Source organism: Rhipicephalus microplus, chromosome 5 (assembly GCF_043290135.1).
Source record: "Rhipicephalus microplus isolate Deutch F79 chromosome 5, USDA_Rmic, whole genome shotgun sequence".
Lineage (NCBI taxonomy): Eukaryota > Metazoa > Arthropoda > Arachnida > Ixodida > Ixodidae > Rhipicephalus > Rhipicephalus microplus.
Window position 1 is genome coordinate 172,490,009 of NC_134704.1, and position 72,089 is coordinate 172,562,097.

At 45.8% G+C, this 72,089-nt stretch overlaps 1 protein-coding gene and 1 long non-coding RNA gene across 5 annotated transcripts; both read left to right on the forward strand.

Annotated features, from left to right (window-relative positions):
- Window positions 1-783: 783 nt before the first annotated feature.
- LOC119173623 (uncharacterized) lies at window positions 784-43,897 on the forward strand. 4 transcript variants are annotated; one of them, XM_075896197.1, is made up of 5 exons: window positions 784-1,051; window positions 5,914-6,033; window positions 24,692-24,794; window positions 39,913-40,036; window positions 42,007-42,190. In XM_075896197.1, the coding sequence occupies exons 1-5, from the start codon at window positions 929-931 to the stop codon at window positions 42,173-42,175; spliced, it is 639 nt and encodes a 212-aa protein (XP_075752312.1). In that variant the 5' UTR covers window positions 784-928; the 3' UTR covers window positions 42,176-42,190. The 4 variants fall into 4 exon arrangements, with proteins under 4 accessions (XP_075752312.1, XP_075752314.1, XP_075752311.1 ...); XM_075896199.1 differs by lacking the exon at window positions 42,007-42,190 and adding an exon at window positions 40,850-41,083 and having other exon boundaries at window positions 786-1,051; XM_075896196.1 differs by lacking the exon at window positions 42,007-42,190 and adding an exon at window positions 43,678-43,897 and having other exon boundaries at window positions 788-1,051.
- An 11,889-nt stretch (window positions 43,898-55,786) lies between these two features.
- On the forward strand, window positions 55,787-58,066 carry LOC142818024 (uncharacterized). The gene is made up of 2 exons (XR_012895487.1): window positions 55,787-56,599; window positions 56,705-58,066. It is a non-coding gene; the product is annotated as an uncharacterized LOC142818024 (long non-coding RNA).
- Window positions 58,067-72,089: the final 14,023 nt, after the last annotated feature.

Sequence of the window (72,089 nt, forward strand, 5' to 3'; positions counted from 1 at the left end):
GATATGGGATGGACATCATTTGAGGGCAGGGAAGCTAGCAGCAAGATAAAATTTGAGAAGCGATTGAGAGAAATGAAGGAGGAGCGTTGGGCTAGGAAGGTTTTCAGCTACTTGTACATGAAGAATGTCGACACAAAATGGAGGAAGCGAACCAGAAAGTTGACTGGTAAATACTTAGAAAACAGCAGGTGGCCAAAGCAAAAAGAACTATCGGTTAAGAAGAAAGTGATGGAAACGGAGACTGACATGTGGAAAATGGGCATGATTAAGAAGTCCGCACTAGAGATCTATCAAACTTTTAAACAGGAAATTGCCAAGGAAAGGATCTATGATAATACTCGGGGTAGTTCTCTGCTGTTTGAGGCAAGGACGGGAGTACTGCGAACCAAGACATATCGGGCCAAATACGAAGGGGTAGACACAGTATGCAGTGCGTGTGGAGAGGGAGAAGAAACTGCCGAACACTTGATAATGTTCTGTAAAGGGCTTCACCCTATAGTTCAGGATGATGGCGCAGAGTTTTTCAAAACACTAGGGTTTAGGGACCGTGAGGGCAAAATACACTTTAAGCAAGTAGACTTAACTAGAAGGAGGTTATCTGATTGGTGGCTAAAGTCAAGGCACGAGTGAAAATTAAACTCTACACTGCAAAGTATGAATCCTCAAACTCAGTTTTTAAGGAAAAATAAATAAATATAGTTTTGGGTTCATTAAGTAATACGGCTTGGTGACGCTAGCCGCCGCCCGATCTATAGGGTACAGCCATATCCATCCATCCATCCATCCTTCTTTCTTTTCCTCACGAACCACTAACCAGTGGGCATTACCGCTGTTTTGGATTTGTGGCGCGTTGTTAGTCAGCATAGCGTTGCGTCGGTAGCCACTACACGTAAACTCTGCCGCCGTTTTTGTGCGGATAACAGCTGACATGGCGACGAAGACACTGGAAGAAAGGAGGAAGGCGTATTTTGCTTACGTGAGATACGTGCAGTCCATCGCGGTACTCCGACAGTCGAAGGCGAAAGCGCGGAACGCCAAGAAAGAAAAAGAGGTTTGTCCGAGTGTGCACCTTTTCATTTACCTTACCGTGACTTGCATGTTCTCTTGTGGCCTTGCAGACCTAGCTGTCGTGGTCGCTTGACTGACTTGGTACAAGCAGGTAACCCATGAATCGTGTGCTTCCTTTCGAGATAAAAGAAAAGTCTATTTCAAGCTAGACTATTGAACTGGAAATCTTTCCAACCAGAACGGCTCCTGGTTTGATAATTCAGCTAGCGCATTGTAACTCGGCCCAAAACGAATGAATTTGCAACTGGAATATGTCCGAATTACAGCTGGAAACTGACAAATTTCGTGTGGATATTCATCCACTTCGAACTGAATTGTCGAACCGCAAGTCTATCTAGCATGAAAATGTCTTGGTTTCTAAACCAGCTGGAAATATTACTTTTCTTCATGTGCATGTTATTTGACCGCCGGGCAACTCGGTCGAAGAAACAAAACCGATGGCTCCAATCGGCCATGCTCTGTGTTTGCAATGAACCGCCCACCAAATGAACCAGAAACCTTTAGGATGGTGACAGTTGAATCGGATAGCCATACTACTAGGGATATATTTTTTTTTTGTTTTTGCCTCCCAATGGAGCACTTGATTACAATTAGAAGCCACTTGGAATTTCACTATGGTTACATATCCAGTTGCCCTGGCGCGGTGGTCTAGTCGGCGCGGTGGTCTCGGCCGCGGCGGCTGCATTTTCGATGGAGTCAAAAATGCTGTAGGCTGGTGTGCTCAGATTTGGATCCACGTTAAAACACCCCAGGTGGTCGAAAATTCTGGAGCCCTCTACTACGGCGTCTCTCATAATCATATGGTGGTTTTGGGGCATTAAACCCCATATATAAATCAATCATCTACAGATCCAGTTGGTATAGTAAGCGTATCAAATTGGCATTGTTTAGTATGTACTGATGGGCTAGTTTAAGAGCCATGATTTTCGTAGAAGCAAAGAACAAAAGGAAATGAAGTGCGCACTCATAAAAATACTCTAAGACAAGCATTGTTACATTGTTATTTAACAAGCTTGTGGTAGGTCCGTTCTAATAGCTCCTTCTTGCGTGCTCAACTCGTATTGACTGTTCAGTTCCATTCTCGTTGTCTCTCCCTATTTTGAAATGTATATGCGGTCATAAACTGTTAATGGCTGAATACACATGAAGGGGATAGTTAAGTACCCTGGCTGGTTTTAGTCACGACTATTCGCTTTCAGCTGAAAGTTTAAAAAAAAATGAGCAAAGCTGTGAAACGCAAATTCTGGTGTCTTTTCATGTACAATATCTATGTGCTTTGGCATGGTCAGTGTAAACTAGAAATAATTGCATTGCAATATAGAATGTGCAATAAACATTACCTGTTCACTGTGAGAACCTGGCTCTGCTTACTTGGCCAGAATGTGAAGACTTGGTGAACACAACTACATTTTGTAAAACTAGAGTGACCTCTGGCATGCATTTCATTTTCTTCATTATATATATATGTGTGTGTGTGTGTGCGCGTAATATTGTTTAATGTCAGCTAATGCAGTCAGATAACATTATTTCAGACAATCATTACATGACAAAAGTGGCACATCAGATCACAGTGTAAGGATAAGTTAGGCGCTGACACTCGCCGCTCTGCGTCGGAAGAGGGCACGTGCAGATTGTGTTTGCCATTTACGCTGAGCCGCGAGTAGTTTCTGTCACATTAGTTGAGATGGTGCTACTGTATGGGGCACCAGGAATTCGCGTGCCGCTTGTTCTGAAATTCAAGCGCAAAAGAACATCTTCCTGAAAGCTTTGTGTGCATGGGATTTTGTGATTTAGAAACGCGTTGCCCTGTGCCTGTAAGCCCTGCCAGTGCATTTGTTTTGCTGATTCGCGCTTTGAGATTTCGTGCACATATACCTTGACGCTACACGACTCTGACAACGTGTCAGCAGGCTTGTCGCTGGCTGCGCCTCAAAATGGGCAAGTGGCGTTTTGTACCAAATTGCAAGTCAGGGTATCAGACTTGTATGAAACATGTGTCGCTTTTCAAGGCTCTTCGCGAACCAGAGCGCTTGGATAAGTGCCGATGGGCAACTGCCTACCGACCATGTGTGCGCGAAGCACTTCTTGGAAAAGGCAATTTCTGCGACATATCATACAGAATACAAGAGAAACGTCCTGTTGCATGCATCAAAAAAATTCCTATGCTCACTCCGGATGATGTGCTTGGCATTTTCCCAGGCTGCCCAGAGTATCTGACTGTGCAGCAAAAAACCAGGAAAGCACTGCCAAAATTGGTGGCTCTGCTGCCGAGTTCTCAGATGCGATGGGGGCCAAAAGGCTCAACTGTACCTGAAGTGCCTGATACGACCGCTGAAAGTACGCCAAGTTTGCTGTACCTAGAGGCAGCTACTCCACAACATGGCGATGATGAATCAACAGGCACGCATGCAAAAGGCAGTGCTTTGACTTTAGCAGGGACAGGCCTTCTTCAGGATGCTTCTCAACATGACATTGATAGTGTGGGCCTATGCGCTACCTACTCAGTTCCTCATCACGCTGGAAAAGTAACTTCTTGCTTTAAATTCAGATGCCACTTTTTGAGCTGTCTCATCGATGCCTATTGGAACCAAGTAAAATAAATGTTGTAGAATAACCAGTAAACAGAAATTATTGTACATACTGTATCTGTGATGCAGCCACGTTTTTTTTGTTTTTTCACGTGGCCATATTCACGTTATTATATTTAGTTTGCCATGCTTGGTGTCAAGCCGGATTTTTTCATTTTTGGATGTCTCTGGGATGATCACCGTCTTGCCACATTGCAGGCTTACTTCTGACCTGTGTACTTGCGACACAACAACAATTAATAATGCAAAGGCCTTAAAAAGCCTTGAATGTTTCATGAAACACCAAATATGATTGTCGGCGTCCCACTTCGACAGCATAAGGGGTGATCTGCAGAAAATACACTGCTTTGGGTAGGGCGCTCACTTTCTCTGTCTTATAAGCACTTCATCGAGTTGAAGTCCGCCCGACCGAACCCTTTCAGCCCTGGATTTTATATTGGTCGGATACATTTGTTGTGCGTGTTTTTCTTGTAGTTAGAACCTCAGAAGGCCACCAGCAGAATATTGAGTCAGTGGTGCAAGCATTTTTTATTAAATAACGTGGCGTTAATTTTAAGTTAGGTCATCAGGACTCAGTGATTAGGAAATGAGAAAAATGGCTCCTTTATAATGATAATAGTGTACACAAAATGGGAACCAATGTCTTACTTGTCAGCCAAATACTCACTGAAACAGCTATGGTACGTCCTCCCGAAAATGGCCCTTAGTCGCCTTGCCTTCAGCGCCTCCGCTTCACTGAAGACCTCGGTTGCGCTTCTTCTTTGTGGCTGCTACCTCAACAAACGTCCTGCAGTATTGATGTCAATTGCAGTGGGGATCATTGAAGAACTATACCCCCAAAAATGAGCGGTATTGGCTACACTTCCGAGATACTAGAGGAAGTGTTATTCAGTGGTGTCGATTGACACCGCCAGGGCCGTAAGAGCGTAATAAAATATCGCAAAGTATGTCTGATTGCACTGGCCTGACAATCCTGATACAGGTGTGGTACTGGTTAACCCAGCATCGACCTTTGGAACCCAATGTTCTTCCCACCATACCACGCTGCTTACACTGCCAGAGACTGAAATGGACGCATCTACATGAAGCTATAAGCAAGACTGGCAATGGTAGTGTGTTGATTTAAGTTATTTAAAGAATGTGTGTCAGTTTTGAGCTACATTAGTTAAAAGTTCTCTGACGAAGTATTTCGTTCATTTTGCTAGGCAACCAGAATGCAATAGCGATACTATTCACACGCACGCACACACGCAGGTGTACATGCACTCACATGCATAAACACACAACGATTGTCGCTTTCCTAATAGCTGGGGGTGGCTTTGCGCTCAGGCTGGTATCTTTATTGCAAACGTCGAAAGTTTTCTCTCGCCAAAAACGCTGCCTTTTTGTTCTGGAACCAAAGATGCGGACGCCGTCGACACCAGAATTTCTGCGAAACTCTTTAGTGCTGTCGCGCCAAAACGCCACCGTTCTTCATGCCAACAATTGTTGCTATCGGTGCATTCATATGGCAAAATAACTGTTAGCAAATAAGCTGCATATAAAATTAGGAAATCAGTTTCGTTGCAGTAGAATCCCAATGTATTAGTATATTGACATCCATGAACATGTGTAGATTCCAGTGTTATAATCAAGCAAGGTTCCGGAGCAATAATCACCCACACACGTATCAAAGTGTCTCCCCAATGAGCTTCTTGACTCAACCTCTGTGTGTGCCATCTGTCGCATAAAACGGGAACAGCCCAGGCAGCGAACACAATCTGGACGTGGCGCAGGCTGATGTTTTATCACAGAACTTGTTCTTTTATCATGCCCCAGGTTAATAAAAAGTTCTGAATGATTCTGCCGTTAGCAGGCTGTATCGGCAAAGGCTTCTGCGGCCAATGTAGTCTAGCAGTTGGTTTTTGTGCTTGTAATCTTTCTTCTTTTTCCTTGCTATCACTGCCCTACTTTTTTTGTGAACGTGCATGCTTTTGTCGGTAACTGTGCTTCAGCGGAAACATTAAATTTCAGCAGAACAAAATTTTGATATGAACCTAGTCTGTGAAAGAAAAAAAAAAGCCTCATTTTTTTTTGTCTTTCCTATCTCGCAGAAATGGAAAGATGAACAAATGAGCGAAAAAAAAAGCAGCATTGTTACTAGTCCCGCTGTTTTGTTCTTTGTCTCTAAGTGCTGCTTTCAATAACAATGCGCACAGTACCTGCTAAAGTCTTCGACGTATCGCTTTGAGCAGCGTTTGTACAATTTGCATTGCAGGCCATGATTCAGAAATTCATCGAAATGGTGCGCGACACTCTGAAGCAGGCGAAGGAGCAGATATGGCGAAGAGCTTGCTTCAAGAAGCTCATCGCCCATAAAGATGATTTGGAAAACATGGTATGTAGCTTCTCCTTTCTGAATTACATAGCACTGGTTAGCCCCTTAGGCCTTAAAAGCATAATTGCAATGCCACGGTACAATTTAAAACAATGCCTTCAACAGCCCATAACTGAGCTGACAACCTCTCTCTTACAGGGTGATTCACAGCATTTACTTGATTATTAAAAATACTTTGACAGCCTGAAGGCATTGTGGAAAGTGATTGGAAAATAAATAGTAATACATGCAGTGGAAATTTAGAAAAACAAAAAGTATTTTGTGAGACAATCTTGACCGCATTCGCATCTCTTGTGCCAACATAAGTGGCGGCATGGCAGTTTGTGGTGATTCTTGTGCTAGGAATGAAAGAGTCGCCACGTAATTCTGTGTGACAATATGGTAGGGACACCTCGATTTAATGATAAGTCCTTATTGATGTCTAATGAAGAGGATAAAATAAGGCTTTCTTCAAATTGTCAATATAATAAAGTTTAGACATATACCTTTATTCAAAAAAGCTTTGGAGTTAAAAAGGTATTGACATGAGTAGGATCTTGCATGGTGTATGTGGATACTGCGAATCACAATGTAGCAAGGTTTTGTAGAGTGCGGACTCCAGAGACAATGGCACAGTGAAAAAGCCTCCAGGCGTTCGCGGAACACGAAGCACAGTCGCAGCTAACGTTGGAAGAGTGGCCTTCTTAGAGCCAGGTCTAAGGACAAGCAACTCATGTAAGGCACCCACCACTTCTTGAATCATCATAAACTTCATCCAGTGAGGAAGCATCTACTATGCAATTAGCCATCATTCAGCGGAAAAGCGTGGTACCCACTACCCATCTTTTAGGCATTGCTGTGTGTGCTTTGTGCTGTGGCTGATGAAAAACTGGGCTTCTTTCATAATGTGTTGGAAGCAATCAATGACGTACTCATCCTGTTGTTTGCATCTGCTATGACATTATATTACATATGTCAACCTGCTTGCTTGCCCGACATCACACTTGTAGAGGGCGTTATTGCGAAGCAGATTGAAGCATCAGTGTTTCTCTGTGGTGGAAAAACTTGAGGACTTTAAACTTCGCCTTTAATAAGAGTTCAACGCGATAGTGATATGCTGTCCCTGGTGCATACTTCAACCCCTTGGTGCATACTTTTATTTTAATATGTTACTTGACAGGTTTGAATTGCGAAATTACTAGAAGGGTAATCTACCCATAAAATTGAAAGTGGCTTGCGTCAATGGAGCTTTTGCATATGGCTACATATTGCGTAATGTGTCGCATGCTTTATACCATGAGCAATTATGTGCGAAAGATGTTGTTCAACTTGCTATGCACCCACTGCATGGCCTTAAAGGCCAACTCTGGCGATTCTTCGACCATGTCAAGGTAATGGTGCTTCTATGTTCCTGAGACTGGTGGTTCTATGTTTATTTGTTCTTGTCATGAGCCCAATTGGTGAAATGCTCAGAAAACTTGAAAATAATTTTTAATAACCAAAAGGGTGCAATACCGAAGCCCAACCGGGTGCCCAGTCTATGACGTACTATTTGGCAAGAACTGCAGGCCGTGTCCTGCCAGTGCAGAGTATGAAAACTGTGAAAGCCAGACCAGCGAAGCACCAGCCAAACACCATAGAGGAAGGAAGAAAGCTTTCCCGTGTTATACCCGTGCCAAACACCGCAGCTGTCGCCTTGTGGCCAGCACAATAAATGCCATAGCGGCCAAAGTAGCGATGCCATCGGCTGCATTGATTTCATCGACATGCCAAACATGACATCACACACAGTTCTGCCAATAATTCTGGCAACTGAGCGAGCTTTTCGAGGCAGTCTTTAAAAATTCAGTTGCAAACAGTCAGCGCAACTCTCGAGCCATTAATTTGGCATGAGGGACAGGAATGTGCAAAGGAACGTACCCAATGAATTTTGTTTAGATCAATTGATCTAAAAAAAAACACCAGAGTTGGCCTGTAATAAAGTACGCACAGAAATGTGTGTGCCTTTTGTAGTGGGTGGCTGGCTTTAAACCACCAAGTCGTTATGATAATCGCATGTTCTGACGCCCATTGGCAATGTACTCTTTATTACGCAGTTTTACTGCAATATAACATGTATTTGGGAGCCTGTATACAGGACGTGTGCGTTTCTAAAGCATGAATGTTATTTTGGCTATATTTTGAAGCTGAGTAAGTTATTTTCACTGTAATTTTAAGCAGAGACATGGCTGTGTCCCCGCAAGGTTGTCTGTGCAAGCAGGCGTTTGGTGTGTAGCGACACCACGGACCAGAGCTAACAGGAGGTTTTGACCTCTTCCACGCCTAGCCGTGCGTGGGTTTGCCATGTCCGGAAAAAGGGGATCCTAGTGGTTGAGCCGACACCGTGTGATACGAACTTTAAGACCATCCGGCAGAGGCAACACACCCCTTTGGCCCTGGCTTCACGTAGAAGGCACCCCCTGTGCTGACCCACCCAGGGAAAACCGGCAGTCGCCTTTTTCTATCTCTCTCTTCCTACATGTTCGTCTTTTCTCTCTTTCAATATTTCCTACCATCTCCTCATTTCTGTTTACTTCCATCTTACAGGCGGCTAGGGTTAACCTTGTGTATGTGCCCTCTCTTGGTCACATAATATTGGGTTATAGGGGCTTTGTACAGCTGGCGCTGGCAGGCCTTTTGTAGTTGTGCTGCTGCGTCCCCATGTTGGGCTCCGTGGTGGACGGCTAGCATGGCTGCCAAATTTATGTATAGTACTTTATGGGCTGTTTTCTATTTCCCGAACTGCACGGGTTCGAATCCCGGCTGCAGCAGCTGCATTTCCGATAGAGGCGGAAATGTCGTAGGCCCGTGTGCTCAGATTTGGGTGCACGTTAAAGAACCCCAGGTGGTCAAAATTTTCGGAGCCCTCCACTACGGAGCCCTCCACTACGGCGTCTCTCATAATCATATGGTGGTTTTGGGACGTTAAACCCCACATATCAATCTATTTCCCAAACTGTCTGATCGCCCTCCCTCTGAGAGGGGGCGCACCGAAGGAAGGCTGAATGTCTTTCTAAAACCCAAAGAAATCTTCCCGCGCTTCCATGTGATTTATTGTGAAACACAGAAGAATGCAAGAACAATCTCTCCATTTTTCGTATCAAAATGCCTCACCAATGCCCTTGGTACAGGTTATCAAGCTACATGCATGGCTAGTGGCGACCTTCAAGTACAAAGCAAGGCCCAGTACGAAAATTTTCAGAGCACCTCTTTCGGAACCACACCTGTATTTGTCACACCGCACCGTTCCGTGAACATTTCCCGAGGTGTAGTGTCTGATGAAGACCTAATCGACCTGACAGAGAGTGAGCTCCTTGAGGGCTGGAACGAACAGCACCTAACGCATGTTCAAAGAATTAAGATCAGGCGTGACAACTAAGAAACGCCGACAAAGCACCTCATCCTTACATTCTGCACAATTACACTTTCAGAATACATCGAAACAGGCTACTTGAAGTTAAAGGTTTGACACTACATCCTGAACCCCCGACATTGTTGTAAGTGCCAGTATTTCGGCCACGGCGCTCAGAGCTGCCGCGGCCGTCAAACCTGTGCAAGGTGTAGTTAGCACGAACATGCTACAGACAGCTGTGCAGAAGAAACTCCCCACTGCACAAACTGCAACAGTGGACAGCCCGCTTACTTTCGCACATGTCCTACACGGAAACACAAAAAAGAAATACTTACGCTCAAAGTAAATGAAAACATCTCTTTTAGGGAGGCGTGCAAGTGTCTATCTTTGCAGGGTCCTTCACTCACGGAGGTGGCACGAAAAAGGGCAGTGCCACCAAAATTCGTGGCGCCCGCACGTACCACACGAAGTGGACTGGCGGAAGCGCCATTCAGCCTCTTAGCGGAAGTAGTACGTACTCTTCCGCCACCAAAAGGCCTGCAGGCCTCCGGACCTGAAGCCCCAGAGCCTTTTGTTGTGATAGATTGCCCTAAGACTTCCGTGCCTGCACGCGAGAACCGCAAGCGGGCATCCAGCACCTCGTTCGAGGTGATGGACACAAAAGCAAATTCAACGGTGTCTTCGGTGCCGAAGGACAGGTGTGACTCTTTGGAGCGCGCCAGAAAGTAAAAAAACCATCATCACAAAGCCTGACAAGGGCTCATGACTTATTGCAATACTTCTTTAGTACACGCAGCACTCATTTACGCTCATAATGGATACACAAATAATACAATGGAACGTCAGAGAACTGCTTAGAAACCTCCACGGTATCCAAGAACTCTTACACAAACATTCCCCAAAAGTGTTGTGTGTACAAGAGACGCACTTAAATTCCAGGAACACCTATTTTCTACTTCACTGTGTAATCAGAAAGGACCGCAATGATGTTGAAGTGTCATCTGGTGGTGTGGCCATTGTAGTTGATCAGGGCGTAGCACGTACACATTTACCACTACAAACATCCCTTGAGGCAGTGGCTGTTCGAGCAGTTCTTTTGAACAAACTTGTCACCATCTGCCCTCTTTACATACCTCCACTGTACCACCTAGAAAAACACGAATTCACGAATTCCAGTCACTGGTAGATGAACTACCGAAACCTTATGTGGTCCTTGGAGACTTGAATGGACATAATGGCCTATTGGGCGACTCTCCCTGCGATGCACGAGGTCACGTAATCTAACAGTTCCTTTTTTTTTTTTGGGTGCGTGTCTGTTGAATAGGAAAGAACCAACACACTTTAGCCTCGCCAGCAAAACCTACTCATGCATAGATCTCAGCATTGTGTTCCCATCGCTTGTACCCCTGCTTTATTGGAAAGTGATCAACAATCCTTTTGGAAGTGACCCCTTTCCTATCATTCTAAGTACACCAATAAACAAAGGTCCCCAGAGGCACTAGAGAGGGGAGTGGGTTACAATAGTTACAAACATAATATAAAACAGAGCAAAAAAAAAGGTATGAACACAACAAAACTAGGAAAATGCAATGTAGCCCTGCCGCGGTGGTCTAGTGGCTAAGGTACTCGGCTGCTGACCCGCAAGGCGCGGGTTCGAATCTCGGCTGCGGCGGCTGCGTTTCCGATGGAGGCGGAAATGTTGTAGGCCCATGTGCTCAGATTTGGGTGCACGTTAAAGAACCCCAGGTGGTCTAAATTTCCGGAGCCCTCCACTACGGCGTCTCTCATAATCATATAGTGGTTTTGGGACGTTAAACCCCACATATCAATCAAAATGCAATGTACTTCAGTGTTACACGTTATACAATGTTAGATAAAGCAGTTTTAAAAAGTTGGTGGTCCGAGATTGTTGCCGTCAGTGCGGGTAGGTGGTTCCATTCCTGTGATGTACGCGGTATGAATGACTGGAAAAAGGAGTTAGTTCTGCAGGACGGCAAGCCGACTTTATGGACATGATTTATGCGAGCGGAAATGTACCGAGGAGGCAGAATGAGTTCGTTTCGTAGCTGGCTGTGATAGAAAAGCTTATGGAAAAGACAAAGGCGAAGGATTTTCCTACGAGATGATAAGGAAGGTAATCCGAGGCTGGATTTCATAGTGCTTATGCTGGCAGTCCTGTTGTAGTTAGAGAGTATAAAACGAACAGAGTTATTTTGAACCATTTCAAGTGAGTGTATTAGATTTTCTTGGTTAGGATCCCAAACTGATGCAGCATACTCCAGTTTGGAGCGGATAGGCGTGTTGTAGAGAGTTAGTTTTAGTGTTGAAGGAGCCTGTGAGAAATTCGACGTACGTAGCCGAGCATGCGATTAGCGTTATTAATTACGTACGTGGTATGCACAGACCAAGCGAGGTCGGTAGTAATATGTATTCCGAGATATTTGTAAGTGCTGACAGATTCCAGTGGAGCATCGTTCAGATAGTAAGTGGGCAATATACGGTTAATTCTAGATACGCGAAGGCACTTGCATTTGCTAGTGTTTAGTTGCATTACCCATGTTTTGCACCACGCAGAAATAGCGTTAAGATCGGATTGAAGGGTTAATAGGTCATTGTCATTAGATATTTCACGAAAGAGGACGCAGTCATCGGCAAACAAGTGAATGTGAGAAGTAACAGATAAAGGTAAGTCGTTAATGTAAATAAGAAAGAGCAGGGGAGCCAGGACAGATCCTTGAGGGACTCCAGAAGAGACATTCGTTCGGGGTGAGACGTTATCGTTAGCTAAAACAAACTGACCGCGGTTAGAAAGGAAACATTCAAGCCAAAATAAAAGTTTTGGATCAAGATTAAGATATTGTAGTTTGTGAAGTAACAACTTGTGACATACTTTATCGAAAGCTTTGGAAAAGTCTAAAAAAATGCAATCAGCGATGGATGAATGATCAAGAATGATGTTTAATCCATGGGTGAAAGATGCAAGTTGAGTCTCGCATGAATAGTTTTTTCTGAAACCGTTTGACACTTGAAAAAAAACGAGTTAGATTCGAGAAAATCTGCCAGTTTGGAATATAATATGTGTTCTAGTATTTTACAAGGTATGCTGGTTAGCGAGATAGGCCGGTAGTTAGACGGTGAATGTTTGTTACCAGTTTTAAACAGTGCAGTTATCTTTCCAATCTTAAAGTCGACGGTGAGACAGCCTTCATGAAGCGATTGTTCGAATATCTTCGTTAGTATGATTGAACAATAAGAGCTGGTGTTTTTCAAAAATTTAGGACTGATCGTATCACACCCAGGAGACGAGGAAGGCTTTAAGGACTTGATTACACTTTTAACACCAACGTAGTCAATAATAGGAGGCATGGGTGGGTAGTCACAATGGGGGGTGGTCGGAACAGGGGCGTCTACAACAACGTAGTCAATAATAGGAGGCATGGGTGGGTAGTCACAATGGGGGGTGGTCGGAACAGGGGCGTCTGTAGTTGAGAAATTCCTGGAAAAGGCATCATTAAGGGCTTCTGCACACAAACGAGGGGGAATGGTGTTTCCAGCACTGTCAATCAAGGTTAACATTTGGCTATCTTTGGGGTTAATAACGCGCCAAAATTTTTTAGGATCAGTTAGTAACATATTCGGAAGCGTGGTGTTAAAATAGCAATATTTTGCAATTTTTAGTGCGGTGGTGTACTCTTGGGAGGCTTTTTTGTAATCGTCCCATCGAACGATGCAGGAGGATTTTTTCGCGGCTTTGTAAATACGATGGTTTTTGTTTAGGAGACGCTTAATCTGTATATTGAACCATGGTGCATGTTGGTTGAATGTGATAGTGCGAACAGGAATGTGTTTATTTGTTAGTTGTTTCACTTTATCTACAAAAAGGTCCCAGTTAGTTTGAACACTACGACTATCAAACGGGGAGAGGAAACTGTCAAGAAATGTGCAAAGTTCATTATTAATGGAGACAAAATCGGCTTTACCGTAGTCATGAATTGTTTTAACCGTTTTTACACACTTGGGACAGGATGCGTTGATGTTGAACGATAGCAGAGTATGATCGCTTAAACCCGGCAGATAGGTAATGTTCGAAACAAAATCGGAGTGGGACGAAAGCTCCATGTCTAGTGTGTTAGCTACCGACGCAATAGTTCTGGTAGGTTGCTTTACTAATTGTGACAAGGAAAAAACAGAGCACAAATTTAAGAAATCATTTGCGAATGTGGAAAAGGGGCTGATGGTAGGTGGTTCAGTTGCCCAGGAAATGTTTGGAATATTAAAATCGCCTATTAGAAGCAGAGGAACCGACAGGTGACGAGACTTAACAATGTTTATAGCGTCGTGCAGTTCATTGATAAAAGACGGGGATGATGCAGGAGGACGATAGCATACACCGACAACAACTTTTCGATGGGAGAATTGGATAATGGCCCATACTATCTCCAGATCCGAAGGAACATGAACATACTGTGATAGTATGATTTTCGTAATAGCCAGCAGTACGCCGCCCCCTTGGCGGGCTGTTCGATCACATCGGTAAAAAGAAAAACAATGAGCACAGTCGAGTAATTCGTGGTCAAGAATATCTGGATGCAGCCAGGTCTCTGTTGGTGCTATGATATCAGCATTAGTTGTAGTAACGGCAAAATGAAGATTATCGCGTTTTTTAAGAATGCTACGAATGTTGGTGTAAAGAAATGATACGCGATTTAGTTACCTTCCACTGCCCCTCAGTTTTTCCTAGCTTTCATTGCTCGGCACGGCGTGGTTTTGGGGTTTATGGGGCAGGCGTTGTAGGTGCTCTGTTACGCGATTAGTTGAGGGGTCGAAGAAGTATTGTTTTTTGTTCATAATCAGCTTGTTGTGCCGGAGTTGGAAGGGTGCTTCGTTTGACTGACTTTTCGCGAAGGCCAAAAGTTGATTTCGAGCATGGCGTGTCGCCAGCGAAAAATCTTCGTTCACAGAAATGTCCTTTTCTTTAAGTTTTTTGCGTGCGCAGAGTATTTTGTCTTCTGTTTTAAAATTGGTAAATTTTACGATAATGGGGCGATGTCTACCTGGGCGAAATGCTCCCAAACGGTGAGCCCGCTCAATGTTGTTTGCGGATAGTGGATCAATTACGCCTGTCAAAAGTTCTCTGATGCGGGCCTCAGATTCGTCCCAAGTTTGTTTGCAGTCGGGTACGCCATGAAACAGGAGGTTATTGCGGCGCAACCGGTCATCTTGTTCGTCAAGGCGTGATTGCATAGATTCAAGCTCTGCTGTTAGCATGCCGACTGTAGAATTAATAGTTGCCACGTCAGCATTGTGATCGTCAAGAGTTTGCATTTTACCTTCAACGGCTTCCAATCTACTCTGAAGATTTCCAATTTTGTCTTCTATGCTCTTTTGACTGCTCTTGATTTTTATATCAGCCACTAACTCTTCTTGACTCTTTGCCGATTCCACAGGTAGGGCATTCCCAGATGTTCCCAGATGGCACACAGACAAAACGGACTGGGAAAAGCTCAGAGAAGCTACTCGCTTAAGTTGGTCGGACATAATGAAACCGGACGTCACTGCTCGCGTTATGCAAAAAGCAAAGAGAGGAGGAGGAGGGCAAAAAGAGAGGGAGAATTAGTTGGGATGCGAAGAGTAGGGAAGTGAAAGCAGGCTAGAAGTCAAATAAGTATAAATGCAGCTGTAGACTTTTTGACAGCACTTCTTATTGATGCTGCAATAAAGTGTATCCCACCAACTGGACGATCCACCAGGCGACACACTCCTTAGTGGAACAGTGAGTGTCAGCATGCACACAGAAAGCAAAATAAAGCATGGAAGCTGCTTCGAGACTCTCCGACAGCGGAGAATAATACAAATTTTAAAAACGTAGTCTCAAAGCAGGAGTACGCGCTGACAGGCTAGAAGGGAAAGTTGGCACAGCTTTATATCAGGCATCAATACATATACACAGGAGACTAAATGTAACTTGGAAGTGTGGCAGCTTGAGCTAGTTGGTATGGCATGACGATAGTTATAGCGCGAGAACAAAACGACGACACAGAGACAAGAAGAACACGAAAGACACGAGCGCTAGTCTGGAACATGGTTAGGAGAATAGCAGGAAGACAAGTGCATTCACTCCCTCTCGTAAACACACAAGGTGACAGCTTGGACGATCAAGCAAACTTCTTCAGCGCACACTTCGAACAAGTGTCCAGCTCGTCACACTATAGTGAAGCCTTCCAAAGTTACAAAACAAGAATCGAAAAGCAGAAACTAGAACACAAATGTACAAAACACGAAGCATACAACCAAGCTTTCAGCTTAGCTGAGCTTTACACATCTCTGAACTCCTGCAATCATTCCACCCCAGGTTCTGATCTTGTGGTGTAAGAAATGTTGAAAAACCTACCAATCGAAACGCAAAAACCCCTACTTTGCTTGTACAATGCTATCTGGTTTTCTGGCGCTATCCCTACTTCCTGGAAAAAGGCTATGACTATTCCCATTTTGAAAGAGGGCAAGGACCTTTCCTCATTTTCGAGTTATAGGCCTATTGCACTGACAAGTTGCTTGTGCAAACTTTTCGAAAAAATGATAAACCGTCGACTTGTACATTTCCTTCAAACAAACAATTCGCTCAACCCGTTTCAGTGCGGATTTCGAGAGGGTATATCCACCACCGACCGCCTTGTTCGTATCGAGGCACAGATCAGACTCTCTTTCGTCCACAAACAATATTTTCTCTCTGTGTTCCTCGATATCGAAAAAGCTTACGATACAACATGGCGCATTGGAATATTGAGAGACCTTACTCATGTTGGCGTGCGTGGCAATATGTTTACCGTAATTGAGTTGCTTGTCAAATCGAACATTCCGTGTCCGAGTGGGTAGTGCCTTCTCCCAAACATTTGTCCAAGAAACAGGAGTGCTGCAAGGTGGTGCACGTAGCTGCACACTTTTTATTATCAAAACGAATTCTTTGCACTTGGCCATCCCTCGAAATTTGTTTTGCTGCACATATGTCGATGACATACAGCTTGGTTTTAAGTCTTGTAATCTGGCCATGTGTGAGCAGTAGGCTCAGCTTTCTTTGAACAAAGTCTCCAATTGGGCACAAGAAAACGGGTTCTGACTGAATGCAAAGAAAAGCAAGTGTGTCTTGTTCTCCAGGAAGAGAGGTATTCATTTCGAACCCGATATTCAACTGCATGGACAGCGTCTTTCTGTTCATACTGAACACAAATTCCTAGTCCTAATCTTGAACGCCAAGCTAACATTCATACCGCACATCAAGTATTTAAAAAACAAGTGCATAAAAGCCCTGAATGTTCTAAATGTGTTGTCATGCAGTATGTGGGGAAGTGACAAGAAGTGCCTGATCAATTTCTATACAAGCCTCATAGGTACTCGCCTTGATTATGGGGCAATAGCATATCAGTCTGCGACACCTGCTGCCCTTAAAATGCTTGACCCTGCTCATCATCTGGACATCCGCATCTATACGAGTGCTCTTTGCACTAGCCCCGTGGAGAGCCTGTACGTGGAATCGTGCGGATGGTCGCTCCACCTATAGAGATGTTACCTGTCTTTTCAATATTATCTTAAAGTGAATGCAGACAAGCAACATCCTTTAAATTCTACAATTAATTCTTTGTCAGGCCTTGCTGTGTTTGAGAAACGACCTTCTATGAGACAGCCGTACTCACTCCGTGTGAGGGGCCTAGCGAAGGAAACCGGTGTGCCACTTGAACACCGTTTGATGGCTCCTGCAGAATGCCGGCCGCCATGGCAGTGGCAGGCGATAGATTGCGACGTGCCTTTCTTGGAGGTTACGAAGCACGCACCAATTGCACATATTCAGGCATACTTCTTAGAGCTACAACTGAAATACACATGTCCCGATGACTAAAGACCAACACTTCTGTCTCGTACGCAGCCGTTGGCCCATCCTTTTCGGAAGCCGGGGATCTGCACCCTGTTACAAGCATTTTCAGCGGCGAAGCTTAGGCGATACTTGCGGCTATTAAACACATTAAACAAATAAAACTACAGAAAGCATTAATGTACACAGATTCCCTGAGCGAAGTAAAAGCTCTGAAAACTTTTAAAAGTGCAAAAACCCTGTTCTTGTCTCGCTTTATTCGTTTTTATGCACAGTCTACTCATCCAAGCAGCATGTTGTAGCCTGCTGGGTTCCAGGGCACCGCGAAATACAAGGCAACGTTCTGGTAGACCAGCTAGCTGAATCTGCCAACAAAACCACTACTAATACAGTCAAACCTCAATATATCGAACACGGATATATAGAATTATTGCCTATATCAAACGGTTCCTATATCACGCGGGAAATCGCATGCATTATTGATTTTTTATTTCGAACAATGTTTGACATATAATGGATATATCGAACTCAGCCACCCCAAACCGCCCGCGCTCCATTGACAGGCCGCGAGCTTTTGAAAGTAGCGGTAGAGCGGCGGGCGTTTACGAATACTGCACACTTCGATGGCGCCGAGAGCGCCACTTTAACGTAGCGGCGTATGCGCGCCGCAGCCTTGAAGCTTGCAGTCGTTGCAGTCTCTATGGTGTCAACGGCACACTGCGCACTTGTTGCAAGCTCCTCTTCCGTAGCATCGGCAGGCATCGGTTGTTGTGCTCGCAGTGTTCGTGTGTTCGGAGTTAGGCCTGTCGCTCGCTGTGGTGTGTGTAGTGATGGCTGCAAACGCGAAGAAACGGAAGACCCTGCCTTTTGCTGCAAAACTGGAAGCAATACAGCACGTAGAGAATGGCGAGAAGTCGAGCGTTGCGGATGAGTTACGCATACCAAGGAGCACATTGAGTACCCTGCTCAAAAACAAAAGCCACATAAAGGCCAAGGCCAAGAAGAGCCAGCACTCGGGCGCGCATCGTGTACGCAAAGTTGCTTTTGAAGATGTTGAAAAATCGCTTCACAAGTGGTTCATCGATGCAAGGGCCCGAAATATTCCTGTATCAGGACCGATGTTGCATCAGAAGGCAAGGAACTTTGCATTCATTCTCGGCGCCGAGGATTTCAGTGCTAGTAGCGGTTAGCTGCAACGTTTTAAGGCTCGCTTCAACATTGTCGGGAAGACTGTGTCGGGAGAGAGTGAGGACGCCAATGACGAAGAAATTCAGAAGTGGCTTGATCACGGGTGACCCGAAGTTCTCGTCAAGTATGAGCCGAAGCACATCTTTAATGCTGACGAGACGGGCCTATTCTGGCAAATGCTTCCGCGGCAAACGCTGGACACTCGCGGGGACAAATGCCACAGAAGCAAGCAAGGCAAGGCCCGTGTGACGGTCCTATTGGCTGCCAATTCAGATGGAAGCACGAAGCTGCGGCCACTTGTAATTAGCAAGTTTAAAAACCCTGAGGTGCATGCGGAACTGCCCTAATATTCCGGTGACTTATGCCTGGAACAAGAAGGCGTGGATGACGAGGGATATTTTCCTCAAGTGGCTGAAGGCCTGGGATTCGGACCTGGCCCGTCAAGGACGGAAGGTATGCCTTATTGTCGATAATTGCACGGCACACCGCACGGACGCCCAGCTGAGCAACATCGAAGTGGTATTCCTGCCGCTTAACCCTACTTCGAAGCTCCAACCGTTGGATCAGGGTATTATCCGCACATTCAAGTCTAACTACAAGCGTCGGCTGATCGACATTCTGCTCGTAAAACTGCGGATCGGCCAAGATCTGAAGATCGATCTCTTTGGAGCCATCCAAATGCTCAAAGCATCGTGGGAAAACGTCAAGCAGTTGATGATAGCTAACTGCTTTCGGCATGCGGGCTTTGGTCGCACTGACGAGGAATCAGTGGAAGAATCCGAGGAAGCTGGGTTGGCATGCGCAGATGAAGAAAGCGAGCTCGCCGAAACGTGGAGCAAGCTGGAGAGGAGAGCTTTGTAGGTGCCGAGCCGCAAAGCATGTGCATCGAAGACTTCGTTGGAGGTGATGACATCACTGGTACAATGTCGGAGCTCATGGATGTGGAGATTGTCGTCGAAGCTACTGCTGAGCAGCCAAATGAAGACACTGCCGAGGTGGATCCCGCAAGCGCTGATGGTGCCCCGCTCCCGACATCAGCTGAGGTTGTAGCTGCCTGCGGCGCGATTGAAGGCACCGGCCTATCACTTATGGATCGCCTGGGCTATATTGAGGACGCAGTCGTCAAACACGCCATGGCCAACAAAAGCTCTTTTTCAATATTTTAAACCAACACAATAAATACTATGTTTGAATCTTCAAGTGAGTATTTACTGCACCACGCTTTAACGGTTCGTTGGTTGTTTTCAGCAAGCTGTTGACGCATTTTTTTCGTGATTTTTTTGTATCGAATTCTGGATATATCGAACTATTTCGCGATCGCCGCGCCGTTCGATATATTGAGATTCGACTGTACATTCATATGAATTCCTGCACTCGACTAGAAACCTTTTATAGAACGAAAGCTCAGTGGTTAATGGCAGTGCACATGGGACACACACAGGTAATAAATTGCATGTCATCAAGCCGCAACTTGGTCATTGGCCGCCAGTATCAAAATCACGCCACACAGAAGTAATACTTACAAGGTTGAGAACAGGACATACATACACTACACATTCATTTACTTTGTCTAGTAGCGATCCACCTTCTTTGTGTGATAGATGTGGAGAAGCACTCACCGTACTTCTTATTTTAGTTCAGTGTAAACAGTTAGACACGCTGAGAAGACAACACTTTCCATTACGTTACCGACAACAGATACAACTTCCTCTAGCAATGTTCGTCGGTAGGGAGCCACTTTTCACGCATAAATCGTTGTTGGCTTTTTTGAGAGAACTTTTTGATGTGCTGATTGTGTTGTAAATGAATGTTGGGTGATTTCTGTAATGGTTATTCAGTTTTTATTCTTTCATACATTGCTTTGTTATGAATATTTTTGTATGTATTTCAGAGTTGTCATTCTATTATTTGCTGTCATTGGCCACATGCGTGTTTCTTTTTGTATTGTCGCTTTCCGCTGCATGTAATTTTCGTAATATTTGTAAATTTGTAGTTTAGATTTTTTCTGGGTGAAGGGGCCTGTCAAGCTGTGAAATGCAGCTTTTTTCCCTTCGCACCAAACCACGTATACAGTGCATTTTCGTGTACTTGTCACGTGGTTGAATAAACTCAAACTCAAACTACGTACCTTTCATGTAATATACCTGGGCATTCCGTAGTACCACCTCTCCAGAGATGTTTCCACTGCGGTGGCTGCACTGAACAAAGCACTTGCCTCACGGCCCTTGGACGCAAAGGTGTGAACGATCGAGGCTTTTGTGCTGATGCCATATATGTCCACTACAACATTTAATGTCACAAACTTTCATCATTCATTTACACTACACACATTTCACCACATGGTCATGATTTTAGTACTTCTGTGTTTTTACCTGCCTTAGCACGAGAAATATTAAGGCCCCTATGCAGCTGCTAATCGCAATCATTGTCCACATCTCTAGTCTAATGAACTGGCGCTCTTTGGCCATCAAATGGCCCTCGTGCAAAAAGCACCAAGTATCATCATCAGACATGGCTGTGCAGTGGAACACCTGCTTGACATGTAGACAGTTTCGGTTCGGTCTCTTCTCCGAGCCGGAGATATTTATTTATTTCATTTTCATCTTTCTTGCCGTCTTGGTCACGCAGAAGATAATGATTTTTCACTCACAAGCAACAACGCCGCTGCTGACACCGGTATCGCTGCAAAATGAGCTCACTAACACTATCGCATTAATACTCAACTGCCATGCAAAGAGCCTGGGTTAATGTATTCTTTCCATTCATAGACATTTTGTTCTCACTTCATTTTTTTTTTTAATTTCACGTAAGAGCTGTTACAGACACTAGTGCTAGCGGCGCCAGTAAGGGACAGCTAAGGCGCGAAAATTGGCTTTGGTTGGAATTGTAGTGATTTCTTGTATAAGACGCCGATCAGGGAAGGCACAGTTCTATAAAAGTACACTGGATTTATTTACACTATCTACAGGCACTAAAAAAGGCACTTCCAAACATCTCAAGGAAGATATCTGAGCGGGCGTCCAAATGTCTTTATTCGACCACTCTTTCTTTTATGGCGAATTCCACTCATCGAGCGGGAGCAAGCTTTCTTGCTCCGTGGCCGAGAATCTGCATTTCGCTGGTAGATTCGGAGCAAGTTCCTGTGTTCCACTGGCAGATTAGGAGCAACTCACTCCTTGTCGGAGCGTTTGGCGTGCTCCATCTTGCAGAGACGGATTTCCCCGCAACTCCGAGAATGCGTTGCCATCATTTCCAGCACATTTGGGTAGCACTGTTACCTCCAGCTGCCTTGAGCGTTCTTTTTTTTTTTTTTCGAGGCGGTGCCCTCTGCACAGGTGTACATTTCTAAAATGGTATTGTTTGGTGCTGTTGGTTTACTTCTCGCTTTGAGCGACAGCGAGAGCACTAGTAGCAGCAGCGAGGACGAGCTGCACGTGCTTTCCCGCCCCGCCGTGTGCATGGCCGAAGATAATCGGCTATGTCGAAGAAGTTTTCAGGACTCATCTAGTGACGTATGTGTAAACAACTTCCGGTGCGTCCTCAGGCGGGGCATTCAGGTCTTCCACTCGCAGATCTTGCTTGGCGTAATCCGAGTGCTCACTCCAGGATTTCGGCGGCTGCTTCGGATCTACCAGTGGAATTCGCCATTACACTCTCTGCTCTGTCGCTGCTTGTCCCCCCGGAGCACTTTTATTTCGCCCCGTAGGCGCTTCTCTTTCCCCGAACGGGTTCACTGTAGCGGTGTATCAAGAAAGGCTTTGTCGCCGAGTCCCCGTAAACGAAACAAAGATGTGCTGTTCGCAACAGGGATATCATAGCAGCTTTCTTGATAACATATATAAGAACCGAAACATCATCACTGTCACCAGAGCCATGGCCGACAGAACGGAGTAGATGCTAAGGCTTATCAATGGCTAGGTCAATGGGCCCGATTTTATTCCTGATATTTATTAACGATCTCCCAATTCATGTATCCTGTAAAATCCGAATGTTTGCTGACGATTGTGTTATTTACCACACTGTTTGTAACGCTTCTGATCAATTAGCTCTACAGAGTGATCCTAACAATGTAAAACAATGGTGCGATGATTGGCTAATGGAACTTAACCCTCACAAATGCAAAGCCTTATCCTTCACCCGCCGCCGTTCTCCACTTGTTTTTCCATATTCCATCAGTAATGTTCCAGTTGAAACTGTTAATTCTTTTAAATATCTGGGGGTCACACTCTGCAACGATCTTTCATGGGGTTTGCATATCACGGAAGTCATATCATCGGCAAACAAAACATTGGGATTCTTGCGACGTCATCTACGTAACGCACCTAGAAATGTAAAATTATTAGCTTACAAAAGCCTTGTTAGAACTAAACTTGAATATGCTTCCCCAATCTGGAGCCCGCAACAGGCCTATCTTGAAGACGCCCTTGAGTGTATTCAAAACCGTGCCGCTAGGTTTATCAATAATTCTTACTCCCATGACGTCAGCGTATCTTTACTAAAGGCAGAACTTCAACTGCCCCTCCTTTCCCTCCGCCGCCGTATCGCCAGTCTTTCGTTATTTCATAAGTTTTTTCACAGCTCGATGCGCATGCCACCTTATTTTGTTCCCCCAGCGTACATCTCTCAACGAACTAATCATCCTCTTCAAGTCGCACGCCCACGTGCACGCACCGTTACTTTTTCAACATCATTTTTTCCTCGCACAGCAGTTGCCTGGAATGGCCTTTCAGGCGACATTCCTGCCATTACTTGTACTTCTACCTTCACAACCAGTATCACTAATCATCTTTCACTTTAGGACAAACGATTGTTTTCTGCTCAATTTTTATGTACCCACCCCTTATGTAAGGCCCCGCAAGGGGTCCTTAAGGAAATAAAATGAAATGAAATGAAAGGTAGTTAGTTGGTGGGTGGAAGCAAAGAATGACATGCACTACTCGTTGTTATCCCGGATACAGTATCTGGATACAGTATCCGTCGCCCTGGTTGACAACATCATTTAATGTTGAAAAGCGAGGTTAAGGCTATGTTACCTTACCTGCTGTTAGACCTGCCCATGCTTTGTCAACTATGCTCAGTTAGAGTGGCCGACATTCCTAGAATTTTTTGCAGCGAAAGCTGCTATGAAATCGCAACTCAAGTCACGCGCAGTTGTCCGCCGCCGTTGTTGCCGGTGTCCATAACCACATCACGTGAAATGAGAAAAAAACCTAGCGCCAATGACATAGTAAGGCTTGAGCCCGGGTCCGCTGGGTGTCAGCCCAGTATTCTACCACGCAGCCACACCAGTGCTTAGGACTGGTTGGCAAACTTGCCTTAGGCAGGCTTGATGTCAGAAAAGCAATCTCGTTAATACGACTTATAAGGCGTTTTAAAACAGCGAAAGAACAACCAGTCGTCACACAATGCGAATAGCATAATGAGTGGGTCGTCGGATGCTCCAACCCATTACAAAAGCTTGTTCTTGTTCCCCTGTTAACTGTGGCACATGCGCACTTCATCCATAATTCATCATCGCCAGCCACTGAATGAACAATTGACACAAAATTCCTTGCAAGTGTTTAGCAGATAGCATGCTTCTCAGAAGAATAGCAAAAAGTAGCATAGCGAATGCCGGCCTACTATCCAAAAAATTTTATTAATAATGCCCTAGTGGATAACAAGCACACTTGCTTAAATAACAAGCAAGTGTGCGTCAGTAGTTACACAATGAGTGTTTTGAAAGGCTGCTCTTCTAGCTTTCGCTGTGTTGTCCCTTTCGTGCGGGCGTGGCATTTTTTGTTTAAGTTTTTTTTTTACTTCGCAATAGTGGTCACAGACACTGACGGCTGCAGACAACTACCCCGCTACAACTGCTGTTCTGATCTGATTCTGGATAATCTTTGCTGAAATTAGTGGCTTCGGAAATCATTTTTTTCGGCGTGTTGGCTTGGGATTCCCGAGTACACAAGAGGGGAAAAAATGTTTATTTTCTGAGTATAATATTTAGATTTTTTTAAAACTTTGTGTCGATGCCCCTTAAGCATTTCTTTTTGATATGTATTTAGATAGAGGCTGTATACTAGTAAAGAAGATAACTAATTATCAGAGTGTAGTTCAGCCCTGGGGAGTAAGCATTGTAATTCAGTCTTCCAATTTGCAACGAAGAAAAAAAAAGACTAGTGTCTTGGCAAGCAAAGAGAGTTAATAGCCATTGGCATGACTACTCATATGCTTTGTTGTTTTATTGATTGCAGCAAGGCGGCATTGAGCATGTCGCTGTAAGTCTGGAAGAACAAAACAAGAAGGTTGCGGAAGCTGGTTACGTGGCAATCAAAACTGTCAAGCCAATTGATAAAGGCAAGTCATCTTTCTGTTCACTGTTTTGCAATCACATGCTCAGTACAGTTGAAACTTGACCTGAAGATTCAATATTTTACCAAGTTTTTATTCTAAGGAAGGAATTGCTTGCACCAGCAAGTTCGCACAAGGTTCATTGTTGTCATCAACTTGTAATAACAGAACTTTATGCCAAACCTTATGCTTGAGAAATCATTACATGAAAAAAATCTGCCAATTTTAAAAATTTTGGCACTGATGTGTTCTCTTTCGCATTTGCGCTCTAACATTGTCACGACAAAACATGCAGCTGTCCTAGCCTGCTTTATTTTGACAGGGTGCATGCTAAGACCATGCACGGAACAGTCTCAACATCTTTGAGCTCTCTTAGGAAGTGATGACTGTGTGTGCTTGCCTAGGAACACTACAGTGGCAACTTTTGTTATTTCATGGGTTATATGACAGATGGCACTCTTGCCCTTCAGTTTTATTCACAATTTCCGCGGGCTATAGGTGGCGCATCGTGCAATTCAAGGCGGCTGCCGGAGGATGATTAACTCGTGAACTCTCCTAGAAAAAGATGGGATGTACGCCCCGTGTTGCTTTCACCGGATGAACGCTTGATCGTCGAATGAAGATATATTGGACCAAAGTACTCTCCCAAATGATACGAACCGCTAAATGTTCGCTACCTCATTTCTTGCCACAGTGTGAAGGGTGGTGGTGTCAGCTGATTGACCGTGCATTGATGCCTTGCGTAATGGTGTGCGTGCTACAGAAAACTGTGCGAACTCGAATTGACATAGGAATGGAACAGTACTCTGAGATAATTTGTGCCCAGCTTGTCTGGCGGATTTGCCTCAGTAGTAGGCCACTAACGAATAGCGCGCCGTCGCGGCTGCACAGGAACAGATGTTCAACGTAGCGATGGTTTGCGAACGTATTATGCTGTCGTCATTACTTGCACTGACTGTAAGCACCGTTGAGTTGCTTGTTCAACGAAACACAAGCATTTAATTTCGCATTAAGTAGCGCTTGTGTCACAGCCATGATCAGACTCCAGCAGTGCGCAACTCACTGCGCTTGGATGTTGCAGATTTCATCAGCCCGATCGCAACAAGGATATCGAATTGAATACTTCACACGTATGTTTTTTGCAACATTGAAATTGTGAAAATTTGTCGAACACCAACGTTGTTCGGACGTTACTGGGGAAGTGCACAAGAAGTTAGCAGAGAGGCGTGGACTGTAGTCGTGACTGCATGTTTCATTGCTCTAGCCATTTTGCTTCACTGGTGTAGCTGAAGCATGTTGATGGCATGCGGTACTGTGTAATATCCACTGTAATTGGGCTACATGCAATGCGCAAGAAAAAGTATGCTTTTCTTTGAAGCTCTGTGAAGGATATGATACAATATTTGCAATGAAAGTGACTTACGAGCAGGAAAAAAACATCAACGCACGAGGGGACGTGAAGTGCAACTCGCTACTCGTGATTTAGCAGCTCATCGCTCATTGTAGTTGTCACTCCCGATGCGCTCTAAATCCAGTGAAAAATTCTGGACGTCAAGACGGTTTCTTCGAACCCCTCTTCTGAAATTAATCTGAGAAATTCTCTCCGCCTAAGGACTGATAACAAGCTACAAGCCTGCACGAGTATACTTCGTAGTCTGTGTTGCATTATATTATTTCCAGATGTTCAATTACTCGAAGCAAAAGGGACTTATTATCTTCAAACGTCTGCATTGCGGACCGGGAGGCAGCGTGGCATCCTGAACACGATGGATCCACATATCCGTCTTGTAACAGGCAAAAACACTTGTCTGATGATTGCCTAAAGTCGTAAATTATTTCAGAAACGAAACTTTCGAACACTATTCAAGATGTCTAAATTACGCACTCCATGACTCTGCGTTCTTTATCAAGAATATCACTACTACACCTCGCTTCCGTGGCTATCCACGGCACGGTAGCTAGCCCTCGTCACATATGCTGTACGAAACTGCTCGTTGCCGTGTTTGAAATTTCTCTGCCTGTGCGCTTCTTTCATTGAACATTGAGAAATTTGAGTGTAAGATTAGATATGCAACTGTAGTGACTGCTGCCGGCCATACAGGCAGGGCGTGAGAGAGGAAGCGGGAGAGTGTGTTAGATGTTCGTGGTAAAGCCGTTTGTGGTGGTGTACGATGCACATTTGCGTTGGAACTTTGCAGCATTATAGGATGTAGGTAGTCTTGGCAGTGGTAGCTACAGGCACGGCCTTGTTATTTTTCTTTGTCAATATTTATTTGGCAATCTTACAGCCTGACATTAATCGAGACCACTTTGCCCCCGTATTTAGACCGCGATAAATGTAAAAATATTGACAACAGTTTAATGCAGTTGAATCTACTGAAGCTCAAACAAGCATAAGTTTGAATGTAATGTGTTTGTACACTTGTGAAACTGAATATTCCACGATTATTTTAATCATCTAAGTAGCTGGTCGTTTGTATAAACAGAAAAAAAAACTTTTGGATAAAACTCGTTTGTTCAAGTGCAACAATTCTATGTCATGCACAACCGAGTTCAACTTTTTTCTTTTTTCACTGTGAAGAAGGATACCGCCAGATTATGTCGCACTTTCAGTTAGAACGCAACTGGGACCAGCAGCTTCCAGTTCAACTGGTGATGGTCCCCATTGGTGGCCAGTTGCAATGTAACTGGGACCAGCTACCAACCGTTTCCAGCTGAAACCATTTGAGCTGTAACTGGGACCATCTACTATCTGGAACCACTTGTAACTGGGACCCACTGTTCCCATTTGATTCCCAGCTGAAAACAGTTGGCCTGCAACCGGGACCACTTGATTCCAGTTGATGCCAGTTTAGACCATTTCGATACCCGGTTAGACATTTTGACCTGAGTCTGAACCACGTGAAGCTGCGCTGAAGGAAGCAATTTTCGCAGCTCTTCTTGCATGATTGCTTGGATCGTCTCATGCAAGTTGGTGGTTCCTAGCGCTTATATGCCGGCGTAGCTTGTAGATGAGAGGCTATAATATTATTGCTGTGTCCGTATCTCTAGCGTCTTCTCTATTGTTGATGCTTCTGAAATGAATTCGGCGACCGTCTTCGGCGGGTTCCTGATAAAACCGGCGAAGAGTTCTTGCTTCACTCCTCGCATGAGCAGGTGTACCTTCTCCTCGTACGTGTCGGCGTCAGCATGGGGGAAGAGTTTAATTATATCTTCCGTGAATAGCGGCAAGTTTTTATTTGGCATCTGCATACGGGTTTCTAGGAGAGTTGCAGCTTTCTCCTTGCGGACCACACTTGCGAAAGTAATGAGGAACCTGGCGCGAAAGACGTCCTCTGCTGTGAGGCTTCGCTCTTGATTCCAGAACCAGGTCGGCGCAGCATCTTGTAAGGCGAAATACACATGCCGGAGCTTGTCAGTGTCAATCCAATCATTGAAGACGGCAATGCGGTCGAACCTTTCAAGCCAGCTTTCCGGGTCTTCCAGTGGCGAGCAGCAGAAAATTGGCGGCTGTTTGGGTAGCTCGAGCAGGAGTGGTGCAGGTGGCACAGGCACTATCATTGTCGCCGTTGTCGAGGTCAATCTCTTGGTCTTTCGAGTCTTGTCGGGTAAAAGCCCGTACTCCGGTGGCAGACCTTGTTGCTTGCGGCTAACTCTCTGCTCGTGGCTGGTGTCGGTGTCTTCTTCGCGATATGGGCAGGGTTCACGGCTTGATGGGGGCGTCTGGTACATGGAAGAAGTAACACCTCCACCAAATGTCACGGGGTCGTGACGTGGATGAAGGGAGAAGACTACAGATTGAAGATGAAACTGTTTATTTGGGCTGAACTTGTGGCCACATAAAGGAAAGTCAGATTACAGCCAGGCACTGGCACTGATAGCGGCGAGCAGAGCGTCGGCCGTCGATGAACTGATTAGCGGTGAAGCGTGTCGGCATTTATAACACGTGCCATAGAATATTTTCGCATTTTCGCTAGCAGCCACGTAGGTTCCAGAATAATCTCTAATATTCGCGAAGTGGGCGTAATCTTAACAAAACGATCTACTACAGCTTCGCAGCCAGCTTCACGAACATCATAGGTGCGGTTTGCGCTGAAGGTAGTGCCACAGCCGCTGGATGGAAGAGCGCACGGGTACGGCTCGCCGCATGTTCCAAAAATGGCTTGACAGGTCTAGTTCCCGAACCACTGCTGCGGCGCCACCAGGAGGGGACAGTTTTCGCGAGCGCCCATAGAATCGCATGCGCGGCGCGCTTGCGGTAGTTACTATTGAGCGCGTGTATCTTTGTGTGTCCCGCGAAATCTTCTTTTAATATCCATCTGGCGTGTGCGCACCAGGTACTTACTAACCTTGCTTTTAGATACCTGCAGCTCTTGCAAATTTTTGATATTGTCTTACTCGAGATGGTACCTTGCACACCGAGCAGTTTTTGCGAAAGTAAGAATTGTGAGCGTATTATGCTTGGATCCTACAAGGTGACAACTAATATATCTGGAAGAGCTACACTTTTCTAATGCGTCTAAATTATTTATAGTACCTGTGAGTATGTCGCTTCAAAAAAGGTTGCTTCAAGTTTGTTAACTTCATTTAGAATATTTAACCTCAGCAACTGCAGTTGCAACTGTTCCTTTAACACAAACTAAGATAGACTTCTCACTTTCTCCAAACACGTCTTAGTATTCATACAATGCAGTATCAGATGCAACAGTCACGAAATATACCTTGCATGTGTGCGATCTCATAGTATTGGACTTGAGCCTCTCTGAAATTTTAGTGACTGTAATTTGAATGCTGGCAATTGAGCTAACAGTTATAAAGTGAATAGCATGAAAACTGTGAGAGGAAAGTAGCAATGATGCTGCAAAATGTGAACACAACTGCTTGCATTCCTGCGCTTCTCAGTGTTTCCGTCTCTTTCCGTCTCGACGTTCTTAGGATAATGGAACTAATTCAACAGTGAACACAGAATCGGTACAAGATGTGTGAAAATATTTTATTTATTCTCAATTTAGGGCTGATCCTGGCATTTTTATTTTTTTAAGTCTTTACACTTTTGCATAATCAAACGACTTGACAATTGCTCCAGGTTGTGCACCCAACTGTTGGCTTTTGTGTCTATCGACAATATAACCATCCGTTCGGTCTTTCCATGTTAGCCTCTCCACACGCACTGGCGAATCCCGATAGCACTCCAACGCGCTTGTCATATGGCAGTCTCTGTCATGCGGTTCTGTCACCCATTACTATTTATTTGTTCTACTATGCATCGTCTGCAAATAGGCATCTGTCCTCGCTTAAACGAAGGCACGTCACGTGCACTCAACTGCCTTACAGCAGCAGGGGTTTTGTGATGTGTAAACATATTAGAAATGTGGTTGTCACTTGACCCGGTGATATATATATATATATATATATATATATATATAATTGTCACAGGTAATGGGTATGAGCCATCAACTGTAGGTGGAATCCCTTGGAAGTGAAGAAAGAAGAGGGCTTTTGCTTCCTGGTCTGAGGGCAAGCAAGACATCGATTCGTCGCTGTCTGTTATTACGTTCACGGCACTGGTGGAGGTGCGGGGTAAATGCACCTCGGCTGCAGATTTTCAGCCGACACGCTGAGCTACTTGGAGACAGCTACAGCTCCCACGGCAAGAAGCAGTCGCCGCCTGCCAGGACTATCTCCTGAATACGGTCCCCTCTCTCAAGACGAGATGGCAACTTCAACTACCAACCAGGCGAGTCAAACCAACGACGCCTATTCTTTTCTCCCGCATGTTTTTCATGTGCCGCAAACACCAGGCTCATTTCATGGAGACATTTATGAAGATGTTGATGACTGGCTTGACCACTTCGATCGAGTTGCCAACATCAACGAATGCGATGAAGCTCGCAAGCTGTGGAGAGTTTACTTTGCGTTAGAAGACTCTGTCAAAAAGTGGTATGGGAATCACGAGGGTTCCTTTGCGACGGGGCATGAGTTCAGCCGACAGTTTTGTGATGCGTACCGCAGTACTGAAAGGAAAGAGAGAGCGGAGCAGGCTATCTCGTCTCTGAACCAACGACCCAACAAGAGAGTTTTGATGTTTGTCGAGGACATGCTTCGACTCTTCAAACGTGCTGACCCTGCAATGTCCGAGGAAAAGAAGGTGCGGCATTTAATGCGTGGGGTAAAAGAGCAGCTCTTCGCCGGACTCGTGTGCAATCCACCGACGACTGTGGCAGAGTTCATAAATGAGGCAAGCACAATGAAGCGTACTTTCCAGTATCGGTCGTCACAGTATGAACGCCACGACGTGACTCCTGCTGCATGTTCTCTCGGCGCTGACAGCGAGAGGCATGCCCTCGCAGAGCTCATAAGTGTTGTGCGGGACGAGCTGCGCCAACTTCAAGCAGCGGGGCTCCAACCACCCGTAAGTGCTCTCGCAGACTTAATCCGAAATGAGATCCGACAGGTGGTCACCCCACTCGTGCCAACAAGGTTCGAGGACCCTGTGCTGACTTATGCGGCGGCTCTGCGATCTCCTGTACCACATGGCCCTGATCCCACCATGGGGACAATGTATCAGGCTAACCATCGATACCAGGGCACCTCTTCGACTCCGCCAGCCGCCTCAAGGTTTCCGAGTGCACCAAGTTATCGTCCGTCTGCATCGCGGCAGAACGCCACAAAGGCCAGCGTGTGGCGTACGTCAGATAACCGCCCACTCTGCTACCACTGTGGCGAAGCGGGTCACGTCTACCGTAATTGCCACTACCGCCAACTTTGTCTCCGTGGCTTTCACCCTGATGCTCGGTGTCCGCATTACGGTGAGCGTCCCCGCGACATCGAAGCGTACCTTACGGGCCAGCAAGCTCCTCGCCTTGGTCAATGCCCCCAATCATGATCACCATCACCTCGTCGCCACACGTCATTTAGCATTCCCTCGTCATCTTATGCTCCTTTCAGAGGCCGGTCACCGAGTCCCCACAGGGGAAACTAGAAACCGCGGCTCCTGGGGGAGAAGCCGCGTCCCAACGAACTGTCAAAGAGCCTCCCTTGACGCAAAGACCGTTCTGACTTTCCAGTCGTTTCCGAAAGTCATAAGACTGTTTCCGCCGACATCACCATACACGTCGATAATCACGTTGTCACTGCCCTCGTCGACACCGGCGCCGATTATTCGGTTATGAGCAGCGCCCTGGCATCCCAACTGAGGAAGGTAACTACCCCTTGGCAAGGACCGCCGTTGCGCACGGCAGGGGGCCACCTCGTCACGCCGACTGGAATGTGCACAGCCCGTGTTCGAGTCCGTGCTTCGACGTTCACAGGATCTTTCCTCGTATTACCTGTGTGCTCCCGTCCACTCATTCTGGGGCTGGACTTTCTTCGCGAACACGGCGCAATTATTGACCTACGAGGCTTGCAGGTGTCGTTCGAGGACCAGTTTCATCCTGAACCGGAAAACGCCCGCTCATCGAAGGCTGCCCTACGTGTATCTTCCGAATCTGTTACTCTGCCTCCATGCAGCAGCCTTTTTATCAACGTTGAATGTGACCGAGACGTCCCCGATGCTGTAATTGCAGAAGGAAATTTGTCCCTACTTTTTGCACAATTAATCTGCATAGCCCGAGGTATTGTTCAGCCCAGTAGAAAGCAGGCTTGCCTATTAGTCACTAATTTCAGCGATGAGTATCGCCATCTTACTAAACACACTGTAATCGCATACCTTGAGGATATTGCCGACGTCCCTGGTCCCTCAACATTATCTGCTCTTTCGTCGTGCGACGATTTCGCCATGACATTCGCAAGCACTCTCGACGTAAACCAGGGTATACCGTCCGCACAGCGGGAATGTCTTTTGAAGCTACTCGGTTCATTTCGGGACTGCTTCGCTACGACTTCGAAAGTTAACCAAACACCGCTTGCCAAGCATCGTATCATCACTGAGCCTACAGAGAGACCCATTTGACAGCATGCCTACAGAGTCTCGCAAAAAGAACAAGACGTTAACCGCCAACAGGTCCAGCAGATGCTCAAGGACGATGTCATCCAGCCATCGACTAGTCCCTGGGCGTTCACTGTTGTGTTAATAAAGAAAAAAGATGGTACCCTGTGATTTTGCGTCGACTACGGGAAGTTGAATAAAATCACGAATGAAGACGTGTATCCTTTACCAGGAATAGAGGACTCGCTGGACCGCATTCGCAATGCTCGTTACTTTTCTTCCATGGATCTACGCAGCGGCTAATGGCAAACATCTGTTGATGAGCGCGACCGCGAAAAGACCGCTTTCATTACTCCTGACGGACTCTACGAGTTTAAGGTCCTTCCTTTCAACTTATGCTCGACGCCAGCTACTTTTCAAAGAATGATGGACACGGTTATTTCTGGGCTAAAATGGCAATCGTGTCTTGTCTACCTTGACGATGTGGTCGTCTTCTCGGACACGTTTGAGCAGCACGTCCAGCGCTTACAGGCAGTTCTTCAGGCGATTCGAACAGCTGGACTTTCTCGCAAACCTGAGAAATGCCACTTTGCATTCGAGGAACGAAAATTTCTTGGTCACATTGTCGGCCACGCCGGTATACACCCAGACCCTGAGAAAACGAAAGCTGTTGCCGCATTTCCTGTCCCAACGAACAAGCGCGACCTCCGCCGATTTCTGGGACTCTGCGCATATTACAGACGCTTCGTCAAAGGCTTTTCTAAAATCGCTGAAACGCTAAATGAACTTACGAAAGACGGTGTACCGTTTGTTTGGGGTCATGATCAGCATCACACCTTTGACACGCTACGAAACCATCTCCAAGCTCCACCTGTACTCGGTCACTTCGACAATAACGCCGCCACAGAGCTACACACGGATGCCAGCAACGTCGAACTTGGAGCTGTGCTGGTTTAATGGCAAAATGGCGTAGAGCGCGTGATTGCCTATGCAAGTCGAACACTATCATCTGCAGAGAAAAACTACCCTGCAACAGAAAAAAAATACTTAGCCGTTGTTCGGGCTATAACAAAGTTTCGCCCTTATTTATACGGTCGACCATTCAGGGTAGTTAGCGACCATCATTCTTTATGCTGGCTCGCCAACCTCAAAGACCCTTCCGGTCGTCTAGCGCGCTGGAGCCTTCGGCTGCAAGAATTTGACGTTACAGTCATTCACAAGTCGGGACGCAAAAACACTGACTCTGACTGTCTCTCACGTGCGCCAATTGGAAGTACGAACGCAGACGTTGAAGAGGACGATACATTCCTTTTCTCTGTATCAGCAACCGACTTGGCTGAACAACAACGTGACGAAATGGAGCTAAGCCCGCTGATTGACTACCTCAAAGGCCAAAAACGCAGCCTTCCTCGAAACTTCGCACGTTCGCTAGCCTCGTTCTGCATCAGGCATGGAGTCCTCTATAACAAAATTTCGACCATACCTAGGCTACTTACCTACTGGTTGCGCCGACCTCGCTTTGGGACGATATTTTACATGCTTGTCATGACGAACCATCATCCGAACACCTTGACTACACGCGCACATTGGAAAGAATTCGCCGCTCGTACTACTGGCCCCGCCTCGCGAAGACAGTCAAGCAGTACGTCCGCACATGCCGCGACTGCCAACGCCGTAAGACTCCACCTGTCCAACCAGCAGGACTACTACAGCCTATCGCCACGCCGAAGACACCATTTCATCAAATCGGCATTGACTTGCTCGGCTCATTTCCCACCTTTTCGTGTGGAAACCGGTGGATTGTGGTTGCCACCGATTATTTAACGCGTTACAGCGAAACAAAAGCCCTGCCCAAAGCTACCGCAGCCGAAATCACAGTTTTTGTCACCAGCATCGTACTTCGTCATGGAGCGCCAGCTGCGATAATTACTGATCGTGGTGCAGCTTTCACCGCAGAGATGCTTCAAGAATTGCTTGAGACTAAGTGGTACAGAATATCGGAAAACCCCGGGTTATCACCCCCAAACAAACGGACTCACTGAACGGTTGAACAAGACCATTGCAGATATGCTGTCAATGTATGTGGCCGTTGATCACAACTAGGATGATATACTCCCTTACGTAACTTTTGCTTACAATACAGCAGTCCAAGAGAGTACAGGTTCCACCCCATTTCGCTTAGTTCATGGTCGAGAGGTCACTACAATGCTCGACGCAATGCTCCTTCCCAACAACTTGAGCATGTTCAACGCGGACGCTGCATTGTTCGCTCAACGCACCAAGGAGGCCGGTCAACTCGCCCGATGCCGTATTCAGGCTTGCCAAACTGCCGACGCACACCGCTACAACCTTACGCACTGAGAGGTTACCTTCCAACCAGGCGATAAAGTTTGGGTGTGGACTCCCATCCGAAGGTGTGGTCACTCTGAAAAGTTGCTTCGGCGCTACTTCGGCCCTTGCAAAGTTCTACGCCGACTCAGTGACGTTACGTATGAAGTTCTCCCTGAGGGCACCTCAAGACATTCCCGTCGGTTTCCACAAAGTGATGTGGTTCACGTGTCAAGGCTCAAGCCATATTTCTCGTGTCATCCATCGAACGTGGGCTAACTTACCATGCAATGACTATGTTTTTGTCACTTTCGTTTCCTTTTGATTGTCTTGTGTCCTAACTCCTTTCTTTATTGAGTACTTCTGTGACATCAGCCCATTTTTTTTTTTTGCTAAGACGGAGTTGTTGGGTTCCATGGTAGCATCTTTTCTCATTTTTTTTCTCAACGCTCATTACCAGCATCGAGCCAATGCTTTTCGAGGAGAGGGAATAATGTCACAGGTAATGGGTATGAGCCATCAACTGTAGGTGGAATCCCTTGGAAGTGAAGAAAGAAGAGGGCTTTTGCGTCCTGGTCTGAGGGCAAGCAAGACGTCGATTCCTTGCTGTCTGTTATTACGTTCGTGACTATATATATATACATATATATATTATATAGTGTGAAGTTTGTGAAGAAAAGGCTTTTCAAATTGTGTTGGTCCAGTGCGCTCAAGAAAAAAAAAATTATCCACCACAACGCAGCTAGTCACAACAATTCACAAGTTCACGTCGTCGCTTGAAACGGGGAATGAAATTGATGCTATTTTTTTTAGATTTTAGTAAAGCCTTCGATCTTGTCACGCATAGCAAACTCATTTCTAAATTACATATTCTAGGTCTACCTGTTAAACTCATTGACTGGATCCATTCTTACCTTCACAATCGCAAGCAGTGTGTTAAACTAAATGACTGCATGTCTGGTATTCTACCAGTATCATCCGGAGTTCCTCAAGGCTGTGTTTTGGGACCTATTCACTTTCTAGTGTATATAAATGACATTGTTAAATCAATAGACACATCACAAGTCCACATAAAGCTTTTTGCAGATGACTGCATACTTTTTAAAATGATTACTACTCCAAATGACCAGACATGCCTGCAATCCAACCTTTGTGCCATTTCTAAATGGTGTAAGGATTGGTCAATGAAATTAAATAGCGATAAATCAGTTGTCATGCATATAACAAATAAGAAACACCGTTTTGATTATACATATTCTCTCAACAACTGTCCATTGACTGAGGTTAACGAATATAAATATTTGGGCGTCACAATTACAAGCCGCCTAACATGGTCAAGCCACATTAATAAAACATTCTCATCTACTTCTAGAAAGCTCGGTCTTTTGAGACACAAATTGAAAACAGCGCCCTCAGAAATCAAAAAGTTGGCCTACAATGCTTTTATAAGACCAAAGTTAGATTATGCTAGTGTCGCTTGGGACCCACAAATAAAGAAAGATGTTAAGAAGCTTGAGATGGTGCAGTGAAAGGCGGTTCGCTTTATCTTTAATGCCTACCACAGAAATGACTCGCCAACAACGATCATGGCCATTAATGATATCCCTACTTTACAAAATTGAAGCGCTGTTGCCCGGCTGAAATTTCTACACTCACTTTATTTCCGTAAATTTAACATTAGTCCAGATACTTATATAAGAAATCGAACCTCGAGACAAACTCGACATACACACAGTTACTTTCTTGAATCTTACTTCACACGTACTAATCTTTTCATGAACTCGTTCTTTTCTCAGTCGATCAATGATTGGAACGCGCTATCTTTTGAAGCATTTTTTGATAATGAAAATCCTGACTTCGATAACTATGTATCTTTTCGTATTTAACCGTACAATTCAAGATCTCAGACTGTCTCACGTTGTATCTGATTTGCATTCTCTGGTTGCAATTTGCAATTTCTTGCTGCCATTTTACTTTGTTCAAATGTTATCCTGTGCTCTACTGCCTTAACATGTTTTTATTGCTTGAACTTTCTTTTTATTGAATTTACATTGTGAATCTCTTTTTATTATGCCCCCCCTGCTTGGTCTTTTGACCGCAGTATTCTGTAAATAAATAAATAAATAAAAATATATATTTATACTACTGTGTACCAGATAACATGAAAAATATTGAAATTATGTTTCTTTGATACGCTTTCAGAATATAAAAACTGTGAACGTCTATTGTAAAGTGTCCAAAAATTAATTGTCGAGCATTCCGGCTGAGAAAACGCAAAAGTGTTGAATAAACGTCACAATAATCAAAATATGTTAGTTTAAGACATTTTCATAAATACAACAATGAATTTGTCACGTAGTCAGTGCCATATCATCCAGCTACCTGAATTGTGGATTTTTCTGTCAGCCTCAGATCAAGAAGCTGATTCCAAAAAAAAAAAGTCAGGTGCTTGGCACTCGCAGGAAAAATCAGTTGGCTTTTTATCTAAATAGTGCCTAGTAGTCTACTACTAAACATGCGATGTGTCATGCCGATGATAAATGAGATTTAAAAAAAAACACTGATTAGAACAACTGAGTTGGTTACTGTTGTAAGCCTGCAAAATGCCTCATCATCTCAGAACAAAATCCTTTCTTAGAGCAGTATCATGCGGTGAAGTTTTGCATCAAAGGGGGTTAAACTGGGAGTGCAGCCGCAGGTCAGTCAAGTGTTTTTGATTGGCACAAATTGTTTCGGGAAGGAAGACTGCAAGTTTGAGGTGAGCATATGTCAGGACGTCCTTCAGCAGCAAGACACCGTAATAAAGCGTATGCTGTAGTGTACTTCCCTATTAAACACGGCATCACGCAGCTTTTATAGCCACATTCGAACCCAACTGTGGCTCCTTCAGACTTCCTTCTTTCCACAACTGAAAAGGGACATTGTCACAACTCGGGGGCCGGAGCACAAGCTCCACCCAAGTCGTGGCATGGGGTTGGACCTCTGGTAGATGGCTTGTGCCCATCGTCTGTATGAAGGAGTGAAGATCCTTTTCGAAACAGACAGCAAAAGCTTTAGTAATGCGTTTGAACAAAGATAAAGATACAGTATTTTCCACAAGATAAAAAGGTACTTTCAACAAATAGATATGTTAGTTTCAAAACCTAGGTGAATTAGTTATACATTTCGTGATGCAAGTGCAGCTTGCATAAAAGTTACAATTTGTAGTGTCAATGCTCAAAAACAGATAGTTGATGAAGTTGCAAGAGCCTAAGCAACAATTTCTTCGCAGTTCACTAATTTCAAGCAAATGACATACGTAACCGGGTGCAGCAGAGTCCTTTAACTGCGGCCCTGTTCATAGGTGACCCTTGGAGCTGGCAAGACGGGTCGGCGGCAGCTCCGCGAAGACAGTGTGTGTAGGTTTTCATGACGTGTTGTTCGCTGCGTTATGTCCTAGGAGTTGCCCAGCGTGGTTCTCTACTCCAGTGCCGAGCAGACTGTTGAAGCATGGGATCGGCTCGCTTTTTATAATGTTTCGTGGGCGTCGGCTTCAACTTCCAGTGTAGTTTTTATGCATCCTTGAAATGGTCATGTATGCACTGGTTGCTACTGTTGTTCAGACTTCACTTTTGTTGATTAGCACTGGCAAACAATGAACTCGTGCACAAAGAACCTTCTATGTGGGACATGGATGAACATGTAGCCTGGATTTAACGTAATGTAGTTTAGACTCTGCCGTTGGTCACCTTCACGGCAAGTGATTCAAAAGTATACAAAACAAACGCACATCATCTGACATGTAGCTTGCATGCAACGTCCTGTGTTTCAGACTCTGCTGTCGGTTATATTGTCACGGGCTAAGTAGATGCCTGAGGATGACGACGACGAAGTGCTGAACGTGAACGTGCTTGGACTGCAGCAGCGTTGTACGCATTAGCTCGCCAGTATATTCGCCAGTACGCATTTGCTCGCCAGTGTATACTTTATTCCCCGTAACAATATGTTCGAGCGAACTGCTTTGAAATTACACAAGACAAGAGCCTCTATAGTTCTTACACGGTTCGTTCATGTTGGAAGATAGACGTATCATTCATATTCCTATGGATTTCGTTAACAAAGATTAAGGGACATACGTGTGGTCACGGCATACCATTCTTGGAGACGAATTATATCAGGTTCGCCCTTAACAACAGTGTAAAAATCCCTTTTGAGGGCATACCTTAGGACACATTATGTGCAAGAAATGCTAATACGATGCGACTTTTGTGACAGACGTGAACAAAACGGCACCATGTTTTGCTCCAGGCTATTCAAGAGGCTGAAACGAGGGAACTGAGGAGCATTCCAGTTTCTGCATTCCAGGCAGCCTTTAGGGATCAGCAGAGTAATTGGAAATGCTCTGTTGATGCAGCAGAAGCATGTAATAACTATTAAGACACCAAAAGTGTTAATTAATAAAAAAATCAGTTCTAGTACTTTCAAGACACCCTGTGATTCATAAAATTGTATATGAAAGCACTACCTGTCAAAAAATAAGTAAAACTTTCGTCAATGTCATGACAATAAAAAAAGAACTGATTAAGTGCTGCTTCAACAAAGTAATGATTCTGACATAGGGCCTACTGCTAGGCAAATTCATATTTGAGGTGTTGGTGCTCGTCTTGAATGTTGCTAATATAGATCAAGTGCATTCCATCATTCCTATGCGTACAACTGCAACACAGTGGCAATCTTGCCTCTAAGTGATTGAACAAAACGCTATGGATGACTGTCTCCAATGAACACAAGTCAGGCATGTGGATTTTGTCAATGTGCATCGTTTTAGAGATGCTGTCACCACCAATGTGCCTAGCACTTTCACTTGACTCGTCGCTTTCATCATTTCAGAGACCTTGTATTTACAACTAAGTGCACTGGTTAAACAGTCGGAAAATCCCAACAAGCTGTACTGTGATCAAGCATGGATGAAACTCATTCCTGCACTTTACAGACTCCTACAAGATCTGAAAAGGTGTGAAAATGTTGCACTTGTTTTGGAGCATGTGTTTTAGAGTGTACTAAGCTCTGTACAATCTTCAAAATGCAGCCGTTGTAGACTCTTATGTCAATTTGTGCGCTGTGTGGTTATAGAATGTCAAAAAACAACCTGTGGAACGATGGAGGCTTTAGCGCAAAGACAGTGAAGCTGATTTGTTCTGTTTTCCCCCCCCCCCCCCCCTTTGCCGAGTATTTTGCTGCCATATTTATGTGCATCTCACACAGAGAATCTGGTCTCTTTTTGCTTTTGTTTGTTCAGCTGTGCTCACTATGTCTCGTAACCGTTACTAGCAGGCAGGCAGATTGTTTCTAACTGGACACAACTAAGGATGAAAGGATGAGCAAACATTTGAAAATTGTAAAGAAGTGAATTGCATTGTATAAGATTCGGTTTGCGAACGAAATTAGGCATATTCTAAGTTCCAAATATTTTTTCAAATAATCTCCATTGCCGAAAAAAGCATAAAGGAATGAAATCTTTGCACATCGTGTTTTTTTTTCGTGCTTTAATTATTAAAGTACAGAGGTCTTGTATGTCGTCCATGTTGGCATCGGACTGCCAATTTTGTATAGACCGTCGGATCAGAGCCTTTTGTTTACAACTCAAAAGATACCGAATTGGAAAGTGTCGTAAGTCCTCCATCATAATTTTGATGGTTGCAAAGTTTTATAGTAAAGAATGTGTTGGTTGGGCTTTCAGTGACAGATCAGAACCCTCTTTCACAAGTTCTTGTTTGTACATTTACATGAAAGAATGCATGTGTCTTGTTTCTACAAATTGTTGCAGAATCGGCATTCAGCACTAGTTTTAAAGGAGCACTGACATCAAATTTACTCATGTCAAGATTTTTGCATGCAGGAGTAGCTATCGATCTCCAGAATCGACTCGCGACCCAAAATGCAACTGAGGGACAAAAAATTGGTCCTGCATCTGCATCTTTCGCTGCAAATGTCATTGAAAGAGGTCTTGCATGTGGAGAAAGTGAATAAAATGTTTATTTGATGTTCAGCGCAACAAAAATCAGTGAATTGTATTCTGGAAGCACTGCGTTAGAGAGTCTCCATCCATGCAGCGAAGGCAAACGACCGCATCGAGGTACGTTAGACACGAGTGCTATTTGGCAGTTGTCTTCGAAAAAGAGGGAAGGTGTGCGCTCCCATAGAGAAAGATGCGCGCCTGTCTCGGAGGCGATAAGGTGTAGAACGCAAAGTAACGGGCCGGTGCCACCACCGTGTCATCTTAGCAAAACGTTGGAAACACTTTCCTTTTTTAGCATCAGGTTGTAGTCAGCGCAGCGTAATAAATGCCACGCTCTTTAGAATTACTTGTGTACCTTCTCTAGTATAAAGCCACACATACAAAATATTGATGCGTTGGTATGGAACCTCAGATATGCACAATAATTGCTTTTTAATTGACAGTCCCACAAGTGTGAACGCTGAAACTTGAGCAATATTTGTGGGCGTTGGGGATGGGGTCGGCCGTTTGGGGTATCGCTTAATGCTGTTTGGGATACTGTTACGGCGGACAAACATACAAACATACAGACAGACCAAGATTTTTGCGTCGAAGTACCTCAAGAAAAACTATCGCCTTTTATGACTCCAAGTTTGATTGATTTATATTGCCGGTATCTAGCACAATTCAGAACGGCCGGCAAGCTTGCCATTTTTAGTTTGGGGAGTGCTTCCTCACGGTCACCTCCTGAGCATGCCACAGGTGACAGAGTCTCCACAAGGAGTGACGTGAGGCTCAGCTGCTTTGATAACATTGCATCTGCTATGCGCACACGCTCAGCCATGCCGTGTCACCAGCCTTGTCACCAGCATTGCTGTCGTCGCCTCAAAAGGTGTTGTCTAGGGTTGGATACGACAGTCTGGAGCAGGGAATCGCCACAGTTCGCTATGCCGTGAATAACTTTTGCTTCGATTGACCCTTTGCAGAACAGCAATACCAAAATGGTTGCCATTTGAAGCAGCAATGAGGAGGTACCCTAGGATGCACACTTCAGAAATGCTCGCTCCTGTGTCTCAGTTAGCTATGTATATTGGGGAGTTCTGGTGCACGCCCCATTCAGGTAGGCACGAAAGGGTCAATGTAATATCAGTGTAGGGAATGCACACTAGCGGAGAAATAGAATAGGTTTCCAGCTTGTCAGGTTCTTTGTGTCTCCAGATGGCCCCACCTGTCTGGCCTCTCACGGTTACTGCAGCAGTGACCTCGTATTACACAGAAGCAAGGATGTCTAGACGAACTAAAATTCACTATTAACAATACCTGCGTGTTAGCGATGATATCTATCGATTCTCTACTTCAGATTGATGGCTTTTAGCTGTATTGACGTGTAATGATATGACAGACACATTGCGCCTTGTCTGCACTTCCAGCCAGACAGCTCACAATGGTTTCCAGATTCGCACACGTTCCCAATCATGCTCTTTTCTTTCGTCTTTCTCTTATTGGTTGTTTGCGTATTGTAATTTCATGAAATCATAAACTCATCACTAACACCGGGCCATTCTTATGTGCTATTCAAGTTTAAATGCATGACAAATAATAGCCCTATCGATTAAAGCATACCCATTGTCACTATGCATGTTATTCACCTTGAAGGAAACTGGAAAGGCATAGTTTCAACAATGAAGAGCCTGCTGGTTCAGCCTTTAGCACCTCTGTATGTCACTGGCGTTTATTCACATTAACAGAAGTAGTATTTGGGTTGCTGCGAAATGTACGCTTGCTCAAGACCTTCTTTACCCCAGCATCTAAGCTAACCGACGAGCACGACAAACGCAATGTGTAATGAAGCTAAGAGCTGAAAGTGTTCGAACTGATGCGCTTCAAAGACGAGCTGTGAATATATAAAGGTGCACAGTGCCTTAGACTGCCTTGGAAGTTACCCGACAATTTTGCATACACAGCTGACTCTAGACAAGCATTTTGACCTTCTCACATGAAGTTTGTAATAGAAAAAATAGGCTGTAAGCTCAGAGCACATACAAGAGGCTTGCTCTAGAGCGTGATTTCACTCATGACTTGCGTTCGGAAAAGCTTGTTTTGAGCCACAAAAAGTGCTGCTTAAAAAAGCACGAATGTGGAAAACATGCATGAAGGGATACCCTTCCCAAATTGCAAAGATCCTTTTTTTCAGAGTGGCCCTACCCTGTGCCCTTAATTAGTTTTTTGTTAGATTCATTTCGTAAAAGAAAGTACACAATGTCAACCAAAGTGGGAAAAAAAACTGCTCCTGTATGTCAGCAGAACTCTGTGTGAACATTAAAATTTTGGCATAGAGTTCATGTGAATTGTGCGCAATAATGTTAAAGACGCGCAAAGTAACAAAGACAGTAAACCTGGTAAAAGTGTGTGGGCTTCATCGCTTTGAATGAAAACAACGAAGAAAATGTGTAGGGCACATAGACAAGCCTGCTGATCGACGGCAATACACAGTTGATGAAGGTGAAAACACATTGGCATGCTGGGCGGATGCTGTGTCTGTGATGTGCTGTGTGGGCAGGTCCAAAGCAGAAAGTATGCGGGCCAGGGGCAATAGATGTAAATGGAGCTTTTAGAAGCCACGTGTAATTGTTTTTATTTGTGTCTGTTATATTCAGGATTGAAGAACTGAAGAAAGAAATTGCAGAGAACTGTCATTACGTGGAGTTCCTCAAATCTGTGCAGCCTCTGTTGAGAGGTGACTCTTGTGACTCCCAGCACAGCAGTGACCAAGAGCTTGAAAATAGCGACACATCATCAAGCGAGGACATAACCGTAATCAGCCGTTAAGAACCTTTGCAAATAAATGCATAATAAAGATGGTTCATTTTTGTATTAGCACTGCGTGTCTGAGTCTATTAACCCTGTAATGACCACTGTATGATATTTGATACATTGAACATGAAATCTTAATAACAGTACTAAAAGCTACCATAGGTGTCACAAACAAGCAGCTATTGCAAATAAGACGTGTTATGAAGAAGGTACAATAGCTTATGTATTATAAAATAGTAATTATTTATTTTCAATCAGTACTAATTAAGTTGTGCCTCAAATAAAATTGAATTCATTTTTTTCATGAACTGTGGGAGAAGAGTAAAAACAGTTTGCATTTTCTAGTAATTTTTCTGAAGGCATAGCTATTCTTAGGCTGCATGTAGGCTTAATCCTGAAATGGTTTTGACGATTCCGTACGAAAGCACCGAGCTGATACAGCAAGTAAGGACCATTTGCTGACCAATTTAAGCTCTGTGTCATGTACATAAACATGTTGATTGCTACAGATATAATCAATGCAGTTCTACGAGCTCTGAATTTTCTGCTTTCATTCTACATGGCACTGGTGATTGATCTAGAATATTTCTTGCCTACATTACTGAATCTCCAGTGGACAGCGAAATTCATCTGCCTGTATTGCAACATGTGTTGACGCGAGTTGCATGACGGTGTTTAGTATCTTAAAGTTCGTTTTGGTTCTCCCAGTTCAGCGATTCGCGACTGGTAAAGCTTTGCCCCGCCGCGGTGGTCTAGTGGCTAAGGTACTCGGCTGCTGACCCGCAGGTCGCGGGATCGAATCCCGGCTGCGTTTCCGGCGGAGGCAAAAATGCTGTGTGCTCTTGTGCTCAAATTTAGGTGCACGTTAAATAACCCCAGGTGGTTGAAATTTTCGGAGTCCTCCACTACAGCGTCTCTCATAATCGTATGGTGGTTTTGGGAGGTTATACCCCACATATCAATCAATCAGGAGAAAACTGTTAATCTGACCAAACTTTTCGGCGGTAAACGGAAAGTTAGATTACAGCGGTACACACCGGCGCTGATTGCGGCGAACAGAGCGTCAGCCGTCGACCAAATGGTCGTCGTTGGGGCGCGTCTTCTTCTGTACATCGCGCGAAGCGTCGAACTGTCACGCATTATCACTGGTGGTCGAACTAGTTCTACAATAATTTCGCGTGTTCGCGTCTGGTGTGCGAGCATTTCTAACACTGAGGTGCGATCTGGTCCGAGTATTGCTCATAGTCTTTGTGAGTTTAAACTGTCAAATATGCGTATTGAAGATAATGTGTAACGAAAGTGAGACTGGTAGATTTTATCGCTGCCCGTGCTAGCTAATGCTATTGGTCAATGCCATCTTCAAAAAGCATAAAATTGGTGTGCTTCCAGACAATGCTTCAGCTGCGAGAATGCCGCCACAGGTTCCAGCCGACGAGAGGAGGCGCATGGTGGATCTGAGTATCCAAGGCCTTTCGCAGCGGGTTATCTGCCGTCTCCTGGGAAGGTTAAGAAGTGGGGTAAACTGTGCCATTCAAATCTTCCGAAGGACGGGGGAGAATCGCAGACAATGAGTGAAGTGGAAGGCACAGATACACTGAAGATGAAGTAGACTTGTTGCTATTGTAATAGCAGGTCCTTATATATATCGGTAAGAGACATTAGAGACTCTCTGTAGTTGGATGCGCCCATTTACACCATACGTAGAAGATTGCTGGATGCAGGGCGTGAAAACTGTGCTGTGGCACAGAAGCCCCACATCATGGAGAGGCAGAGGACATACCGACTGCATTTTGCACTGTCTGTGCAAACGTGGAGTTCAGCAGACTGGAATGAAGTCGTCTTCAGCGATAGGTCGACTTTCTCAAGTCGCTGGGACTAAAAACGACAAGTTCGGCGTCGAATGAACTCTAGGCAAAGGGTTTTGCAGTTTGTTTTCTTTTCTTATACATTCATTATAGTATTACAGTCAAACCTCAATATATCAAACACGGATACATCAAATTATTGCCTATATCGAACAGTTCCTATATAACGCGGGAAATCGCATGCATTATTGATTTTTCATTTCGAACAAAGTTTGACATATAATGGATATTTCGAACTCAGCCACCCCAAACCGCCCGCGCTCCATTGACAGGCGGCGGGCGTTTACGAATACTGCACACATCGATGGCGCCGAGAGCGCCACATTTAAGGTAGCGGCGTACGCGCGCCGCAGCCTTGCGGTAGAGGCTGTGGTAGAGGTCCTTGAATGAGGAAAGTGAAGAGAAAAGCGCGGAGCTGTTATCGTCTTTCAATACGAAGGCACCGACACGGCTTCGCGTGGGGGAAAGGGGAGTGGGAGGTAAAGATTGAGGAGGAAAGTATAGGAGAGAAAGGACGCAGACGACTGTCTCGGACGCGGGGACGCTCGCAGGATTTCAAGCTGGACGGTTGTGCCCTCGCGATCTCCGACTTCAGCGTAGCTCCCGCCGACTGGTTCGCCCTCCGCGGTCTCCTGAAGCCGTGCAGCTCTCGCATCGTGGCACCCCGCCCTTGGACTGCTTCGACCAGATCCCCACTTTCCTATCTCCTTCTTTTTTCTCTCGTTGGCTGTCTTCTTCTCCTTCTATTTTCCTTCTATTCTTTTTATCCCTCCTTCCCCCCACCCCTATAAGGCACTGCGCCGTGTCGCCTGAAGGCAGACAGAAATTAGGTGCCTTTTTCCTCTTCATTGTAACCACTACCACCACCACCGGACGCGGGGGGATTCGCTCGCAGGATTTCAAGCTGGACGGTTGTGCCCTCGCGATCTCCGACTTCAGCGTAGCTCCCGCCGACTGGTTCGCCCTCCGCGGTCTCCTGAAGCCGTGCAGCTCTCGCATTGTGGTGCCCCGCCCTTGGACTGCTTCGACCGGATCCCCACTTTCCTATCTCCTTCTTTTTTCTCTCGCTTGGCTGGCTTCTTCTCCGTCTATTTTCCTTCTATTCTTTTTATCCCTCCTTCCCCCCACCCCTATAAGGCACTGCGCCGTGTCGCCTGAAGGCAGACAGAAATTAGGTGCCTTTTTCCTCTTCATTGTAACCACTACCACCACCCACCGGACGCGGCCCGCGCTGCCGCCGGGAAAGGAAAAGCAGTCAGGTGAGCCGGCGTGGGCGCGCCATGTGTGTGCTTTAAACCCGGACTCACGCCGCAGCCTTGCAGTCTCTATGGTGTCAACGGCACACTGCGCACTTGTTGCAAGCTCCTCCCCCGTAGCATCGGCAGGCATCGGTCGTTGTGCTCGTAGTGTCGTGCGTTCGGAGTTAGGCCTGTCGCGCGCTGTGGTGCGCGACAGGCCTAACTCCGAACGGCGGGGCTCACGGATGTGAAGATTGTCGCCGAAGCTACTGCTGAGCAGCCAAATGAAGACTCTGCCGAGGTGGATCCCACAAGCGCTGATGGTGCCCCGCTCCCGACATCAGCTGAAGATGCCTGCCGCATGAGAAGAAAAACGGCTGCCACACCCTTTCTCTCCTTTATTTTAGAATGATGATGATTATGATTAAAGGCCTCCCCTTTGAATCTGGGTGACGGCATGCGCCATCTAGCCTACCTTAATAGTTCGAGTTTAAATTTTGTCCCTCAACTCGAATGTCTTTTTAATTTTGCCCAGCCGCTACTCTCGGCTGGGATGTTATTTTATCGACTTCTCTGCTTTTCCTCCACCAATACTCCAGCCGCTGCTTAGTGATACCTACTGCTGACCAGTTAATGCTTCCATCAACCGCGAAGCCCAGCGCCTCAGGAAGTGTGACCTTCCCCCCATTTCTATCCGGCTGAATCTTTTGGCATTCCATGACTATGTAGTCGATTGTTTCTTTATTTATGCCACATCCAACACATGTCTCATCCTGTGACAAATATTTGCTCCTGTAAGTTAGAGTTCTCAAGCAGCCAGCCCGCGCCTCAAAGAGCAACGCACTACCTTTATTGTTGTCATAAAAGTTCTCTTTCCGGATCTCTTGTTTGCTTGCCTTGTAGATTCCCAGCGATCCCTTCTTTTCCATCCTCTCTTTCCACATGAGCGTCTCTGTTTCCCTCACTTGCTTTTTAACTGGCCCCCTTTGCTTATTTGCCGCGGTCAAGTTATATTTAGTCGCCAGCTTTCGCGTCCTCTTCCGCCATTGGGTGTCCACACTTTTCAGGTACAGGTATCTGTGCACTCTGACTGCCCAGTTCTTCTCATCTAAATGTCTAAGTCGCTCCTCAAACCGTATTTTACTTTCTGCTTCCCTCGCCTCGGTCGCTAGCGTCACCTGTGCCGGACGGTGCAACAACGCAACACTTTGCATAGCCTCCGAAATAGCGGTGTACAGTTGCAGGTCTCGAACAACTCTCGACTGACGCGCCCCTATGGGCCGCAGATGAAAAAAGCTTAGCTGGTACCGCCCGCAAAGAGGATTTTAGTCTGTCCGGCACTCCGGTACGTTTTTTGCGTATACCGGGTTACCGGAGGGCGTCAAGCCAGATAGCGTTGAAACGAGCTTATTGCACTTTTGGCACGTACCGCCCAAAATACGCCCAAAAAACGCTCGCAACGCCTTCGCGGCCGTGGCCCTCGCATCTGCATGCGTATGCGCAAAGTAGAAAGTCTTTGCGTTTACTGAGTAAATCTGAAAAGAAAAAAATTGGACAATGCCATTGATTTTTTCGTTACAAAACAGAACTTTATGTTTGTTTTCTTTATTTGCGCTATGATTTAAACCTAACTCTGAAAAAAACATCATCATTACGGTGATCGGCATCAGAATCGACTTCACGAGTGTCCACCGCGGTAGCATTAACACTCTTTCAGTGATTGTGTGCCACCACGAAGCATTCTCGAAAGATTTCAGCGCAAGAACTTCTTCGAGCATAATTTTACCGTCGGAAGGCGAGTAGCGTGTCCGCGGCGCCATGCTATAGTGTTCTAGAATAATGGGTAGTGAGCCCACTCTACGGGGAGAGGGTACGTTGCCGTAGCGCAAAAAATGTCAACGAGTTTTCGTTTTCTTGAGTGCCCGCGTGGCGGCGCTACCATCGTCAGCAATAGTAGCGAAATTAAGGTAGCGAAATTGGAAATTAAGCAACGTGGAATAGGTAGGCTTGCTTTAGGAGCTCACGGGAATACACCAAATCAGGGAGTACAAGGTGATATGGGATGGACATCATTTGAGGGCAGGGAAGCTAGCAGCAAGATAAAATTTGAGAAGCGATTGAGAGAAATGGGGGAAGAGCGTTGGGCTAGGAAGGTTTTCAGCTACTTGTACATGAAGAATGTCGATACAAAATGGAGGAAGCGAACCAGGAAGTTGACTGGTAAATACTTAGAAAACAGCAGGTGGCCAAACCAAAAAGAACTATCGGTTAAGAAGAAAGTGAAGGAAACGGAGACTGACATGTGGAGAATGGGCATGATTAAGAAGTCAGCACTAGAGATCTATCGAACTTTTAAGCAGGAAATTGCCAAGGAAAGGATCTATGATAATACTCGGGGGTAGTTCTCTACTGTTTGAGGCCAGGACGGGAGTACTGCGAACCAAGACATATCGGGCCAAATACGAAGGGGTAGACACAGTATGCAGTGCGTGTGGAGAGGAAGACGAAACTGCTGAACACTTGATAATGTTCTGTAAAGGGCTTCACCCTATAGTTCAGGATGATGGCGCAGAGTTTTTCAAAGCACTGGGGTTTAGGGACCGGGAGGGCAAAATAAACTTTAAGCGGGTACACTTGACTAGGAGGAGGTTATCTGATTGGTGGCTAAAGTCAAGGCACGAGTGAAAATTAAACTGTTCACTGCAAAGTACGAATCCTCAAACTCACTTTTTAAGGAAAAAATAAATATAGTTTTTGGTTCATTAGGTATTACGGCTTGGTGGCGCTAGTCACCGCCCGATCTAAAGGGTACAGCCATATCCATCCATCCATCCATGGGAGTTTTCACCTTTTCACTTCGCTTCTGTGTTGGCTGTGTGTCGTCGTCGCTGCAGGTTTACGGCCGAGCAGTGCTTTGTCAATACGTTCCATTTTTCAGTTCTTATAGTTGTGAATAATGTAGATTGGTAGTGAACACCTCGCGGTCATCGACACTTAGTGCGGAATGGCACCACGTCGCCAGAACCATTGTTGTGCGCCCGGATGCCAGACGGGCTACGTTCACGTGAAAGGTGCTCCAAAACCGTCACTGTTCGTCGTCTCCAGGGATGAGAGACTCAGAAGACTGGGGGGGGGGCGCTGGCGTCGATCGACGGGAGCGGTCGCATACCACGTCGGCTCTGTGAAATATCGCAATTATTTGCGTCACATCAAGTCGTCCTCCTGCAAGCCATCTACCACCGTCTCCAAGAACGTCAGCCGCAACCGAAGACATCACGTCTTGTCAAGGTGGGCCGTCTTCTGACCCTTTTTTGGTCACTTGAAGCTTTCGCCAAACCACTGCGGAGTTAAGCCTAACCGCAGTAAGGGCCGCGCTGGCCCTGCCCGGGGTTTCCCCGGTAATGGCGTCTCCAAATCAAATCACCGGCTACGATCCGGAGTCCCTACAGATAATACAGATGGATACCGCTCAAACCGAGACACCTCTACCAACCGAGGAAGAGTACCTCCAGGATATGGTCCGCGTCTGGCGCGGAAGGAAGAACACAGCAGTGGCGTCGAGAGACGCCAGGGCTCCTGCAGCCAAACAACAAGCAGCGTCTCGCCCTCAGCAAGCACAGGGCAAGAACGCGCCGAGCGTCGCCTCGCAGCGCGCCAAGCAACTCCAGTGGCGGCCGAAGAACACGCCGCGCATCGAAGAAGACGACGTCATAGTGGTGCTGAAACCGCGTGAGACGCTCGACCTCAAGGCCACGTTTGGTCCTGGAGAAGCCGGTGCTGCAGTCCGCAGCATCCTCGGAGCCGACGCAAGTGTGGGACTTGCGGTGTGGCCCCTCTGGGATCAGAATGTACTTGTGTGCACGCTCAAATCAGTGGACGCCGCCGAGAGACTCCTCCGGGACATTAAGCTGCCAGTCGGGGGCCGCCAGCTAACATTCCGGGGACATCCCAAACTCTCCGGTGAGTTCTGTCGGGGCATCGTGCATGTCTCTCAAGACGAAACGTCCGAAACTGTGAAAAGCAAGCTCAGTGCTGAGCCAAATATAGTGTCTGTGCGCAAGCTTGGGGACACCCCGGTTGCGGTGATCACCTTCGCGGGGACCAAGGTGCCACGGACGGTGTTATACAACTGCGAGCGGCTCCCTGTTCGCTTGTATAAGAAGACAGTGCCTGCATGCCCACTTTGTGGCACAGTGGGCCATCGAGCAGATACTTGCCCGCGCCCGCAGCCCGGCCGCTGCACAAGCTGCGGCGTTCAGGTACCTGCTGCTACTCCTGACGGCCCTACGGAACACCAGTGCATTCCGAGCTGCCTCCTCTGCGGCGGTGGCCACAAGACTGGAGCTCCCGGTTGTGCTGGACGGTTCCGGCAGCCGGTCAAGTCGGGATCCCCACGCGGATCCAAGCCGAGGACAACGGGGGGGAACGGGGGGAACAAACAGGCTCCGACTCCCAAGGCTGGCCCCAAGAAAGCACCAGCCGCCAAGTCGAATAAGCCAAAACTCAAGAAGACCGATACCGGGCACTCCACCAATGTAAAGCCTGGGACCCCGACGGAGCCTCCTGCCTTGGTCAAGGACTTCCCACCCTTGACACCCGTCCAAGCACAGGTGAGCTGTTGGGGTGGGGCAGTCTCTGCACCTTCCTCTTCTCCCTCCCCTACCGAAACCGCCCTACAGCAGCAGATAGGGGAGCTCAGGCGCCAGAACCAAATTCTTGCGCGCAAAATTCAGGAATTAGAAGCGAAGCAGGTTGGGTCATCCGAGCCAGTGCAGGAAGCCGAGGCAGAGGACAGGGATGACGGCTCTTCCGTCACATCCCGCCTCACTGGCGTCTCGCGGCAGGACGCGGACACGGTAGTTGGACCAGCTTCCATTACCGGATCCATCGGTCGCATCGAGTCCCTAGAGCAAAAAACCGAGCAATTAGAGGCGAGCGTGGCAGCCCTCACCACTCAAATTATGTCGGCAGTCCGCGAGTCCTTTCAGGACATGTTCACGGCAGCCTTAACGCAAGCACTTCCCGAAATTGTGGCGCAGGTCTCTAACTCAGTTCTTAAAGCCATGCAGCCCTGGGTTATCGCCCAAATTAAAAACACCACTCAGACCGACTCCCCGCAGGTTAAGCGCAAGCCGGCCTCCCGTCAGGCAGCAGAAGAAGGCTTTTCGGGGCCGGCTCCAGGTCCGGACCGGTCCTCTGCACCGTAAATAAATACTAAAAGATGGCTAGCCAATCTAATAAACAAGCTAAATATCTAAAAAATTTGAGATTATACAATGGAACTGCAGGGGTTTTAGAGCCTGGAAAAAACGGTCGCACCTCCAGCTCTACTTGCAGTCCCTCGGAAACATGCCCGCCTTGCTTGCTTTGCAGGAGCCCGGTTTGGACGTTAAATTCTCTGGCTATAGCACTTTCCAGGGGGGGCCCTCGTCATGCATCCTGGTGAACAATGCATATACCGCGATTCAGGTCGATTTAAACTTAAGTACTGAACAAGAATACACAATGGTCAGAGTACTGCCTCTCAGACGTCGCGACCAGTCAATACACATCCTAAATATATACAGCCCCCCGCATAAGCCCCGCGTAACTTTTAGCGAAATCTTCCTCCGGGCGATCAAGTTGGCAGACAAGGACCCCTTAGTGATCGTGGGAGACTTCAATCCTCCCAGCCTTCACTGGGGCTATCACTACGAGAAAGCCAGAGGACGTAAGCTGGCGGAGCTTATCTCCACCCTTCGCCTCACGCTGCTCACGGATCCGGCGTACCCCACTCGAGTGGGGAACTCGGTAACCCGTGACACATGTCCGGACCTCTCTCTCGTAAAAAACGCTAAGGATGCTACCTGGGAGAACTTGGGCGATTCTCTAGGCAGTGATCACTGCCTTCTCCGGGTCACACTCCTGGAAAAGTCAGCTCATAAAAAATGCGGTCAAGCCAAGTTGACCGATTGGACCCAATTTCGCAATCAGACTATCCCTCCCGTACTATTTTCTGGAGGCTATGCAGAATGGGCTCAACACGTAAACAACATTCAGAAAAGACTTACTACTACCCTCCAAACCAACGAAGAAACCCCCGCAGTTGACAATCACCTCCTACACTTGTGGGAGGCGCGCCGAAGCTTAACAAAACGTTGGAAAAAGCAGAAGACTAATCGCAAATTACGTATCCGCATAGCCCAACTCACGGAACAAGCTGCAGCGTATGCTGCCCAACTCTCAGATTCAAATTGGATAGCCCGCTGCGACGCCGCAGCTCGTCAGATGAGCTCGAAGGGGACATGGCGTCTCTTTCGCAGTCTCATAGACCCCTCTCAAACGAGAGGGGAGGCGCAGAAGCAGCTCCGGCGAGCTCTGCAAGGGTACCAAGGCACTCCGGCACAGCTTGCGGATGCTCTGTGCGATAGGTATCTCTGTCGTACGGAGGACCCGCCTGGGCCGGCGTACACGTACTCTGGTAAGCCTAACCACCAACTCGATGCCCGTTTTGAGTTGCATGACCTTAAAGCGGCTTTAGCTAAAATGCGCAGGGGTACGGCTCCGGGGCTGGACCGCATAACAGTAAAGCTGTTGGCAAACCTCCCTGACACAGCCTACCTCCATTTATTGGAATACATGAACGAGATCTGGGACGGCCGTGCGCTCCCTTCCGAATGGAAAACGTCACTTGTGGCTTTTATCCCTAAAGCAGGCAAGGCCGTGAATACGGAAAATCTGAGGCCCATATCACTGACTTCGTGCGCGGGCAAGCTCATGGAGACGATGGTACGGGATCGCCTCTCCCCATACCTTGAGGGCAAGGGCTTCTTTGCAGACACCATGTTTGGGTTTCGCCCACACATGTCTGCACAGGACGTCCTTCTCCAGCTCCATAGGGCCGTCATACAGCCCATAAGTATGCAACACAATGATAAAGCCATCCTCGCCCTTGATCTGAAGGGGGCTTTCGACAATGTTAAACACAGCAGCATCCTGGCTAACTTGAGCTCCACTGATTGCGGGGCTAAGGCCTTTGCATATGTCAGAGATTTTCTCTCTAAACGCCAGGCACTTCTTCGGATCGAGGACGAGGAATATGGCCCGTACATTATGGGAACACGGGGTACCCCACAGGGAGCAGTGTTATCACCACTCCTTTTCAACATTGCTATGATGCGCCTTCCAAGCGAATTGGCCAGGGTGGAAGGCACACAACACGCAGTATATGCCGACGATATTACAATCTGTACCACTAAAGGGAGCCTTGGTGAAATGCAGGAACGCCTTCAGCAGGCCGCATCCATAGTCGAGGCGTATGCCAACGATTGTGGACTCCAATGTGCTCCAAACAAATCAGAGCTTCTGCACGTTAGAGCGAATCCAAGAGATAAGTCAGCCATACACATCTCCCTGTCTGGGGTTCCCATCAGAGAGGTGGAGGAGCTCCGAATTCTGGGCCTGTTCATTCACCACAGACTCAGACCGGACTCCACTATAGCGAAACTCAAGAGAATAGGCGAACAGGTAGGGCGCATGATCCACCGCGTTTCAACAAGCGGGGTGGTCTGCGGGGCAGAGACGCGCTTCGGCTCGCGCATGCCTTCGTGACTAGCCGAATCCTCTACGCCGTCCCATACCTTCGCACTAACAAGCAAGAAGACGAAAGAATAGATGCCATCATTCGTAAGGCTACTAAACGAGCTCTGGATCTCCCGGTGGCCACTTCCAACGCCAAACTGAGGGCGTTAGGTGTGCTCAACTCCTACCAGGAGTTGCGGGAGGCCCACCTTATGAATCAATATACGCGGCTCGTGCAGACGGCTCCCGGGCGCCGCCTGCTAAACCGCTTACATATACAGCACACTTGCACTGAAGAGGAGGCGGAGCGTATTCCGGAACTGTGGCGGCATATGCTCTCGGTCGCTCCACTCCCCAGTAACATGGATAAGCACACGCACGAAAGCAGAAGACAGGCGCGGGCTCGGACGCTTGAGAGGCAACACGGCTCCCGACCTGGTGTATTCTACGTAGATATAGCAGGGCCTTCGCCCACGGGATTTTACACGGCCTCTGTAGTTCACCGGGAAAAGCATGTCAATGGGCTCTCGTTGCGAGCACAAAATCCAGAGCGCGCTGAGGAAGTCGCGATAGCGCTTGCTGCTGCGGACCCCAACTCGAAAGTTATCATCACGGACTCCAGGAAAGCATGTACTCATTACTTGGTAGGAGAGATATCCCCCCTAGCCAGCCAAATTCTAAAACGGGCTCTCGCTGATCCAGCCCCGAAACGCATCGTATGGGCTCCTGGCCATCAGGGCCTACGAGGTAATGAGGTCGCTGACGCGGCCGCCCGAGCGCTTACCCACCGGGCTCCTCACCTTGGCTCTTATGACTCGGAGGCCAATACACCGCTGCTGCGGTTCAAAGAAATTCTCACCTATTATCGTGACACTCACCGCCTTTACCCGGCTCCTGCAAAGGGGCTGAGTAAGGCGGAAGAGCGAACTCTAAGGCGCCTGCAGACAGGTACTCTACTCTGTCCTGCAATCCTAAAGCATTTCGATGCGAACACAGATGGGCGGTGCCCACACTGTGGGGAGACGTGTGATATCTTCCACATGCTATGGGCATGTCCGAAAAATCCCCACCTACCCCCTTCCCCTACCCCTTCCCGAGAGGCATGGGAGACTGCCCTCCTCGACAGCTCATCACTAGAGTCTCAACGGGCTCTGGTGAGACGGGCGCGAGTAGGGGCCTCGTCATGCGGTGTCCCGGACTAAGGACGCCGACCATGTAGCAGGGTCATGCTTTGGCCCCGTACCTCTCTCTTTTACAATAAATGTTTTTCATTATCATCATCAGAAGACTGTGGGAGAATAATTTACACCGTGCGGACAAGCCACTCGAAGACACAAGTGCGGTTTGTGAACTCCACTTCGAGCCTCGGTACGTAATTCGCGATTATGTACACACCATCGGCGGTAAAGAAGTGCGGATCCCACGCGGGAGGCCTATGTTGAGTAGTGACGCTGTTCCCACTATTTTGCCAAATTTGCCATCGTATCTCACCAAAAAAGCAGCGAAAGAAAGGCCGCCTCGAAAAAGGAAGTCTGAGAGCCATGCTTCGCCAGTGAAGCGCCGGCTGTGCACGAGTGGCAACTCGACGGTGTTGCACACAAACGCCGTAAATACTCCGGATCCAGACACTGCAGAATCGAGGCCAGAAGACGAACAGCTGGCCACCGATGTAGAAGTTTCTTCTTCAGAAAATCCGCAGGAAGACCGCAAGTCTATGTCGTTATTTAGCTGTCTTGAGGTACCATCGCCGCACTGGACTAAGCACATCTTTCCAGATCACAAAGGCATTGTGTACTGCACGTCCGTGTTGACACCGAAGAATGAAGTACGATCGGAAAAAGTGGTCATGTTTTTTTTATCACGCATTGCGAGCTACTGCAAAGTGTTCATCAGAGGTACCCTGTTGAAAGAAGGCACCGTGAAAACAGAGGCAGCAGCAGAAGAAGTGCTGAAAACAAGTGATCGTATGTGCATTTGCGTTGGAGCAATATCTCACGAAGACTATGAAGAACGATTTTTTACGAAGAAGCTAATGGACCATGTGGTTACATGCAACGAAATGTACTTCAGCATTAAGTGTCTTGGCCAGGTTGATAAAAAAGGTATTTATAATGTGCATTTTTACTAGTATGACAGCTATAGCTCTTGTCGCTACGAAAGATTTCTTGCCAGTTATTGCAACCTAATTCACTGCACCTTTCTTTCAGGTGCACAATGTGTGTCTTGCCGCTATTTGAAACGAGCACTGCAAATCCGACGAGCCCGGGTGAAGCGAACAGCAACAAGAAATTGCCAATATCGCAAAATGCAGCAGGCATGGATTTGGCACCGAGCTCTTCTCCGAATGCGCAGGCGTTGGTTATACCTTCCCAGGACCACAGCCAGCATGTTGCGAGGAGCGACTTGAGAATTATATTATACATTGCTGGCTACGTGGCACGAAAGTGCATTTTGAAAAGCAATTGTAAAGATTGTTTGATACTACTTACCGCGCCTGCCCCAGACGAAAGCTTTCAGCTTGCAAGGTTGACACTATTTCGTGACAATGGTGGACTCATCTACCCAAGTGCTTGCCTATTTCGGTTCATAAAGAAGCTTGAAGACTTGTTCACGGGCTGCTTTTCTTGTGAACAACTCCATGCAGGCAGCATTTTAGATGTGCGGACCATTGTGAAAGCAAGGCTTGGGCAAGAGGTTGGGTGCCCAAGCCATGTCTCAATGCTCTCTCAAAAAATAATACAATTCTATGTTGTTACACGACTTCATTTTTACATTAAGGGGCTAAATACAGACAGAGCAGGCAAACGCCAGAAAGCAAAGCACTTAAAGATAAGCCGCTGCTGTTAAATATTTTTTCCTTGCTTTAGAAGATTTTTAAAAATGTAATATTGTTCCTGTGTGGATTTTACAAGTGTAGGTTAAACTTGATGTATGAATTCTTTCTGAATATTCTTTTTCTGTTTCACTGACCCAAATACAAGAGAATGCCAGATTTGGAAAACAAGCAAAATAGTATGTGGCCACTCGCCATGCATACTATAGCAATAAACCCTTGACTAAGTGGCAACTCTGCTTAATTCAATTGTGAATGGTGACTTTGGTCCTTGGCGTACCATCAACAGTGCGATTAATATGATCTACGAGAACATCTGTAGATCTCTATAAAAATGCGTGTTATTTGAATGGAAATGTGTCTATTTGTCATTTTCAGTATTTCTTCTGATTCAGTTTCTTTACTTAGTGTGTGAACAATATGTGTTGAGTGTTCATGTGTTTTTGTGAACTTTTTTATGCCAAGTGCGCTATTGAATATATTTAGCATCTCTCTGTGATTATTTGTAGTTGTGAATATTTTTCCAGCATCTATTAGGCTGTTTTAGGAGACATGCTCTTTGTCGCACACGCTGATAAGTACATATTGGGGCAAGGCCCTCTTCAAGCTATTTCAGCTTTTTCCATCTGCTTTCACTTTGAGAAAAAAAAAATGAAAGTGATTGATACGCATGGCTTTTGTGGAGTGCGGTCGTTGTGCTGCCCCACCAAATAAACTTTTAACTTATTCCCGTGAACGATTGTTGTCTATATTTTTTTCCACACCTTCATTACAAATTCACTTTTATTTCTTGGGCATGATTAGGATAGGTCTTTCCTTCTGTGCACTACCACAAATTTTCTTGCACTTTTCAGGAGAATATATCAGCTGAGAGCGCGTAAGGTGCTTAAGTTTGTAGTAATATTGTTTTATTTAATGAGAGTACGACTTCACTAAAGTTACTATTGAGTACAAATGCTAGCATATTGGTAGAGAAATGTGTGCCGCTTATATTGCCACTCTGTGACTTATTAAATTAGTAATCATGAAAACATTAGTCGCTTTTATCTAAAGGCAATCGATGTCAGTGCACGTTAAAATTTCCGGAGTCCTCCACTACGGCGTGCTTCATAAGGAGAAAGTGGTTTCATAAATCAATTATCTAAAGGCAATAAAACTGCGAGAGCGCAATACAAAACAGGCTGTTTACAGCGTATATTGCATCCCGCTGGTGACGCGCTCATGTTTAGCGATACTTCATGCGCCAGAATGACGGCCAAAGCAAGAATATGCTCAGGCAAAAGAAGAAAAGCAACGAAAATGGCTATGAACAGGCGTTGCACAAGAGTAGTTTGTGCTTGAAGCGCTGGCAAACTAACCTTCGCGCTGCGTTGGCCGAGAGCAGCAACGCGTCGCTTCCATTGCAGGTGGTGGTGGCGCCATCTACCAGGTGAGACATAAAGTGCGTCAGTGCACGGCCTCCAGTCAGCCCACTACCCCTTTCTAGAACACTTTAGCCATGCTGGTAGCGGGCCTCGAAGTAGCCATTTTGTTTTTTTTTCTTACATTTTGTTTGGCTCGACTTGACTCGGCTCAAAGGGAAGCCGGTAACGGCAACCTTGAAAGCATGTCGGGCGTTTGGGCGTTTAAGCGTGCCCGGTAAACGCCCGTAAGGCACGCGCATGCGCAGTTCAGACCCGGTAAACTGGTATCCGCAAACTTTTTTTTCGTTTAGCGGTGCGCCGGACAGACCGCGCGGCGCTTGCTCAGAACTGAAGGCAGGCCAACTCCGCTGGGAGCGCGAGCCATTCCGCAGGCATTGTTTAGAGGAGGCGTTGGCTGAGGTCGTAGCTGTCTTGGCCCTTGTTCGCCGCCACTGCGGCGCAATTGAAGGCACCGGCCTATCACTTATGGATCGCCTGGACTATATTGAGGACGCAGTCGTCAAACACGCCATGGCCAACAAAAAGCAGGCTACTCTTTTTCAATATTTTAAACCAACACAATAAATACTATGTTGGAATCTTCAAGTGAGTATTTACTGCACCACGCTTGAACGGTTCGTTGGTCGTTTTCGGCAAGCTGTTGACAGATTTTTTTCGTGATTTTTTTATATCGAATTCTGGATATATCGAACTATTTCGCGATTGCCGCGCCGTTCGATATATCAAGGTTCGACTGTATAGTACTCCACTTAGAAATTGCATTAATGTGAAGGTAGACGCCAGACAACCCCTTGTAATGAAGATTATCCCTGGAGCGTCCGCTTGGACACGTTTCGTCACTACAGTTTGCTCGTAAAACCCCAAATTTGTTGTGGCGAAATCCTTGCATGTCCTTGCTCCTTGCTCCGAAATCCTTGCTCGCTCGTACCGACGTGAAAAATGAGCGTGGTCACAGATCGTGGTATGCCGGCAAGCTCTTTCTTGATGTCGAATGTGGAGGCTCCGTGGATGGAAATGATTGCAGGTGTCGTATTCTCTTGCGGGTTGAAATGCCGATGTAAATACTTTGTTTGCGAGTTTCCGATGATGGCTGATGTGGGTGCATGTTTAGGGAACTTCCATGAGACCTGCTCGACTGGAGGTGCGCCTGTGGCCGGTCTTGTGTAGGCAGGCATGGTGGTTGAGTGGCCGTAGCGTTGCATATAGTCCAGTAGATCCTCCGTGAGCTCACAGTGATAAGCAGGTGAAGAAACTGGTCGGTATGACCAACACCATTCTCCGCCACGACACTTTATCGAACGAAGAAATCACGCGATCAACAGAATTTGAGCAGAATAAATACCAAGCCATCATGACCACAAAAACTCATAAACTCAAAAGAGACCATGTGCCCAAACCCACGTTCCCTGATATAGTTCCTTATCACTACAACACCACCACCCAGGAAATCACTAATGGTACAAACGAGCACCCATCTAGGAACACACCCTGTGACACTGTGGTTGTAAACTTATCGGACACGAGCTTGTCACCTGACGAAGGAAAACTGCTATCTAAGGGACTAAGCTTCTGCCCGACCACAAAATTTTTCGATGAATTCCACTTGCTCCGAGACCTCGACAACTTCGCTCGAAGCTTAAGGTTGCGCGAATATTTCTTGGACAGGCCTTCTAACCACGAAACAATTCGCCGTCGTAAATCAAATGATTGGAAACCGAACAGTAATCGAGACAAGTGCTTGGACCTTTATATCACCGCAGTACAGAAAGATATAGTGCACGAATACCACAGACAGAAACGAAACCGAGAAAACTTGACAAAATCTGATAAAATAAGTATGAAAAATTTGGCATCAAGGACAGACATAACAATAAAACCCGCTGACAAAGGAGGAGCAATTGTACTCCTTAATACAACCAACTACTTACAAAAAGCATACCGCCAACTAGACGACTCAAGATTTTACGAACGCCTCCCAGGTGATCCGACAGACGAATACAAACGTATCGTATCAACAGAACTAAAGAAACTGTTGGATGCAGAAAAGATAACGAACACTGACCACAAACTGATGCGAGCAGCATACCCTCGTCCAGGTCGCTTCTACATCCTCCCAAAAAGTCATAAACCCGGTAACCCAGGTCGACCAATCATATCAGGCATCGGTACAATAACTGAACCCATATCAGGGTACGTGGAGAAACTGATAAGCCACATTCCATGCACCCTCGCGTCGTACATAAAAACACCACACATTTTCTTTGAGACATTGCAGGTCTGTGTGTGCCGAAAAACTCGTACTTGGTTACTCTTGATGTCTCTTCATTATATACAAATATTCCTCACGATGACGGCATAGCTGCATTACAAAATATGTACACAAAGCATAGACAATCTAATACCCCAGATTGCTCTGCCATTGCAATTTTGACGAGGATGGTCCTCGAATGAAATTCATTCAAGTTTAACCAAGAGCATTTTCGACAAATCAGCGGGACCGCTATGGGCACCAAATGGCGCCTAATTATGCCAACATATTTATGGGAAAGCTAGAATCTGAATTTCTTGCACAAAGTTTTTTGAAACGAATGTTATACAGAAGATACATACATGACATCTTTCTTATTTGGACCCACAGCGAGGACGAACTTCTCAGCTTTATCGACACTTACAATGCTGTACATCCGAACATACACTTCACACACACATACTCTCAAGTTACCGTAAATTTTCTTGATGTTACCATAACGATAGAAGAAGAGAAGCTCTCTACAACCCTATATCGCAAACCAACGGATCGACAACAATACCTCCATTACCAAAGCGATCACCCACGGCACTGTAAAAACAGTATTCCATACAGCCAGGCTCACTGGTTTAAGCGAATCTGCTCTAGACACGCTGACTTGGACACGAGCTCACAGAGGCTAAAACTTATGCTCGAGAAAACCAAAGCGTGAAGACTTACTTATGAAGCGACCACCACGAGAAGACCAACAACGAACAAACCTCTGCTTGACTTACAGCACAAACTTCCCCAATGTAAACAAAATTCTTAAACGACATTACAACACTCTGGAACAAAGTGAACGTCTGAAACGCGCATTTCCATCCGCTCCAGGCGTCGTTTACCGACGACCACGTAACCTCAAAGACACCCTTGTCCACTCCTAAATTAACACATCACCCCCCAATAATTCATGCCGCCCTTGTTTAAAGCCACGATGTCTTGTATGTAAGGCGATGGGAGAAACAGACAAAGCAACCAGCACGCAATCCAAGTTTTCGATTAATATACGAGGAAACCTAACATGCGATTCCTCTAATGTGGTATACCTACTCGAATGCAACGTGTGTGGTATGCAGTACATCGGACAAACAGAAACACCATTTAGGATTCGCTTCAATAATCACAGAGCCCATGCGAAATCAGCCCCAAGTCTACCTCTATCAAAACATCTCAATCTTCCCGACCATGCATTCGACAAACTATCAGTAACGCTCTTAGAGGCGGGATTTAAATCAAATCGAGAACGTGAACAACGAGAGTCATACCTTATCCACCGATTTAACACCCTCGATAGAAGAATAAATGAGAATCCTGGTACACTTGCAGCAATTAAAGCATTAGAAAACAATAACGGCAACAATGAAAATAGTAACTGAGTTCACGGCACTGCAGCTGCGAAGGGCACTGGACAACCCAAAACAATTCCAAGTGTAACTACTCTTCCTAAGTGCACCTGTCGTCTGTTTTCCGTTTTATTTTACTACCCAATGAATTGTGCCATGCATGACATGCCCAACAGCAACCCTATGCACAGCCGGGAGGCCCCCACTGCACGCGTAATCCAGAAGCGGGCAAGGAATTCGCTTTGCGCCCGCTTACCATCCTCTACCGCAATACGGGCCACCCCTCTTTTTACGACGAAATGTTGACAGGGAGCGGAGTAGTTAAAGGCTTAGAACTTCCTAAAATGCCCGCTTACCAGCCTCTGCCACAATACGCGGCACCCCTCCTTCTACGACGAATTGTTTACGGGACTCCGAGTAGTTAAAGGCTTAGGACTTCCTAAAAAGATCTTTTTTGCCCCACACCGAACCGCCAGTGCCAAGAGGGGCCGTCTGATCGGGAGGAATGCGTTAGTGAACGGAAACATACACAGACCGCTGACATCAGAAAGGTGAAGGGGAGAGGGGGAGAGATGAAAGGGGAAGTGGAGGGAAGAGTGGAGGATGGAAGTGGAAGGAAGAGTGGAAGGGGGGCACCCGTGGGGCGTCCACCGTATATTATTTTTCTCTTCTTCTTCTCTTTTTTCTTCTTTTCTTTTCTTTTTCTTTTTTTTCCTTTTTTCTTCTCTGTCTTTTTTTCCTCTTTCCTTGCCCTCTAGTTTGAGATTGTATAAAGCTGAGCACCAACAAACTGTATCTTTAATCCTGATGGAGGCCAGACTCTAGGCCGAAACGTCGAAATAAACCACGTTGTGACCGCTCACGGAGAATCTACTGTACTATACGCAACGCTACGGCCACTGAACCACCATGCCTGCCTATATATATATATATATATATATATATATATATATATATATATATATATATATATATATATATATATATATATATATATATATATATATATATATATATAACTCATCCCCTGATGAAGGGAGGACCCCTCCCGAAACTGTTGGGAAATAAATATATTTATCCTTGTTGACAACGCTCCCGTTGTGCCATATCTCATACCCATATGTATATATACATATATATATATATATATATATATATATATATATATATTTATATATATATATATAATACGGAATTCCATACTGTGTTATGCTGGCAACCCGTAAATGTCATCTTTCTATTCACAAACCGCAATACACTTCCACAGAACACCGTGATATAATTCCGTGTTCATGTCTTCCATGAGGGAAGACATGAACACCATGTCTTCCCTCATGTCGAGTAACCTTATCACAAAGGTTCATTTCTGAAAAACCCACATGGTACACGTTTTGAGCGCGGCTTGAACTAAGGCGCGGAATGCGGCGTGCACTGACCGAGCACTGCCAATACAGATTACGCATTGTCATCGCGATATCATTGCACGGTGTTTCAGGATAAATGGATGGATGGATAAATTGATATGGCTGTACCCCTTAGATCGGGTGGGGGCTAATGCCACCAAGCCGTCATACTTAGTGAACAAAAAGCTAGATCTATTTTTTTCTTTAAATAGTAAAGTTGAAGACTCGTACCTTGCAGTGAAGGGTTTAATTTTCACTCGTGGCTTGACTTTAGCCACCAATCATATAACCTCCTTCTGGTTAGTTCTACCCGCTTAAAGTCTATTTTGCCCTCTCTGTCCCTAGCTAACCTCTCTGTCCTTCCTCATTTATTCCTCCTCCTCCCTGTCCCTAAACCCAGGTAATTTGAAGAACGCTGCACCATCATCCTAAACTATAGGGCAAAGCCCTTTACAGAACATTATCAAGTGTTTGGCAGTTTCTTCTTCCTCTCCAAACGCACTGCATACTGTGTCTACCCCTTCGTATTTGGCTCGATATGTCTTGGTCCGCAATACTCCCGTCCTGGCGTCAAACAATAGAGAACTACCCCGAGTATTATTATAGATCCATTCCTTGGCAATTTTCTGCTTAAAAGTTCGATAGATCTCTAGTGCGGACTTCTTAATCATGCCCATTCTCCACATGTCAGTCTCCGTTCCCTTCACTTTCTTCTTAACCGATAGTTCTTTTTGGTTTGGCCATCTGCTGTTTTCTAAGTATTTACCAGTCAACTTTCTGGTTCGCTTCCTCCATTTTGTATCGACATTCTTCATGTACAAGTAGCTGAACACCTTCCTAGCCCAACGCTCCTCCCCCATTTCTCTCAATCGCTTCTCAAATTTTATCTTGCTGCTAGTTTCGCTGCCCTCAAATGATGCCCATCCCATATCACCTTGTACTCCCTGATTTGGTGTATTCCCGTGAGCTCCTAAAGCAAGCCTACCTATTCCATGTTGCTTAATTTGTAATCTTGCTTGTACTTCTGATCTCCTGTACAAGACCGCATTGCCGAACGTCAGCCCAGAAACCATGACCCCTTTCCATATTCATCTCACAACATCATACCTATTGTAATTCCGCAGTGCCCTGTTTTTCATCACCGCTGCATTCCTGTTACCTTTAGTCGTCGCGTATATTTCGTGTTCCCTTAGGTACCTGGTCCCATAGCTTATTCATACGCCCAGATATTTGTATTTATCCTTTATCTCTAGCGTTACCTCCTGTATTCTAAGCTCACTACCTTCATTATTGTTAAAAATCATGACTGCTGATTTTTCCTTACTGAATCTGAAATCTAACCTATCTCCCTCATTACCACAGATGTCCATCAATCTCTGCAAATCTTCCTTGTTGTCGGCCATTAGCACTATGTCATCTGTGTACATATATGCTGGTAGTGCCTGTTCAATGAGTTTTCCTTGTTTGACGAAACAGAGACCGAAGCCCAGTCTACTTCCCTCTAATTTGGCATCTAATCTTTGTTGGTACATCATGAATAACAGGGGTGACAGAGGACACCCCTGCCTAAGCCCCCGTTTTACCTCTGCGGGCTTGGATACCTGTTTTTCCCACTTTATAACTGCCTTGTTACCATTATAGATATATTTCAAAAAAATTAGTGGCTCCATCTTCCACTCATAGTGTGTCCAGTATTCCCCACAATTCCTCTTCAACCACGCTATCCTATGCTCCCTGGATATTAAAAAAAAATGCTAGCCTCAAGGCCTGTGTTCTTTTTCTGCTATTTCGATACACCGCGTCAGTGAGAACAGATTGTCTTCCAACCTCCTGTGTTTCCGAAACCCATTCAGCAGTTCCCCCAGCACCTTCTCATCCTCTATCCATGCCTGCACTTTTTCCTTTATAATATGCATCGCCAGCCTGTAGACCCTTGATTTCACTCTTATAGGACGGTATTTCTTTATGTCAACTTTGTCCCCCTTTCCTTTATAGATCATGCTCATACTGCTAAGTTTCCATTCATCGGGGACTTCACCATCGATGATTGTTTGGCTCACTGCCTCTCTCAAAGCCTGCTTAGACATCGGGCCTAACGTCTTTATCAGCATATTTGTAATGCCATCTGGGCCTGTTGATGTACTACTAGGAACCCTTTTGTCAGCCCTTTCCCACACTCAATGTGAAAATGGAACCACTGCACCACTTGATTCATCCTTGTCTATGTTGGTGCATAAATCTCTTTTTTGTTGAAGTTTTTCTGTCACCCTTGTTCTTGTATATTCAATAGCTTCGTCTCCTTCTAGCCTAGCACCTTGAGCTTAGTTATAAACCTCTGCTTTAGGCTAGTCTTATTTCTTAAGGAGTTAATATGGTTCCAAAATTTCGCAGCTGGCTTTCTATCTTTTTTATGTACTTCTGCCAGCCACTGGGCTCCCTTTCTTCTAATCTTTTCATTGATCAAAAGGGATGCATCCCTTCTACAGCTTAGAAAGATTTCCCATTGTCTTTCAACATCATTTGTCGGTTCACCCCGCTGCTTAGCATGTCTGTGTTCCCTAGAGGCTTCCTGACATTTTGCTGTGGCTCTCTTAACTTCCTCATCCCACCAACTCGTTGGTTTGTGTCTTCTTTTCCGGGATGACTTGTCAACTGCCTTAGCAAGCTCTAGCTTAAACAGTCCAATTAGATTCCTGTACGTCCACACTGATTTATTACCCTCAGTGATTACTTCCTCGATTTGTTTAGTAGCTATTTCTATTTGCCTTTCTGAATAAAAATTTTCCTGCAGTTCTTCATCTTGTTTCCTTCCCACTTTCACTGCTCTTCCAAAACTTAGCTTGATACATTTGTAATCACTACCCAGACTTCTGGAGCCGCATTCATCTATATGCATTCCCCTGAGCTTATCATACATCCTATGTGACATCAGTGCATAATCTATCGACTGAAGCCTTCCTATCTCCCATGTTACTTGCCCTACACACTTCTCGGTACTGTTGCAAATTGATCAAATCATGCTTTTCACACATATCCATGATCATTTTGCCTGTTGGGTAGGTATACCCATCTATATCTTTTATGTGCGCATTCATATCTCCTAGTATAATTATCTTGCACTCCTCCTAATTCCTCAATGTCCTTTGATGTACACTCTACCATTGCCTGGTTTTCCTCTCTGGGCTTTGCTCCCGCCCACAAGTACACGAAACCAAGGAGTGTCATTTGACCTGCCACTTTCTCTTTTAGCCATAAATGTTCCTTGCACTCCTACTTGACCCTTTGCCAGTCTGTACTTTTTTGAATGAATGCCCTAATACCACCCCCCTTTCTGCTGCCTTCTGTTCTATTACAATATTTCCAAGCATAGTCCGGATATTTATGAGGTTGTTCCATGTCCCTAAGACGTGTTCCTACCAAACCGTATACCATCGGCCTCTCCTCCTTTAGCTGTTCTTCTATCTCTTCCCACTTCAGCCTGTTCCTGCCACCCTGCATGTTAATATACCCTATGTCTGAATTGGCTCGGTGCTCGTGGTTACGTCGTCTTCTGCCACTGACTCTACGGGTCTTAGATATTGGTGTCGCTTTGAAATCGTATCTGTCTATACCACCTGTCGAGGAGTCCCCCTGGTTGTTTTTCTCGTTAATGGCTATTCAAAACCCCGAAGGGCCCGCGTCCCCCCTCCCAAAAAGCTACTGCGCGTCCTGCATGTCGCCAACCCACCTAATGACCTAGCTGCTCATCGAAGTGAATTCTGTTTCGATGAAAACCACCCCACCTATGCACCTCTCTGTTTATTTCCACCACCTCAAACCTTTATCTCTACTCATCCGCCATATTTCTTGGTTTGGGTTGACAACCGCTCTTTGCAGGTTGCCGTCGCGCACCGGTACCTCCGGTATCGTGCACCTATACTTGAGAAGAAGTGGCGCGCATGTCATCGACCCTTTGCTAGTCCTGCCGTATCTTCATTTAAGACATCGTTTAAACCACCTGTAATTATCACGAGGTTTTGTCTGTCAGCTGTAGTTTTTAATTTTGCGCTCGCTTGCCTTATGACTGCTTCCAGCTTGTGTCCTGGGAACGTCCCTAATGCAACCCTCTTGTCACCTCTTGTCCTCTCTTTGATTGCTTCTGTGTATCGATTCAAATTCGAGTCCCCGGCGATTATCACATGCTATGACTTTTCAGCTGGAGCGTCCTGCACCTGTGGGTTACTTGCACCCGTGACGCCGGCTGCTTTGTCTCCTCCCAGCTGCAGCAGTACTTCGCTAAAGCGGGGCCTTGCGACAATTGAACCGGCTGAACCTGTTTTTCCCAAACTTGCTTGCTCTTTTTTCTCCGCCGTTCTGATTGCCGGTTCCCTACATTTCTCTCCGTCGGCTGCTCCTTTGTTCACCTTGGCTAGTGCTTTCTCGGTGGACTTCAGCCTTTCTCCCCTTGCCCTCGTTTTCTCTTGCTCCGTCACCAACACAGTCTCCAGCTCGGTGATTCTCATCAGCAGTTCACTCTGGGCAACCATCATTTTCTCCATCTTTTCTCGACCTTACATTGCCTACACTTCGCGTCAGCCTCCTCTCCACACGCCTCTGCACTTGGGTTCATTTTCAAACCCACCCCGCATCCTGAACTCTTTACAGTCTTTTTAACCATGTCTCTCTGAAACTAATTGTCCTTAGGACTTGCCCCACTCGATAATGACAAAACACGATCCCTGCCCTATGAAAAAAAGAAAGTCCAAGCTCTACTACAAAAATTTACGTGTTCAGTGTACGTGCACCTCCCCCACAAGGTGGTAAGAAAAAAACACAAAAACAAACACACACACGCACAAACTATTAAATACCTGGTGCCTGACCACCGAAAAAGCCGTGCAATGTAATAAGTGCTGCAAAGGTTTTAACGGCTGATTTATTAATTATAAAGGCAAGCTGAAAGCATGCAAAACCACTTATCTGCACAGTTGATCGGGAGCGCTCAAAAACATGTTCATCCACAGTGCCAGTCCGAAATGAACCTGCGGCGTTTCAGCGGTGACAGCAGGAGCGACATCTTGTGCTTCTACTGGCGTTCCGAGGCGCACGCTGTTGAAGAGAGTGAAAGGGCAGGCTGGCAAGTATAAAGGGCACGCGTTTGCAGTGCGTGCTCTCGAGCTTCGCAGGCAGCTGTTAGATGGCGCATGGTCCTCAAAATTTTGAACGCCACTGTACGTGAGTGCGTACTACGTAAATGTATTTCTAAGTTTTTTTAATGGTCCTATCTTGACTATGTTCTCTTTATGCTTTAAAATAAAGATGTCATGTGTGCTTCTGGCTTCTTGGCGTAGGCTGTGGCAGTAAATTAACAAAGGCGCATGACAGCAACTTTATAGAACAAGCGTTTTTCCTTAAGGGTCGGTAAACATTTTGCTATTGGCGATTACCGTCGCGGACTAGTTGTATTACGTCTGTTCACTTGGTTGAGAAAAATGGAAGGAACGCTGTTGCATTACTTAGTGCATCGGTCTTGCGCATAGTGTTTTTTTGCCGGTGTTCGTACCACCTTATTGCATATCATTGTGGCCAGCACCATAGCCTGATATGTTTCCTTGAAATTTAGATGCGTGTAGACACTTACGATAAAGCGCTTTCTAATTTGTTTTCAGGTGTATGATTCATACTTCAAGCTGTAATATTTAAGAACCACTACCAAAAATATACCAATCCAAGAAGCGGCAGTGCAGTAGAAGCACCCACGGGGGCTACACAGTTTAATGCAGACACAGTATGAAAAGTTTTCTCAGGTAGTAAGTTATATGACCGACTACGCACCACTGCGAGAGGGGCTGAGAAAAAGAGGAAACGCCGGTTCTTGGGTCAGTCACAAAGATTTTGTTTTGTGTTGCAATGGTAATCATCCTGATATTGGGCTAAATATCATACTTGTGGTAACAGGACACAATATCACAAATATCTACATGTCTATGAAGAGAGATACTCGAAAGAGCACATATAAATCTGCGAAAACTTTGCAAATGAGTAGCAACAGTGTCTCTGCATGCTCTAGATAGTGTGTGTACCTGCGTGCATGCGTGTGTAAATAAATAAAGAATGAATAAAACTTACCTTGTTTATTTCGTCACTTTGTTGGTCCGTCAAATTTTGCATTTATAGATTGACCACACAATTAATTGTGTTGAATATTTCATTTTTGTAGAAGAAATGGCTCACGGGGTGAATCTCCAGAAGCTTTCAAGCGCAATATATTTCTTTGACGATCGCCTTTTTTTTTACCCAAGAGGCAGAATAAATCTGTTTGTAAAACTTGCCGGGAACGCTTTATCTTTTAACGGGAGTCGATGGTGCCAATGTATTCACAGCCTCTCATACGCGTGCTCGCTCGAGCAAAACGAGTGACGTCATGGCGGGAATGAGCAGGCCTGATAATATTCTTCCAGGTGGCATTAGCCTGGCCAACTTCCTTCCACGCTCAGTGACGTCAATTCGGCGATCGGTGACGTTGACTTCATTACTGTTTGCTGATACCCGATTTAGACCAATCGACGAGTTGCGTGCTGCGTCACGTCGCCAATCGCCAAGTTGACGTCAATGCAAGTGGAAGAAGGTTGGTCACGTGCAGGAAAAATGCGCAAGCTTTTCCTGCGCTCTTCGCAGCCTGTTGACTGGCCTTTTAGAGTACTATTGTGCTGTCGGAGGCTTCACTGATGCATTTACACTCTGCCACAGACCACACCAATAGAGCAGGGAATGGGGGGATTTCGATCCTTAACGGTGTAGCCCACACCCGAGGTTCCTCTAGCCTTGTTCTCAATCGCAGCACAAGCTTTTCTAACTTTCTGGTTCAGAGGAAAGAGAACATTGGTGTCAAAACTTCTTGCTATCTTCTTAAATCGACGAGACAGCCGGTGCACATAAGGCATGACAACATATCTTCTGGGCTTATCGACTGGTTCGCCGGTTACCACTTGGATGGATTGACACTTCTTCAATAATATTTCTGAGGCTGACACAAGAACATGCGCAGGGAACCCAGCATTGTTTAGTGTACGCAGGATTTTTCTCTTTTTCAAGGCAGAATGTAGGGCGTTCATTGCGACGGCATTCTTAATAATCTTGGAATGACTGAATGTGTAAGAAAGGAGAGATTTCTTGGAACGTGGTAAGACTCACCAGCAAACATGGTCACTTCGCAAAAACAAAAGGTGGTCCAGAAACTGCAAATAATTGTTACTCGTAAATTCACAGGTGAAATTTAGCCCAAACACGAGACGGCGGCGTTTATTTGCTGGTGAAAAAGCATTTGAAAGCCATTTTGAAGAAGCGGATCCTACGCGGGCAAAAAGGCCGAACGCGATGTGGATGCCCGTGTATATTTTCGCGGCTTTGAGCAATGGAAAACTTTCTGTGGACACTGAACTATAGAAGAAAAAAAGAAAAATAATTCATGAAGGCTCACTTCTACTCTCGGCTACTGGGGAGTCCCTGGGAAATGGGAACTGAAAAATGGGGGAGGAGTGTAGGGCTAGAAAGGTTTTCAGCTATTTGTACATGAGGAATGTGGATACAAAATTGAGGATGGGAACCAGAAAATTGACGGGTAATTAATTAGAAAACAGCAGGAAGCCAAACCTAAATAACTGATCAATGAAGAATAAGGTGGAGGAACCGGAGACCAACATGTCGAGAATAGGCATGAAAAAAAGTCGGAAGTAGAGATCTGTCGAAATTTTAAGCAGGAAATTGCCAAGGAAAGGATTCATGATAATTCTCGGAGTAGTTATCTACTGTTTGAGGCCAGGACGGGAGTATTGCGAACCAAGATTAATATCGGGCCAAATACGAAGGGGTAGACACGGTATGCGCAGTGCGTGTGGAGAGGAGCAGGACACTGCCGTACACCTGGTAATGTTCTGTAAATTGCTTCATCCTATAGTTCAGAATGATGGCGTAGACTTTTTCAAAGCACTGTTGCTTAGGGACAGATAGGAAAAAACAGACATTAAGTGGGTAGAAATAACTAGAAGGAGGTTATCTGATTGGTGGCTAAAAGGCACGAGGTAAAATAAATCATTTACTGAAAAGAGCCAGTACTTAACCTCACCATTTAAAAGAACAAAAAGATAAATCTAGTTTTTGTTCAATAGCTATTACGGCTAGGGGCTGTTAGCCGGCGCCCGATCTAAAGAGTACAGCCATGAACATCCATCCATCCATCCATCCATCCATCCATCCATCCATCCATCCATCCATCCATCCATCCATCCATCCATCCATCCATCCATCCGTCCGTCCGTCC

Coding starts and splice junctions, on each gene's coding strand:
- LOC119173623 (XM_075896196.1), top strand. CDS start 929: ATGGCGACGAAGACACTGGAAGAAAGGAGGAAGGCGTATTTTGCTTAC. Junction 24,795..39,912: donor TGTCAAGCCAATTGATAAAG/GCAAGTCATCTT, acceptor TCATCATTTCAG/AGACCTTGTATTTACAACTA. Junction 40,037..43,677: donor CTCCTACAAGATCTGAAAAG/GTGTGAAAATGT, acceptor TGTTATATTCAG/GATTGAAGAACTGAAGAAAG.